This window comes from Diadema antillarum, unplaced genomic scaffold (assembly GCF_040938485.1).
Source record: "Diadema antillarum isolate AM-2024a unplaced genomic scaffold, OU_Dant_1.0 scf00000029, whole genome shotgun sequence".
Lineage (NCBI taxonomy): Eukaryota > Metazoa > Echinodermata > Echinoidea > Diadematoida > Diadematidae > Diadema > Diadema antillarum.
The window spans coordinates 9,519,121-9,570,081 of NW_027270918.1; the positions used below are offsets into that span (position 1 = coordinate 9,519,121).

Consider the following 50,961-nt stretch of genomic DNA (forward strand, 5'->3'; position numbering starts at 1 on the left):
TATTATCTTCTTCCATACAAACATGCAGGAGTGAACGAAAATGTGTTCAGAACTGGACATAACACGGGCAGATCCGCAGATTGATCGATCTCGGTCATGGTTTATATTAAATTGTATCATTATAGTATGCATGTATATCATTTCTCTGCTGTTGCATCGCGAAGTTGCCTGAACTCATTTCATATTTCATTTCATTTATGGGGGCGTTGTGACAGAGTGGTTAAGACTCCCGACTTCCGATCGGAGGATCCGAGTTCGAGTCCCGATCAGCGCTTACGTCCTTATTGGACAAGATGATTTTACCCACAATGTCCCTCTCGACCCATGTGTATAAATGGGTACCTGGCAACGCTAGGGTAATAATAATAATGGCAGGGCCCTCTGGTAGAGCAGTGGCAACACTGAAGAGGCTACCCTGGAAAAATAAGACCTTATTATTATCATTATCATTATATCTTCGGTCTGCAGCGATTTACTTTCGCGAAGGGGTTCCGAAACCCGGTGAAAGTTGGACAGAAAGGCACTCGTTTGGTCCATTTCCACCGTCGGACAGCTTTCATACCGAAGGGAAAGTCGTAGCACTTTTTCACCAAGTAAGTGACGTCATCTCCAGACTCTCCCAGGTCGCTTTCGACGTCGACTTCGTCGTCTTTCTGGAATTGCATCTTGCTGAACTTGATCATTCCTCGCTCTTCCGGGGAACCTGTTTGGCCATAAAAATCAACGAGACTAAACATTGTGCGACTTAATACTACACAATAAAGTCATGATCTTAGCCAAAATCCCGAGAAGCGATAATAGAATACTGTATAGTTTGCCCCTTGTTGTATTTCAGTGTAAGCACGCACAATGTATAGGTCCTGCAAAAATGTTACCTTATTTACATTTTACAGATGCCACAATGTCTAATCTTTGAGAGAGCATTACCAGTACACATTTGTGTTCTACTTTTTTTTTCTTCAAAAAGAAGTAATTACCAGGAATGGTGTTGTCCAAAATGCAGCCGACTGTCCCACCTAGGAACATGCTTGTGCCCAAAATGATCACCAAGATTTGGTCAAACGTCTCAGAACCTGCATGATAACAAGTCACAAGGATCGTGTTAAAAGAATAGTGTATTCATTACTAGCTGTACTTACGCGCATGCTCTCATTTTTAACTGAAGTTCTTGCATGGCAATAAAATTGACTACAGACCGATCCGACCTGACAGCAAAATCCACCAAAAGATTACGTGTCCCATTCGCGCAAGCATACTATGCGAATGCATGATATTGCGACCCGCTCGCGCTCGCCGCAATTTATACTCACTAGCCGCGGTCACAGTGGCAGAAGATTAAGGCCGTGTCACACCAGCCTTGCGTGCGACTTGCAAAGAACAATTTTGACTCCCCGGAGGTCCCCGTAGATATCCGCACATGGCAGTACCTAGCATGTATCTCAAAAGTAGTCGCCCGGAGGTGAGCACGCATATTTTTTTACCCGCAACCGTGTTCGAGGCCCTGTCACACCTTTCCGGGCAAGCTACTCGGGCTTGTTACGTGTATGGATTTTTTTAGCATACCGGACATTCCTGAGGGCGGAAAGGATTTGTGCGAGTCAGCGCATGTGTCTTACTTGCTGGACGCGTTATGCTTGCGAGTATACTGTGTGACCTTTGTACCAGTCGCGTGGGGGCTGACAACTCAGTGAAGGAATTTCTCTAACGGAATGGCTGAAATCTCACAGAATTTCATTATCTTGGCTGCATACGGGACTGCGAAGTACCTGCGTGGGAATTGCCTGGGAAGTACTGCCGCTAAGGGTCTCCTACTGGCGTTCTGCGTGGACTTCTACGGGCATTCCCGCGACTCACCCGGAAAAAGTTTTGGTCATGCTCAAAACTTGGCTGCGGTTAAATCGGACTTGCGTGAGCACCTCCGGGCAACTACGCGCTAGATACTGTCAGGTGCGGACCAACTGCGGAGAGCTCCTTGGAGTAAATTTGTTTCCCCGCAAGTCAAGCCGCAGAAGTTCCCCCGTAAGGTATGACAAGGCATGAATGAAAATTGCAAACATTCTTGTTCGCCCGCTGAAAATCTTATACGTGCTGGAAACTACCTCCTCGCCACAAGCCCGCGTTATGGTGTGACACGGCCTTAACCAAGTTCAAGATCGCAAGTCTTCGTGATCTTCAGTCATCCGTTCACACTGGCAGCAAAGATCCGTCATCCTACGTATTACTTTGCTGGCAGCCAAACTTTATCGAGAAGTTTGGGTCGTGCGCGTGCCAAAGAAAGAAGATAGAGCGCGTCGTCGGATTGCTAGTGATTGTGACGTAACAATGAACACCTGTATAACACAAAATAAAACAGGTGGTGGACTGGACAGGTCACGTGACAAATTTCGCGAAGTTTCAGCTTCTAGCGTTCACCCTGGAAAAAGATCGAGAAGTTTGGTGGGGATGGGGTCAATATCCATAGTTTGAGTGGGAAGTTGCGGGAAGAGTTTCGCGAGAAGTTTCGCGGGAAGTTACACTGGCAATAACACTTCGAGATCTGAAAGATAGCAATCGTAAACTTTTCGATCGTCTGCCAGTGTGACCACGGCTTATCATACATTCAGCACACGAGTTCGCACGTGGACACTGCAGTACGAAAATTGTTGATTTTCTGCCAGATCGGATGGGTCTGTAGGGGCAGAAAGACAGAGAGAAGAAGAAGAAGACGAAGACGAGATGAAAATTGGTTTTGAAAGGGCTGAGATATCCAAAAAAGAGCAATTCTAATAAAGTGTGGGACCCACATTTTAGTACGATCACTTTGTTTTACTTTGTTTTTGGATGTTTCAGTCATTCCAAACCCGATTTTCATCAAATTAACTCTGAATTCCTCTTAAAATGGTATGCTCCGTACTATTTCATAAGTGTTTTCTTGGTATCTCACAAAAAGATAAAAGCCCAATTCTCATCTCCACCAATACTGTACTATCCCTTTAAAGGGACTGTACAGTACTGGTTGAGGTAGGGATTCATGTTTTGAACATTCCTAAGTGAGGTAATGAAAAGCCTCTTATGAAATATAAAAGAGCATGGAATTTTAAGAAGGATTCAACGTTTATTTGACAAAAAGTGCTAATAATAAAAGGCGACATGCCACAACTTTATTAGGATCTCTTTGTTTCACCTTGTCTTTGGATATCTCAGCCATTTCAAAACCGATTTTCATCTAATAAACTTTTGATACCCCTTAGAACTGCACGCTCTTTGACATCTTATAGAATGGTTTCTGAATATTTCGCAAAACGTTAAAAGCTAAATCTTCACCTCGACCAGAACTGTACACACCCTTTAAAGTAGACAAGACACAAGCAAATAGATTAGCACAGTTCGCTGAAAAGGTTCATCTGATTGGAAAATCAACTGGATGAGCGTTCGTTTTTAGATTAGCACAGTGCATTTCATAAATATATATTTTTTTTGCTACATGCGAGCTTCCTCGTGTTTGTTTGTTTGTTTATTTGTTTGTGTCTTTGTCTTCTTTTATTTTTGAGGCAATTTGTCTAGTTTTGTATTAAGTTTTTTACAATTACATATCGTTTATGAGGAGACAGCAAAACACGAGCCGTGCATTTCCGCAGTCTTTCCGTTTCAAACAATCTATTGTACTTATATCACAGTGTTTTCCTTGATTACAATGTTGTAGTAATTGTATGTAATTATGTGTATTCAAATGTCTTAGTGCAACTGCATTTTTGTTGGAAATGAAATAAGTAAATGAAATAGAACGAAGTCAATCACAATTATATGCGTGTGCGCACTTTACAAGCGCGCCTACACCATTGCAAAGGCAAAAAATATAATGTTCTTTGTTTATGATGAAAAGCCTGATTTATCTTGTGCTATGTTTTTGTTGAAAAAGAAAAAAGAAGAAGAATGAAAACAAATGAATTGAATTGAATTGAAAAACGGCATTAAGGTAGGCCTATTACAGTATACATGACATTTTTATTTCTTTTTCTCTTTTTTTTTTGGGGGGGGGGAATTTTATTTTCTTTCCAGAACTGAAATTTCATGCTCTTTTGTAATTCATTGGTTCCTACATGTTTATCAAAACATGATTTCAGCCTAACGTATAAAGTTGTTTAGAATTTGATTTAAATCCTGTTGACCTTCTTTTTAGCATAATATGTATCAACGAGTCAAGTAACTTTATTTGATGTTCTTTTTTTTTTACAAAACAAAATAAATTGAGATGAATTGAACCAAAAATAGCTTGCCAGAGCGTGAAATCAACCTGCAGTCCAAGTTTTTGTTTAAATGTTCACATTACATACGGATAGTTCAATTGTGTAGATTTAGTCAAACAGGTTTGGGGTTATGAATAAATGGGAATGAAAGAATTTTTCCACAATCTCGGTAATTACAGGTTGGGCAAGATCCTGTAAATAGCGAGTTTTAGATATGCGACGCGAACGCTAAGACAACGCATCCTCGCGGGTTGGACATTGGAAACAGCTGTATCGCGTATATGCGGAACACCATTTTTGCCTAATTAGCGTTACCGTTAGCGGTATCTAGCTCGCTGATGAGGAGCTGCATGGATGAATAAGCAAAACTGTTTAATGCTGTTCCGATGGGTGATGGCAGTGACCTGTGTTGATGGAGTCCCTGTTTTCGTTGATGTAGGTAGGGCCAGCTATTCCAATGTAGAACGCTGTTCCCAGGATGAAGAGGTTTCGGGACGAGTTCAAATTGACAAACTGGAGGTTGGAGAAACCCACGGCGGCCACCATACCTAAAACAAGCGGTCGAGGAGAATCGTGGAAGAGAGTACGCTATGCACTATCTCTGTGATTTCAAAGAGAAACTTAAATTGAACAACATTTTGAGTATATTTAGACAGTCTATATTAACCAATTGCTAGCAGGAACGGGTGTGCTGTGTATAATGATTTTATTGGAATCATCAATAACGGGTACACGGAAGATTATTGTGTAAATCTGTCCTACTCAATACGCATCAACGTTGATAATAACGTCATCAGTGGTATTTTGTCACTGATATCTGTATATCCTACATGCATATTAATGTTTGAGTGTTAATGTTTATCAAACCTGACAAACACTTCAATTGCACAAGAGATTCAGCACGTTTGTATTCATTTTTGACTCAAATAATAATTTTACAAGCAATCAGATATTTTCTCGCCTTTTTTTTTTTGGGGGGGGGGGGGCGTGCCTCTACATTTCTTTAATCTGCAATAAAAGTGACCTATATACAGATGTATTATCACAAAACTTTACAGAAGACACCAAGGCTAATGAATGAAAATGAAATAAGAAATCAATAAAAATGTAATGCCGGTTTCTTATAACAACTTTTTGAATGCCATTAAGTTTTATACGACACTTAATCTTATCCCTGGAAATGATTTCTGTTCTCTAATATCCAGGGGACTTTCTTTTGCATCACTCTGAATTTAGAAAACATTTACAAATTTCGAGTGAAAAACTAAATAGAAACAGAAAAAGTAATAATTATTGTTACCATGTGGTCCTGCTTTCACACACCTCGTGAGGGGCATAAGTACAAAAGCTTCTATGAAGCTATTGGAATTGATGTGAAATATAGTACTTGAGCTTACTTTGAATCCAGTGGAATTACGCAAGATTTCAATATTTTGTTACGTGTAGATCAGTGATATGCCATATATCTATCAATTTCATGCAAGTCTCTATAGTAAAATAGCTACTAGATGGGGGTATTCCGTTACAGAAGGCGTAACCTTTCGCGGAGACAATTTTCGTTAACATTACAGCATGTACACAGTCTTCTTTTTGAGCTTGAGAGTAGTACCTACTCGTAGATACATAGGGATGAGTGTCTTTATCACAGGCGCCTCTATCACAGGCCAACGGCGTAGCCAGGATTTCATCTTAGGGGGGGCGGTTAGTGTGCGAGGGAGCGAAGCGACCGAGGCCGAGCGAGCGGAGCGAGCGAGGGGGGGGGGGGGTGTTTGGATGTTGTAAATGGTGCAATTTGATGCATGTTTTTGCGCGTTTTATCGACGTGAAACAGTCCCACTTGTTTATGGTAGCAGTTTATTTTGATGTAGATTATTATTGAACAATTTGCCTATAAAATGGTATAATTTAGATACACTTCTTGTATTAATTCTTTTCTCTGAGTATCATGAACGCGACTGAACCCGAGCGAGCGGAGCGAGCAAGGGGGGAGGGGAGGGTGTGGGAGGGGGTGTCCCCCCTCCCACAGTAAGAACTTTTTGCATTTTGATGTTGCAAATGGTGCAATTTGATGCATGTTTTTGCGCGTTTCATCGACGTGAAACATTCCCACTTGTTTAAGGTAGCAGTATATTTTAGTGTAGATTATTATTGAACAATTTGCCTATAAAATGGTATAATTTAGATACACTTCTTGTATTAATTCTTTTCAGTGAATATCATGAACGCGACTGAACCCGAGCGAGAGGAGTGAGCGAGGGGGGGGGGGGGGGGGGGAGGGGAGGGTGTGGGAGGGGGTGTCCCCCCTCCCACAGTAAGAACTTTTTGCATTTTGATGTTGCAAATGGTGCAATTTGATGCATGTTTTTGCGCGTTTTATCGACGTGAAACAGTCCCACTTGTTTAAGGTAGCGGTATATTTTAGTGTCGATTATTATTGAACAATTTGCCTATAAAGTGGTATAATTCAAATATACACTTCTTGTATTAATTCTTTTCACTGAATATCATGAACGCGACTGAACCCGAGCGAGAGGAGCGAGCGAGGGGGGGGGGGGGGGGGGAGGGTAAGAACTTTTTGTTCTTTGGGAGCTTTTTCGTTCTCCCACGGTAAGAACTTTTTGTATTTTGATTTTGCAAATGGTGCAATTTCATGCATGTTTTTGCGCGTTTTATCGACATAAAACAGTCCCACTTGTTTAAGGTAGCAATATATTTTAGTGTAGATTATTATTGAACAATTTGCCTATAAAATGGTATAATTTACATACACTTCAGTGAATATCATGAACGCGACTGAACCCGAGCGAGCGGAGCGAGCGAGGGGGTAGGGGAGGGTGTGGGAGGGGGGTGTCCCCCCTCCCACGGTGAGAACTTTTTACATTTTGATGTTGCAAATGGTGCAATTTGATGCATGTTCTTGCGTGTTTTAACGAGTTGAAACAGTCCCACGTGTTTAAGGTTGCAGTATATTTTAGTGTAGATTATTATTAAACAATTTGCCTATAAAATGGTATAATTTAAATACACTAGTCTTCTTGTATTAATTCTTACACTGAATATCATGAACGCTGTCTGTTCAGCAATCAAACAGAAAAAGCATGCACACGAGGGTGTAGATAGGGGCATATCCCCTCCCACACGAAGGTGATTTTGCGTTTTCAGACCTGAAATTCAGCGATCTGGTGCAAATTTTTGATGCAATACTTTTTCATCGAAGTGTTAAAATCACGGAATTTAGCTCTTATTCCGAATGTGCACCATCTGTGCGTATGTATAAAGTCTAGTGAGGTAGAGCTTAGGGGAAGGGGATTCCCCCTCCCGTTCGCGGAGCTTTTGCGTTTTTAGAATTGAAATAAAGCGATCTGGGTGTAGCCACAGTCTACTTCTTTGCATTTCTGGGGGGGGGGGGGCGAGCAGGGAGAAGGCGTTGGCGAGTGTTATCTCCACCCTTCCCTTCCGATGGAGCTTTTATCTTTTTAAGGTTGAAATTGAGATATCTGGTATACGCATATGTATATGGAATCAACATTTGGGAAATCACCAAAAAAAAAAAAAAAATGATGGGGGGGGGCTGAGGGAGGAAAGAGTCTATTAAAAGGGGAAATTCCCCTTAAGATACATGATGGAACCTTCAGTTTTCGGAATATAAGTGATAAGTCTTGTGCACTCAGAATTATTCAGAATTTTTTTTAATCTAAAAAGTGTACTTAGCTAGGGAAAGAGGCACAGAGGGGGAGGGTTTGGGAGGGGGATACCCCCTCCCAAGCACGAGAGATTTTGCATATTTTGAATTGAAATTCAACGATCTGGTGCACACTTTGAGTGAAATATTAAAAAAAGAAATATCTTATTTGATGAAAGGTTGCAAAGGAGACCCGCTTAATGTGCATGCATACAGTATACACGCATTTTTTTTCCCGCCTCCCAAATCCCCGGTCCAAATCTTAGGGGGGGGGGGGGGCAACCGCCCCCATCCCCCCCCCCCCCCCCCTGCCTACGCCAGTGTCACAGGCTACTTTGTAAACCGAATTTTCCCTATCAGGAGTTCACAGAATGAGATCAAAATAACTGAATCGTTCGGCAACTCACCAAACGTTGCAGCCATAACGCCCCCGATGACTGGAGCTGGGATCGACACGAGAACAGCGCCCGCTTTCAGCCACAATCCAAAGACGAGAAGTATGAATGACATCACCTGCACAACGAACCGACTTCCCACCTGCGTCGTTGATGGTGACATTACACAGCACATTTTAGTTCGATATGGAAGTACTCATGCCACGAATCTGCGTCAAGTGGTGGTTAATCTATAGGTAAATATGCGTAAAACTGGACAGCAAGATAGCAATGTTCATAGATTCTCTCGACCCCCCCCCCCTCCTTGCTCTCTTGCTCATCACTCGATCCCGCTATCATCTTTTGTCCTGTCTGATTTGTATGGGATTGTCGAGCCTATGAAATGTCATACCTTTAGTGCTTGGAATGGAAAATACAAACGAGATGCAGGTTGAAATATCCAATGTCCTCCTATGGATATTCATGCAAACAAAATGAATGATAATACTCACTCAGCGTTTAGATACTTTTTATCAATTTTATGTTGTATGTATACTTTGTGCAGAACAAAATAATGACGCGTAATGCAAGCAGATATAGAAATGAAAACCCCAAAACGTAATTGTTTGGAGGCAAATCTCTACAACTACATAATAATATTCATTAACTTTACTTATATGCGTCAATTACAGCAGCGGTATAGTGATCGTGTATGTGTTTATTTGGTATTTTTGGCCGTTGCTGACTACTTTTGTTGTGTGAACCTATGGAAGCTATTCTCACCTTTGTGATACCTATGACTCCTATATTCTGGCTATACGAAGTAGCACCCACACCGGTCCCCCACAAGGCCGAGATTATACCTCCGACACCTTCCATCCCTATCCCACGGTTGACCGCGTGTGGCGGAAGTGGAGGGGCGCCAGCTATTCTGGCGCATGCGTAGTAGTCACCGATGGACTCAACGATGGAAGCGGTACAGCCTGCCATCATACCCAGAACTCCGGGGGCAGTTATCCGTGGCGGTCCCCACTGACCTGCGTAAGATAATTAGGCGAGTTGAATTACAAAATTGTATGGCAATTGGGACCGATTTCGACTGTTGCTGGCAGGGAATTTTTTTTTTCTTCTGATATTACATGACAATTCACAAGAGGAGAACAAGCTTAGGGTTGCACGTGTGTGATAATTGGACAGTCCTCCATTTTGTGTATTATAGTTTAACATGACTATCCTTGTGTTGCGTCATAAGGAGATCACGGTCGTTGCGAGATATGGCTGCGCGAATCATGCATCAGAAGTCTGCTGAGGTATCAAGACGTAAAGTAAAAGTATTCTCCTAACTATAAGTCCCGCCTACAATCTAAACTATAGTTAACTTGTATACGGCATTGTCCTATTGCATGTAGAGAATACTGTAGGCCCTACTCATTTCAAGCATATCTCAGTGGAAGAGAAGTCGCCGCGACTGCCACGACTCTTGCGACTAAAAATGGCTGGTGTTCTCACCAAGAGGGTAACTCCAGGACGACGTCCGAGACGTCTAGAAACAGGGTTACACGTATTCGCCCTGAAGTCGCGGGGACGCCGCCGCGACGTCTCTGAGACGTTCTCTTAGTCGCAGAGACGTCTCCGCGACGTCTCTACACCGTCATGGGCCTCCGAAAGGTCGCGGGCAAGATTAGTCTCCTTGACTAGGCCGCAACCAAGGAGACGTCGTGGAGACGTCCCCAAGACCATCTGGAGTCTCGTGACTCCCCGGCGACCTGGCTGGTCGCGGACGTCTCCGCAACCAGCGAGACCCAAGCCGCCATCACGTCGCTATCTAGTGTCCAATCCCATGTGATAGCCACTTAAGAAAGTTTCATCATCCAACAAGTTACCCAAAGTTATAGGCCTACTGTATCTGCCTGCTACTTTGGAATTCGCTGTACTGTCTCATTCAAAGACACCATACCTGGATATGGAATGTAGTACCAGGGTGTAGCAGACAGCTGTTCATGGTTCAGGTCGGTTCGAGCCCGGTAGCCACTCGAAGACTCGTCGTCAGGAAACACGTTCGTTACCGTCAGAATGCAGCAGAACAGCCACGATGTGAAGAGCGCGAGCACCACCTACAAATATAATGCATCAGCGATGGAAATTTAGATATGATGATAACACATGTTTTTATGAATACGAGAAACTATGGAAAATCAACATTGAAAAAAAAATTCAGAAGAAATAACAAAAGTCCAGAAATGTATAACCATCTAAATGTATGGGCTTTTGAGCCTAAATCTCCTAACAATAATAGGTATACCTGGGATACATGGAAATATCCCAATCCGTCACGTGATCATGACGTCAATCGAGTGAATGGCTGTAATCTTCCGTAGGCCTTACGTGTACATAAAAAATAGCCAGTACCATCCTTTTTCACATTTTGAATACAGATTTCGACTGTATTCATTTACATTGAATAGGTTGCTATATCGCCAGGCATAGACAATTCTATGCATGGTCTGCATGGTCTCTTTCGCCACGAAATTACAATTTCATGACGGAATTGTCATTTCTCCAACGTAAGTTTGTCATTCTGTGGCAACGAAATTGTCATTTCCTGACCAAATGACCTATTTCGTAACGAAAGAGACCATGCTTCACTTGGCGCCCCATACTTACCTACAAGTTTATCCTCGAGGTTAAGGTTCACCGTCTGAACGTAACTATTCTCTTCTCTTGGATTTCTCGATAAGTGTTTTCAGCGTTTCAGCTTAACTTAACCAATTCCCTTAGTACTCATTCATAATTTGGTTGCTTTGTAATCACTACTTGCGTAATAGCTCGTTTTGTTTGAAGAACTAGAATTATTTGAAACCAACCTATTTCAGAAAGAGTGCTTAATCGTAATCTCTTGTTTCATGTATCTTCTTGCCCTCATGAAAGGAATGAACAGAAATGTGCAGTTCATTACAATTTTGGCATATGAGATTACATTAAAATTGTAATTAATCATCATCACACGAACCGGGAATAATTTGAAGAGTGGGAACCGGACCACCTTGAATCTCTTCGTTTTCCCGAATCCGAGACAGGGAACGTTAACGCGGTCTAAATACTGCGAGAAGATAGCGATGAGAGCCAACGTGCTGCAAAGAGCGGGAAAGAAGAAAATTGTATTTTGATCCGAATCCCAAACACTTTATTGAAAATTGCTGCTGATTTTCAAAACAATACAAAACAAAACAAACTATATAACCAGGCCGGAACAGGCTCTGCTCCGTTTCTCTCAAAATATTCGTTTTATTTCAGTTTTCCATATCCAAATAATACAAAATTATTATAAATTCTTGCAACAATATTCATCTAAAAAAAATTAGGTGCACGAAGGCATATCAATGAAGTAACTAGGAAAATATGCATAAAATAGATGTAAAACATTGATAATATAGGCGTAAGTACGCTAATGTTGATGTGTTATATATATGTGTGTGTATGTGTGTGTGTGTGTGTATGTGTGTGTGTGTGTGATATACCTTTAGCAAATGATTTAACTGATAATTATTTTAATTTTGTTCTAATTCCCAATTATGTTAATTTATACACAAGGTAAAAATATAAACTCACAGGCCAGCAATGCCCCAGTGCTGGCTCGCGTACGAAGACGCCACGTTAAACAGCGATAGTCCGATCAGACCGATCGTAGGAGCGATCGTCAGTGGTCCAATGAAGCGCAGAAACAGGCTGGTAATGCCCGCGAAACCGACGACGATCTCGAAAATGGAGGCGACAAGGACAGCTCCACTCAGCTATATGTATGATCAATAAAGAGACTTCATTAATTGACGATACCATCATTAGCTATTTTACCGTATACAAGACATATTAAGATATGGATATAAATTTATGTCCTGAGCAAATATATGCATGGTAAATTCGTAATCGATAGCAAAGACTGCATTTATGTGGTGCCTACGAATAGTATTAATGCATCCTACTCGATGGGATTGTTACCATTGCCATGATCACAAAAGTACTGCTGCATAGTCAACAGTTTTTCTGCTACTACTGATTTTTTTTTCCCTCCCTGTGCATCGACTTGTTTTCTGATTGATGTTCTTTACCTGATGGGCCCACATTGTACAAGATTTGTCTCTTTAGTGGGTCCCTCCATTTTTCGCAGTTTGCGTATCGTTATTTCATTCTCATTGCTTCAGATTTCATGACAATGTATTATAATCTTAAGGTTCTACAATTATTGTATACTCTTCTCGGTTTGCTTTGTTTTGCCTATGAAACCTCATGTCTATGTTCTCGTCAAAAACAAAATGAAATAAAATCTGAATTTAATTGAATAAGCTACTAGTAGTTCGGGGTTAGCAAATTGTGTACGTGGGTAAAAATGACCTTGTTTTCAAATGACATAATGCATATTAAGCTTGACTGATGGAATTCATCAGTCATATTCAAAGAAAGTTACTAACTTGCGTGGACCAGGTGACATGAGCCCCATTTCATAAAAGGTGTTAGGGTAGCAACTCCTGTTGGAATGGCAACTTCCCACATCGACAGCCAATCAGGAAGCTGGATTCATGCCGTTACCATGACAACTGCCATTTAAGCAAGAGTTTCTATCACGTCAACTTTTTTATGAAATGGGGCCCAGAATGGTATGTACTCATTAACACTTGGGAAAGCATCCATTTCACTACTTAGCACTGAATGTATTAAAAATGTTTTCTTTGTTTTCGTTATTTCCTTGGTTATAAAGTCTTTTCTCTCTGTGTGATTCGTCTGACGTCATTATGTCAAGATTTTCATACATGGAGTCCTTTTTTTCTATCGATATTGCCAAATGCCGCTTTGGCTATCAGGTGGATATGCTGGCAAGCATCGTTTACAAGGTCTATTTTAACGATCATTACATCACAGATCCTTATCTCAGTGAATATGAAAAACTGTCAACATACCCTGTTGGTGCAAATGACCCAATTCTGCTATTGCTCATGCACAAAACTGAACTCCGAACTGGCTTACACTGTACTACGCGCATATACCACCCACAGCAAACACTGCAAAAACAGTGGTGTTAGATTTAACACCACTGGTGTTGAATCTAACACCGGCCGAACTTCAATAAAGGACCACACCATCTGGTGTTGAAGTAACACCGTCTCTGGTGTTAAAATATCCAACACCCATGGGTGTTAAAGGGTGTAAAAATATACCAACACCAGCCTCGGTGTTTTTTCAACACTTAAGAGAGTGTTAAGAAGTTGACACCATAATGGTGTTCATTTGACATCCCAACACCAGTTATGGTGTAAGTTCAACACCCGTGGTGTTAAAATATACCAACACCAGCTTTGGTGTTGCTTAGATTATTGATAAGTTGACACCACTTTGGTGTTCTTTTGACACCCTTTAACACCAATAACGGTGTAACTTCAACACTATTTGTTGTTAGAATCTATACCCCAACACCTGTCATGGTGTTATTCTAACACTTCAAAGTGTTATAAGTTTGCATTATTTGGTGTTTATTTGACACCACAGAAGTGTTGATTCAACGCTTCAGAGTGAGAAATAAATTCCAAGTGATGCCAACTTATTAACAATTTGAAGTGTCGATACCTCGACATCATTTCACACTCTCCACATTCAATCGCACAAAATAACACAGTAATGTAAGTAGGTGAAAGACAGTCACGTGCTACTAGGTTGATCAAAATATTTAATAAATTCTGTCTGTCACAACAAAACACAATAATTCTATTACATGTAATGAAAGCATCATCTCTACAATATAAGTATCAAAATGGAATACCTTTGACCCTGTCAGTTGGTTCTTTGATTATCTATGCAAATGAGGTACATTATGGCTATTGTAGGCTAAAATATCAAATTTAAATACTCACTCTGAATACCTTTGGCCTTCTTGGCACTATCAAGTTGAATTTTCAAATGAAATTGATACTAGTATTATATCTTCTTGGGTCTATCATTCAAATGTTCAAATTGAATTGCCTACTCAGCTGTATAATTCAAATATTCAACATAGATCATCCAGTCTGGTTGTAAAATGTTAACATAAAAAAAAATATATATATATTCTTTCTTTTGATCAATGCTATTGCAAGTGATGATACAAGCATGTGAAATTCGGATCATTTAAATATTCAAATGACACACATAAGGCCTTCTTGGGCCAATATTTTCAACTCGAACTGGATGTAATTGATACCCCCACCTAAAACTTAATGAGTTAGCTCAATTCATGATATTCTTGTATGCCTTTTGTTGAAAAAAAAAAAGTACAAGGTGTACAATGTAACAAAAGTTGTTACCATAGCAAGATTACTCAACAGTGAGATCAGTGTGCGACTCATTTTAAGATTACACTGGTTACTGTACATGAGCGAAACCTCAAGTCAAATGCTAGAAAACTGAGGGAGCTCACCCAATTCACAGTATTTTTTGTTTGATTTTCATTTTAAAAGATGGTTGCCATTACATTAGCACTCTGTTCAATATTTCAGGCCAGATGCTCAGAAACTGAGGGAGATTGCATAATCAACTGTTGTGTAAGTTTTTAATTTGAAAATGTCACTGCCATGATAACTTTCTTTGACCGATACAAAAGATGACATTTGCACATTAGCGCACTACAGTGGTCACGTGCCAAATTTCAAGTCAAATGCCTAAAACATGAGGGAGTTATGAGTCACTCACAATATCTTCGATTGCTTTGTATTAAAAAAAAAAATAAGTTAGCATGGCAACGCATTGTTTAACATTGACGAGAAAAGTGTTTTGCACATCTAGAATTTATCTTGTCACAATATATAGGTGTCATATCTCAAGGTTATTGCTAAGAATTGAGAGAGTAAGCTCAATCCACTTGTAGTTTATACGATTCTCATTACAAAATACCATTAACTTGACAACATACTATTTGACAATGACGAAAAATAAAATTTGCACAGGTACATAATACAGTGGTCACATGTGCCAAATTTAAAGTCAAATGCTCAAAATCTGAGGAAGTTAGCTGAATCCACATCGTACTTGTGGATGATTTGTATGAAGATGCTGTTGCCATGGAAACGGATTTATGACCCCCACAAAAAGTGTCTTGCATGATAACATATTATCATAGTGACCATATGTATCAAATTCAAATCTAAATGCTACAAAAAAAAAGAAACTAAGAGAGCAGCGTGATCCACACAATTTTGTATGATTTGTTTAAAAACTGCAATTGCCATGGCAACAGATTTCTGGACAATCGAATTTCAACAGAATTGATTTAAAACTGAGTAGCTTGATCCACATTCTGTATTTGTAATCTTTATGAAAATTTGATGTTACCATGGTCATGCATTACTCCATACTGACACATGTAAACTAGGACATGTAAAAATTACAAGGTCGTTGTTCAATGTCCCCTGGACTAAAGGTAATCACCTCCTCATCAAAAACTGTCATCGACTAATGGAGAGTACTGCTTCATCAACTGTATACAACTTGTATCATCAGTCTCTATCTCGGTTCCTCCATAGAACTGGACTTGGAGTATCTTCACAGTTTCATTGTCACAATGATGATTCTTCAAGTGTCTTCTAAAACCATTGAACGAATCAAATTATGTCCATACACAGGCCCCCTGGGCGCAATTTATTGTTTGTCCATCACTCATTCCATGTTCGTATGGCAAACAGTGAAAAAAAAGCAGTTTCAGTGGGAACTCCTAAAGAATGCATCACTTCATTATCTATTTGAAAGTTTAGATCTCGGTTCACGAACTCGGGGTAATTCCAAATGTCCAAAGGTTGATGAGAGGTTTTGCATACCGTAGACAAAACACATATTTAATGTGCTTTGAACAATGTGTCGAAGGCACTCTGAATGATATCACCAGGGCAGGGTAGTACCAAGTGGTCAACAATGAAGTAATATTGGTACACATGTATGTTATTCTTCTGACGTCCTCTGTCAAGCAAGCTGCATCTTCTGATCTTCAAGCAAGCAAGCTGCATCAAGAGCTGCATCTTCTTCTGCTTTCCCTCTTCAAGTGGTGATCAAAACTAGCATCAGGCTGAAAATGTAAGGAAACAATGAAAAACAAACAGACATTGTATGAATCTATTACAAATAAAATCTAGACAAATTTGACTGTGACCTTTATTTCGATTCCATAATGCAATTTGATAGACTCAGTCATACATAGGCTTAACACATTTTATTCACATTTATGATTATTTTAACAGATTTCAAGCTATCACACACACGGAGGGATGGACTACTCAAAACCATAACAATTCAGGCACCACTTCTTGGCAGAGGATAATAAATGGATCTTATTCCATTTTACTTAAAGATCACTATAATTTCACAATTAAAACTCACTTATACCTATTTTTTCTTAAAGAAGCTTTGAAATTTATCACTTTTCTCTTATTCGTGACTGATCAAAAAGCAATTTCAAAATTTCAGCCTACATATGGGGAAGACAATCTGTAAAGTTTAAGGATCGACTTTAAAGCATTCACGAGTAAAGTTCTCGTCGACATCAGGACATACACGTAACCCTGACAAAGGCAAGTGCGCAAAAATATTCACAACATCCAAAAAAAAAAAAAGTTAACCTGTGAAACATTGAAAAGCAAGTGATCTTAATAAATTACATAGTCCAACAACACAAAAAACCCAGAAAATTTCCCTTGACCTCTAATTTCTTTTCTAATACAAAAACAGATCATAGAAAGTATAAAATGCAAAATCAATTAAACTCGTAAAAATCAATTTCATTTTCAGAATACCAAAGTACTGTGAGTTCTAATTGCCTGTCCAAAATGACTCATAAAGGCTTGTTCAGATATGATGAGTCAAACTCCGGCAACATTTTAGTGCACAAATCAATGCGATATGAGATGGTAAAAAACAAACAAATAAACAGATCAAAATGCAACAAAACAAAACAAAAACACTGAGGCAAGAGGAATATATTTTGCCACACAGTGGCAAGAAGTTATGGTGCAATCAAGCTCAAAAGTAAGTGAAGATACAATGTCATGAGTTTATCTTTATCTTATTTTTTTTTTTAAGTCATGTGCATTCATTAACATAATGAAAGTGACGAGGTTTGGCGCACCATATCTGAACACTAAAAACGTCAGGGGGTTTGTCGCATCATATATGAACAAACCTTATAATCATGTAGACTTACCTTTTGAAATCGGATAAGGTAGTCTATAGCCAAAGCCACAGCAATCTTGCACAATCCTTGCGCCCTGGTTCACAGGTGGAAGCAGATAGAGTACAAGAAGGATTTGCAGGTTACTTACATTCTATGCTGTGTTGTAAGAAATGCATGTTATATACAATATATTCTACGACTCATTAACAAAGTATCCAGGTATCAACAGAAATTATCAGTGAATTGCACTGCATAATCAGGGAGCATTAAGTAAAAAATATGATCCTTCATGTAGGATGAACCCATGGGTTGTTGTGTGACTTCTTTAAAAAAAAAAACAAGAAAAAAAAACCTCTTCTTTATTTCATCAGCATCTCCAAAATAACAAAATTACATTACATATTGATTTGTGACTGTGAACTTTTATATTACAATTGAGTTTGGTGAAATCCATTCATCTGCCTTTGAAAAATCAAAGTCACAAGATATTTCCTGCATTTTTTTTTTTCATAATGAAGGGCTCCTGACCCTTGATTATTGACCTCATGACCCTTATCGACTCCAGGGAAACGTTTGATAAATGTATTGTCAGATGCAAAGATTTCAGCTACTTATAACAGTTGTCACCAATGACAAGTTTTGTGGAACGCCCCCTGGATTTACATAGCCTTACCAAGTTTCATTCACAGATGATTGTTTTCAACTTGCGGCATGATACACAAGAAACGATATTGGATGGATAGACATCTAGAACACAAAAAAAGGGGCTTTCAAAACCTATAGTATTGGGCATACCCTGACTTCTACCAGGTCTGGTGGTACACTATTTGATGATTGCTCCAAGTCTCATGAATCCACATCAGTTTTCCGCATGTGTGTGTTCTCCCAGCAATCTCAACAGCTTGACTGTGAAGGCTTTCCTCTTGCTAGCTTGACAAGACCTTCCACCAAAAACTGGCCACTGCTCAAAAAAGCTTGGCATCGTTGCCTGGGAGAAGGAGTGAGAAGTACCGTTCAACCTGCAAGTGTAAGGACCATGAACATACATAATTATCAAGTGGCTACAAGTCCACAAACTGTCAAACTGGTGCGCAAGGTGTGATGCACTGGCTTAGGATTCAAAGTACTGAACATCCACATAACTGCACTAGTGTATTTACTGTATACAAGTGCATGAAACAGATTTATCTTGTGTGCATGAAAGATTTGATCAGAACTGCAGAAAACAAAGGGTTTTGTTCAGGTGGCTTCAGATTAATTCAGTCGGTGATTCTATCATACTGTATATACCTACTTGAGATATGCTCATAATTTCAAGTTCGTTTTAATTAGCCACGGGGGGGGGGGGGGGGGCAATAATATCCTGCTTCCAGGTATTCATCATCTTTATGCAGTGTACATTTATGCAAATATTATTTGAGGAGAAATGGAAAAATCAAATGCCATTTTGCAATTGATCTACTCTCATTTTCAAGGTTTTTTAGATAGATAATAAAAGTTCTTTTTGCAATTCTGTCATTTTCAAGATTCTCAAGTGCACTATTGCCAATATCATTAAGTGTGGCAATTTATATGGGGAAGAGGCATATTCCAGAAGGGATTTTTTTTTTGTCAAGAGATTATTTCAACAAATACTACCATCAAAGTAGACGTATATTCCCTCACCTGAATCATGAAAAAAGCGATGATACATGTAAGTATTCCATTTTGACTCATTTGTGAAATTTAGGATCAGTTCTCAGACAGAGAACAACTGCCAGTTATTAATATGGGCTGTGATTCTGTTTCTCGCTACCCTTGAACTCGCACCTTACAATTAGATCTAGAGTCTAGAGTCTTAACATGGACTCGGTGGAAATACCGGTTTTACATGCATGTGACGTCATCAACTTTATAAGAGCATATTCTTATATAATGTAAATTTGTAAGCGGTTAGCAAACTCATAAATAGTAGTATTCATATTAAAAACTAGTTAGTAGATTCTAATGTAAGATCCACGCGCAAACACTAGCGTCCTATATAGGCCCCTATGTTCCTACGTGTACACTGTAGTGTACTGAAAACATCACCTAACCTGTTGTGATAAACAAAAATCGGGTCGGGAGAACCCCCCACCCAGCCCCTTTAATCGGGTATTTACGCTCTTTTTAGAGCGATATTTGCTACTAGTACCTAGTACTAATTTAAACCTAACAGTTTGGACCTAGAACAGTTACAGTAGGCCCTACAAAAAATATAGTAGGCCTAGGGGCCTACCAGTATACCTACGAACATACCGTACAAACCTACGAGCATGTACACACAAACATTGTTCGAACTTCGTCTTCGTGCACGTCAGTAGCGGGTAATGATTTGCGCGCTAACAAAGATTCGCACCAGAGCCTCAGAGGTAAGAAAACTACATCAATAACAATACAAAATGCCACGGAACCTTTTATATTTAAAATTTGATGATATTTTTAAAATGCAATTATTGGACAAAGGAACCCTCAGCGAAATTCGGACTCAATGCACCGCATGCAGCGCGTTGGTGTTATGGCCTATTATGTATGGCAAACACTATAGGCTACATGTACTTAGTATGCTGCGCTACATAGTATACTATAGTACATTGTATTACGTGCGTGCAAAGACAAAGTTGTCCATAATATGCGATGAAATACGTGAAAATCATGCACATCGTTTATGATAGAAAATAACTGGTACAGGAAATAATTACCTTAAAAGATACTTATCCCCGCTGACAGACTTAGCAAAGTCACCATCATAGATTCAATGTCATTTTTAGCCCCAGACGACATCGAAAACCTGACTATCGCGATGACAGACGTTGACGACTCCGCGCCACAGCAACAAATTTCAGGCATTGGCATGTGTAACCAATGAGATCATCGGACTGCGAACACGTGACTTCTCTGGTGGACAACTAACACCGATACGGTGTTATTAGTGAAAACCCCCTTTTCATGACAAAACTATAACACCACTTGGGTGTCATTTTAACACCGAGAATCTAACACCCAATGAATGAGAGAATGTTGGTGTTAAATTAACACCGAAGGGTGTCAAATTGTGTCAATTTAACACCAAATTTAACACCCACAGTTTGACACCCGGTTGGTGTTACACTTTTAACACCGCATTTTTTGCAGTGAAGTAACGCGTTCACGACATTATTATCAAACTAAATATTTGGCAAAACTTGCCTCCTGTATTCGGACTTGGTATTCCTTCATCTCCTCCTCTTGAATCTCAGATGCGTTTGTGGCGTTGGCTAAAAAAAAATACATGATATGATAAAACAAAAAAAAAATGGCTCAAACATTAAAATGAAAGCTTGAGGACCTCTCATCGAAGACAATTTTATAATGTTTATATCATAGGGAGAGCAGAAGCCGCGGAACGTTTTTTGTTTGTTTGTTTGTTTGTGTGTGTGTGTGTGTGTGTGTGTGTGTCTGTCTGTGTGTGTGTGTCTGTGTGTGTGTGTAGGGGTGATGGCGGTGGCATGCAGATGGGGGGAGGGGGATAGTGCTTGTTGGTTGGGCCAAGGGGCAATGCTCTTTCCCCACCCCTTCGATGGGAAGATAGGGTGGAACCCACGAAAATAATTTTCCGTGTATTGTGTTTATAAGATTAAAAAAATCCTGGTTCATTTCTGGGTTTTAGTCAGATCCAACATTTCTGCTCGATACTTATGATAGTGCATGAGAGGGGAAGAATGATATTTGGTGTTGCAAAATGTGGGTGTCCACTCACCGCAACAAAAAGAGATTGTCATATGACTTGATAAGAGATGTGTGCTGTAAGGCGTGACGGGATCATGTGCTTACCGAAGGCCAGTGCTGCTTCATAATATTTACAGGTCAGTTGATCTATTGACAACTAATTAAGATTTAATTCATCGGGGTTGAGCGTCTCAGTTGAAGTTTTTTTTTTTTTCAGAAAAGCAGTGACATCTTTTTTTTTAAACCCAGGAGTGCTCACCTGTCACAGCCGGACAATCTCCGCGGACGTTCATCAGAGAGAAGGCAGGGAGAAGGAAGGTAAACGAAGGACCCTGAACTATTGGAAGTCTGTAGATTTTGTAAGACAGTATGAAAATAAGACATGATACCACAAGACTACTGATTTTGGGGTTTTTTTTCACTTGCAAGACCGTATGCGTAGGGATCGTCAAACATATTGACATGATGTAGTTTAAGCTATCACCCCTTGATTGTGAGATACCTATATCAAGTGCGTGGATACTTTTTACACTTTCATTTTCTTTGAATATTGAACTCACTCCGAGCATCGATTCAGGGTAACGTTATAAAGAACATGATATTGACTTTTGGTATCACTCCGCTGTGCACTAAACATGTCGATTTGTTTAACAAGTATCACACATAATTATTTGCTTTCATACTTGTTTAAAAAATGTTTTGTTTGTGCGATGATAAACATGATATATCAATGTGAAAATAGGAAAATAAAGTGATTAAGAATGGAGGGATACAGCAATTATCAGATGTGATGTCGGAATATGATTGATTCGTATCACTCATTAAGATTTCATCAGCAATATTGACATGAATACTCAACTCTTTTTTTCAGAGTCGAGAACTTTTCTTTTTTTCAAGTAAATTGTAAGGTACATGTTGATGTAGCTCCACTTAAACTGCTTGTTTGTTTGTTTGTGTGTTTGTTTGCTTGCTTGCTTGTTTGTTTGCGAGCACCTTGATCCGAATGTCGTCTGCAAGAAGGTCTGGATACCAGCAACCACGAACTGCGTGGAGACCAGCTTAGAGATGATGTCCAGGTTGCCATGGATACAGAGATATGGCGCCAAGATGAGAGGTGTAGCAAAGAGGCTCGTGAAATCTGCCAAGAAATGCTGGAAGAAGCAGAGTGAAAGATGTATAGAGAGAGAAAGGGGAAGAGGGAGAGAGAGAGCGGAGGGGCGGTGTAAGGGAATGACTATATACTTTTATGACGTCTCTACTCCATCTCCGAGAAAGATACTCCCAGCCCAGCCCCTCATTCAAGCTACGAAATTGTAGTTGATGTCAGAGAACAAGCTATACAACCTTGACATGACGTTATCTAACAGCACCGCCAAAAGGTGATAGATCAGAAAGAGTACATTATAAGCTCATAAATGGAAGCCGTATTTCCTTTTTCAGTACTGTCAATGAAATAACAAAAAGAAGAAGACATACATGAAGAGACATATATATATATATATATATATATATATATATATATTGCGAAAACATCCGATCGTCAAAAGAATAAGACAGCCCAATGCCACAACAGAACGTGAACGACGGACAAAAACGGACATTCTAAAGACGAATAAAAGAGGACAATTTAAGAAATGGTACTCAGTTAGCATGGATGTCTTTATGTTATCAGTTAACATTTCAAGTTATGTAGCTTTAATCATCATTTCACTTTCTGTATTTGAAGAGAATAAATTCTAAATTTGCTGCTCAACACGGAAACTTTCTAAATACTTGTCTTTACCTGCATCGCCAACAAGAACGTACTGTACCATGGTGGTCGGTCGTCGATTCCATACATGACCGTGCCTCTGTTCTTGGCAACTGTGACGCTGGTGGTGTGATCTCCGTCGATATCAACGTCCTTGTCGATTTCTATATGAGTAATGTTGGGGTCATCCACCTCTGACAATCGTATCTCCTCCATCACGGTTTTCTCTGTGCGGTCCAAACTCGAGAAGAACGTTGATGCTGAAACAAAGAGACAACTTCGCGCCTTCAAAGTTTTGCGCCTTTGATACACTTGGTCCGAGACAATTTCCCTCCAGTAAAGGGTCAAACAAACATTAGAGAGGAGCTGTATTCCTTCCTATACACACTTTGTTCAAATGACCGCAAGAAGTCCGGAAACTATAACCAAGGCTATGAATACATACACGGAAAGTCGTGTTGTATTGTCATAAGTCAACAGGGCCGGTGCCAATATATCGTTGTCCTCCGCAGAAAGGCCGAGTGTACCTCACAAAGCGTGTACGGCATACATTTTTGCAATGCATTGTGACCGCAGAGAAGTGAGCAGTAATCTTCGACGTATCTATACTCAATGTGCAGGACTCAAAAGACTGAAAAGCAGAAAAGATAAGTCGTCCCCAATATACATTTCTCTCTTCTTTGTCCAGGTTTTTTCTCTTTTTTTTCCTTAGGTTATTTGTGAAGTCGCCATAATTGTTCGCATTCGTGGAATTCATTGTTATTTTCCCCAGAATGACAACTATTATCCATTCTAGGGACAGGCTAAGAATAGTTGAGTTCAGTCATTGAAGGGGCAAACAGCCGAGTGAAGCCTCTGCCGATTCTTGTTTACTGAAAGAGAAAAAACCGAAGGGCCTATTATCAACAATAACGACAGTTTGCACCGAAATGAAGAAAACACGTTAAGGGAAAAACGGATTCCAGATTAAGAAACAACAAAGACATAATGAGTTCTATATGACACCGTCCCTGTATACAAAACATAGAAAAACAAAAGCAAAAACTCGTTGAGTCGGCGTGATTATAACATTTCCTCACCAAATCCAGGGGCCGACCTTGAATCCTTAAAGAGGAGGCGCCTTTGCAAAATTAAGTGGGGGTGGGTGGCACGCACCCCACATTTTTTCTGTTTATTTCTTTTACTTTAAAAAAAAAAAAACCAACAATAAAAAGGGGCGCGCGCCCGTTGCACCCCCTCTGGATCCGCCACTGAAAGACAATATAACAAAAAAAGTTCACTTCTTCACCTGTGGGGTACTTTCAAAGTGGATCTTTACTTTCAATCGCTGGACACAAGTTCGAATTCAGTCCAACGCTTAAGTCCGTGGACAAAATCTTCTTACCTACCCTTTCCCTCTCAACCCAGGTGCACAAATGCGTACCTGGCAACGCTATAGGGTAATAATGGTGGCAGGGCCCTCTGGTAGAACAATGGCAACACTGAAGAGACTAACCCTGGAGGAAGGGCACATTCTTTTATTATACTTGAATTCCTCACTCTTATTCAAAACTTCGAACTTTGACCAGAGTGCGACAAGAAGCTAGGGAGGGGAGTCATATCCCCCCCCCCTCTCTCTCTCTCTTTGTGTGTCAGTGTGACTTATTCACTACATAGTGTTATATGAAATGAGATGATATAGCTTTACACTGCTGCACTGTGGCTATAGAGGTTTCGGGCTTTGGACTTGTCAAGCGTGGCGTCGCACTGTCCTAAAATTGTCACAAGATTGCAATACGAATATATAGAATTTTATAATTTTGTGCAAATCAAATTGGCTCCGAACTTAGTTTAAAAGCCAATCAACAACCGACTGATATGGCTTGAGATGCCATCACTGAATCATGCAGCCATCGCACTGTTCCGAAGTTGAGCTAAGATGGTACACACTATAGAGGAAATGTTCAAATTCGACTCTGATCGCATGAACAGCGGGCCAGTCGACCCCCGGTGGAGTTTCTCAAGCAACTCGTGAGCGGAGGCAAAATCTTCGTGTAGCTTTCGCGTTTTCTTTCTGTGTCCTTAGGGCAAACTTCTCTATTCAGATTCACATCTTCGTGTAGCCTTCGCGTATGATTTGGGTGCCATAGAGTGACCTTCCGCAGGGTCATCACACTTGCTTCTCCTGTTGATTGGCTTTGCACCAAGTTCGGGGTTAACTTCTCACGAAATTGAAAATTCCATATTCGCAGTGGCCATGCATCTTGTGTCAATTTCGGGACAGTGTGACCCCACCGCAAGGGAAGGTCCTAGATTCGAATCATGCACATAGCTTACATCAACGGATTATCACGTCATACTCGTGGCCCGAATTTACGAAGGGTGGTACAATATTTGTCCATGGTTCAAACCATAGACAAAACCGTAGTTTTGTTTGGGACGCCAGGTGTCGCATTGCCTATTTCGTTACGAAATCAGTCATTTCGTCAACGAATTGATCTCGTCGACGAAATGACTGATTTCGTAACGAAATATGCCATGCGAGACTTGGCGCCCCAAACAAAAATACAAGATTGTACCACCTTCGTGAACTCGGACCAGTATGTCAGGCTTGATCTGGGCGAGAAGAAAATAGGTAAACCTGGCAATGATTACGTAATGACATTGCAGGGACCATGTGGAACAATAAAACAATGCTTCGTTGTCTGGGTTCACATGTCATGTATTCGTCGATTTGAACATGCAGTGGATTGCCCTGCTCAGCATCGGTAGTAGGGCTTTGTAAATACGACGCCGCAATACGAAGAAGAGAAATTCCTCTGAGTTCACATGAATGTTAAATTATTATTTCATATGTATACGACCCCGAATGTTTATGACTCCGTTTTCATTGATTGCTTTCTGAACTGGAACTGAACTGAACTGAATGATGGGGTGTGCGTTTATTCTTCTGTAGTTCGCCCTTGTTTAGAGTGCCGCATACAGAATGTGTTGCTCCAGCATGGAGCAGGAGCACTCATGTTAGAAAACTGGATGTTACCCTCAAAGGCACTATGAGAATAGTCAGTGGATGCCTGCTCCCAACCCCGCTGAAGTATCTTCCTGTCCTGCAGGGCTGTCCTTCCGGGAATGGATCCACCAGCACTTCGTATAGAACATCACATAACATAACCGAAGTGGTTCAGAAGTCCCAACAAGACACATCTCACCTTCTGCATGCCAACATAGCAACAGCCCAAAAACTTCGGCCACCAACGCCTTGGCTCTTGTTGGCCTTTCAGTCACCAAGCAGCATCTCTCCCCAACTCATCCGACTTCAGTCAAATCAGGGAGATGGAAGAGAGATCTCTCTTCCACCTCCCTGATCAAATGGAGCGCTGGAAACATGACTGAAAAGAGACAAAGCCTGTGCAGCTCACAATAGTACAAACATTCCGCCAGAAGAGATCCGGAAGTCCCCGCAGAGAGTGGGTAACCCTTAACAACCAGCGCATTGGAGTCGGCCGCTTTTAATATGGCGCCAAAATGCACCCATGGGGCTTCGTCCGTCCGTCAGCAGCTTGCCCTGCATGTGGGGTGCTCCAGAGCAGACTGCGGACCACTTCCTGTCCTGTTCGAGTGCACAAGGCTTGGCCCTCCTTGGAGCCCTCCCATTTAATTAACCAACCCAAGAAGAATACAGCTGAAGTAGGGTATCTTGTATAGGAAGGGGCCTGAGGACTGGGACTATTGATATGTATAATAAATATATAATAATGATGATAGTGTATACTTCTTTAGCGCAGCAATCCATTAAAAAGATGCTCATGGCGCTTTTAGGCCATAAGGTTAAGAAAAGGAAAAGAAGAAGAAGAAGAAGAAAAAAAAAAAGAAGAATAAAAGTTATAATATAACCAGAAAGTTTTACAGTTAGACGTAGACATGGGACAAAATCATGGAAAATTCCATGTGAATTGGCCATGAAACTTTTGAGAATGATGTTGAGTTAGAAAACGTCAGAAAATTGAAGGAAAAGAAATGAGGATTCCTTAACACTCATTTTGTAACACTCATTTGTCGAGAAATTGGCTCTCGGGGGTTTTCTTTCAAGGTAATGAAACTCGCCTGATGAAATTGCTCTGAGTATTATTGACCACCCTGTCCAATTAAGAAAGGTGTCCCTCAAAATCAGTTACGATTTCATTATTGTTTCTACTCGGCAAAGATTGAACCCAGTTGAACGTGAGAACATCTCTGCAGATCCTTAGGGATTCCATGACTTTGCACCCCACACACACACCCACACACGCATATTCACTTACACAATTGACTACATAACTCACCCACGCCTATATATATATATATATATATATATATATATATATATATATATATTATTATTATTATTGTTATTATTATTATTATTATTATTATTATTATTATTATTATACGTATACATCGTCGGGAACATAATATATATATTCCCGATAATGTATATCAGTAACTGCGATTTGAACAAATACATTTATACAGAGGTGACAACTGATAAAAATCTGACATATAACACATTTTCAGCCTTCTGCTTTGCGTTCATTCAATATGTGCTTGTCCGCGTTGGACTATTTAGCATAATATAAGAATATCGAAATTTCGGGGCCTGGATATCTGTTCCAAGTTCATGGTGTCAATCCCAGCAACGCAGTGATAGTCTGCAGGTAGCAGACGAATGTCTCTGCCCGGAATGTTGTAGATGAGATGATCGAGTCCCACTGATTCCTTTTCCGACATAATTGTTAAGAAAATATAGATCAGGTTACGATCATATAACTACATTGGTACAGAGACAGACAACTGACAAAAATCTGCCACGGCACATCTCCACCCTCTGCTTCAATCATCTCTTGCTTGATGTATGCATACATCTCTTAAGTGGCAAGCTATTTTCATAATTATGTAAATGATAAAGAATTTTACTAGTTATAATTTTTTTTTTACTTTCTTATAAATCCACCCCAGTTCAAGTATATTAAGATTAAGTTGTTGGCTTACTAAATTTATAAACAATTTGACAATTGTCATGATCAGACTTTGATATAATACCGTGTTACATTTCTGAAGTTTTGCTTTTCATTAATGCCAATATCATCATTCATTCATTCATTCATTCATTCATTCATTCATTCATTGCTGTCTTACGTGAAAATCCCAAAACACCTTTACATCAGATGAAACTTTCAATTAGGCTTAATGTTATGTCTTTTCAATTTGTAATTTTAATATGTCTTGCATGCTCATTTACACGTCTTGTCCTGGGCAATAATATAATATAAAACTTTATAATGTTATCTCTTTCAATGTTTAACCCTTGTTGTTTGATAAGCTGCAAGAAAGAGGTTACGCACACACACACACACACACACACACACACATATATATATATATATATATATATATATATATATATATATAAGATTGATAACCAATTCCTATACTCAAAAGAGACAAAGAAAAATTACAGCTCAAAATCACGATATAAACAATAAAACTATTACAGCTTGAATAAACAACCAAGAAAAAGAAAGTCAAACACAAAACACATCCGTACTCATTTTCGAACACGTATGTAAGCATAATCATAATTGCTGGATATCAAATAGTGAGGGTACATTGTCTGAAGTCATGAAACGTATGAAAATACTCCATCAACCGTTTAAAAATATGTGGAGTTAATTTATTTATATATCTTTGAATTTGTTTTTCATTTTCAAGTCAAGAGAGATTTTCACTTATGATTTCATCTCAAACTCAAGGTAAAAGTGTCTTAAATTTATCTCTCTTTTTTTGGAGTATGAGAATGACATTGATCAGAATTCAAATGTATCTACAGAATGATAAAAAAAATTGATCTGAAATCATTTCACAGATCTTTAATTATTTTTTTTAGGGGGGATATACATTACCTCAGTGGTTTTCAACGATTTTGAAATGGAAAGACCACGACCGATTTCACCAGAGTCAAAAAGCAAACCTCATAACTTGTCATTGCTACTAACAGTATGTCAAGCAGCTCTTAATTCATAAGTGTTATAGGCTATACTGCCATGTTTTGCAATTGAGGGCTGCCAGGAAACGGCAGACAGAGACAGATAGATAAAAGTCATCGAACAAATAGTAAGCTTCTCCATAGCAACTTCCTCTCCCTCTGGTGTTTAATTGTTTTCTTCGCTTTACAGCCATGCATGTCTGCGTCGCTGTTTTCCTTTGCATGCGAGTCTAAGTCTTTTTTAATTTTTGTTTAACCATGTTGGACTTCCTAAGACTTGTATTTTTTTTACAGTCTTTCTCGATGCATTTACTCCCCATCGCCCATCCCTCACTCTATATGTTTCTATTTCTGTCTTTCCCTATTTATCTTCCTCTGGCGTCTACAAATAATTAGATCAGCTGCTCCTACTGGAAGTCTGGAACATCATTGCCTCGATTTGGTATCTTGCTCTTTCTGCGATTCAAAGAAGCGCCCTTTGCACCGAGAGTGTATACAAGGTCGTCTTGTGAATAACGCGAGGATTAGGAAAGGGTAAGCGGCTCTGGTGGTACAACGGAAGCCCATATATTTCAAGGCAGATTAGATGATAGACCTGCATATGGATATAATGTCTGCATATATATATATATATATATATATATATATATATACACACAAATAAGTACATTTCAAGACATATACATACTACCTACTAGTATGTTGATTTGCACATAAGCTCTGATAACACAATATTAAGACAGCAGGGTTGTTGTTGAGCGCTGGATCTCCCTTCCGCTGTATAGAAAATGACTGATGAAGAGATACAGACAGGGTAAAAGATATACAGTGAGATGCAAACGTTACAGCGCATCGTCATGTACCCACTCTACATGTTATGATTACAAAGTGTACAAGTAGATAATAAAGGAGATTTACAACATTTAATCTGATTTCATGATCATCAAGTTAGCATACTCTCTAAAACAAAATCGAGTGAAAATTTTCACTCTAAAAAGAGTGAATACAAAAAAGAGTGAATTTCGAGTGAAATTGGAGTGAATTTTGAGTGAAAATGCTCATTTTCACTCATTTTGGAGTGACGTCAGGGATCACTCGAAGATTTTGGAGTGACGTCAGGGATCATTTTCACTCAAAATTCACTCAAATTTCACTCGAAATTCACTCTTTTTTGTATTCACTCTTTTTAGAGTGAATATTTTCACTCGATTTTTTTTTAGAGAGTAGGATTGTGGAAATTGATATGATTTGCAGTTAATGAAACATTATTATCATGGATCTCGGAAGAAGAAGAAAACAATGTTGATCTAAAATATTTGCGGAACTACAACCGAAAGGATACGAAGAAGTAACAAATTTATATTCAATTATACTTTATTTTTATCGAACAAAAGGTAATAGGTAGGCTATAACATCTGAAATACAAAGTGTCTATTTGATAACAAAGGGTTACATTTTGGCAATTTTTGCACACACACACACACAAATGATTGCTAGAAACACAAACTTGTATTTTTGAAAACAAAGTTGAAACTTTTTTGACGATCTTATCATGCAACAAACTCGACTGATGCGAAATTAAAATGAGATATTTATGCCCCCGAAAATAAAATGTATCGGTCACTTATTCAAGTGATATGATGTCGAAAATGATTATCTTTCACAAGAATCTGAAAAAAAGTCTCAATAATGAATTTGGACCAAAAGGAAAACAGAATGAGGAGCTTCGCTCGAAAACGAATGCTTCTTACCGAATTCCAATGACTTTCTTATCACTTATTTTTTCCAAACATTTAACATGTCAGTTGGGTGATGATTCCGTCGAATTCTGATGTATTGTAAAAAATATCACTTATCGACCAAAACATTTCACTTAGGCCTTACTTATTTACAAAATCGAAGTGGAAAATGTTTGATTCAATGAAAAGAGATAGAGACAGATCCAGAGATAGATAGATAGATAGATAGATAGATGGATAGATAGAAAGATAGATAGATAGATAGATAGATAGATAGATAGATAGAGAAAGATGAGAGAAGATGGAGAGAGAGATAAATATGAGATATCAACAGGGGATATGAAGAGGGGAGGAACAACCCAGACGAAGGAGAAGGTAAGGTAGATTGTAACACAGGTTACCCACTACCGATATAGTTTACGATTGCATGACATGATGTGAATCAAAATCGGGGATAATAAAATTTCACGGCCTTCGAAAGTTAATCCAAAAATAATTGGAATGCTATCGGGTTATTAGCAAAATCGCGGATATTGAGTATCGCATGCACGTTCCCAGCGAAATGTAAATTCAATCGAAACATAATTCTAAGCCGACTTCCCGAATAATTATCGTTTCTTAGTGAGAAAGGAGCCGAAAGAGTGATCGTGTATGCATCAATTAAGTATATGTACGCATGCCCAGTATGTGCTGAAGCCGTTGACGTTTATGGTAACATCGCATCAATCGCTGTACACCTACGTCAATCAAGCCCCTGTCACATTTCACCAGTATCGCGAGGGGTGACTTCATCGCACCAACATGTCCTCCACAGGCTGCGTTGTTAAAGTTAATTCGGATGCGATGGGACTTCATTTCACCAGCGAACACTGATGCGGTGTGGTGCAATCATCTTTCATCAGTGTTGGCCCGATTTACCTTGCCTTGAGCGGAACGTTTAAAGGCTGATCGAGTGGACTGGATTTCAAAATTACTTTGCACTCCTTTCGTGCAATATGCATCTCGAGAAGTGAAATATGACAGAAAAAAAAAATCGTCTCTTTCGGTTCGTGTTTGAAATCTACACGTTACGTGGCGTCCAGCATTCTCTGGTGTCATGTTTGTTTTGTTTTTCTGCTGAGATGGACAGTAAGATTGGTGCATTATGAATGACGTTGTGTGGCTTCACCAGAAATCATATATTCCGCCAACAAGTTTGGACACTGCGATGATTACGAGTTGCCGATTAGATCATAAGCAGAGTCGTGGTGGTCTGTGATAGACATTTTCATGCTACGTTCACATCTAGGCAAGAGGTTAACAGTGTCAGTTTCATGACCGCCATGGAGGTAACCACTGGATACGATACAATGTACGCTAATCAGACACCGACGGGTGCTACCATCCCAAGCAGCCAGACCTTCTCCGCTCAGACTATCGTCCAGATTACCTTTTTCTGTCTTTTTGCATGCCTCATCGTCATCAGCAACACGCTGATCCTCTTCGTGCTGTACAAGGTGCAGGACTGCTTCGAGGAGATGCAACAGTTCGTGTTCCGTGCCCTGGCAGTCACGGACCTTCTCACGGGGATCTTCTGCTGTACCCTCTCGGCTTTCGCTATGATCTTTGGGACGCGAAGGTCGTTCTCTTCTTCACTGTGCGCCGTCCGAGGTGCTGCTTGCACCGGACTCACAAACCTCTCGGCTCTGCTCATCACCTGCGCCTGCTTCGATCGCTTCGTTGCCATCATGTATCCTCTCCATTATCCGACCATGGTGACGCTCAGGCGCGCCAAGTTCATGTTGGTAGTCGTCTGCAGCGTGGCAATTTGCAACGGCGGACTGAGCACGCTGCGAGGGAGAACCGTGGCCAGAAGCAACCTCTGCCTCTCGGACTTCTCCTCGGAGAGGCTAGCCTTCCGTCCCAGTCTTGTCACCAGCTTGCTCATTCTCTCGATCACTCTCTCCCTGACTATCTTCTTCAACACCAAAGTCATGTTGGTCGTGTTCGGACAGTCCAATCGGGTGGCCGCTGCCTCGAGTGTCCCGTCCGGGTCTGAGCAGAAGACGGAGGAAGGAGAACCAAAGATGAGTCGACGCAGGGCCCTGAAGGGTCTTCGGCCACTCATCGTCGCGACCACGTCCTTCTTCGTGGCCATTCTCCCTTGGAACATTGTGGCTGCATCCCAGTTCAGTTCGTCTGCCAATATCGCCACGCCCATGGCGCGCTATGTCACCAGTGCGCTCCTGCTCTGTAACAGCTGGATGAACGCTTTGATTTTTGCCACGTTCAATCGGCGCTTCAGGGCCGCTGCGAAGAGGGTGGTGTTCCCCTCCCAGAGTGACGATTCCATCGCGGAGACCACACTCTATTCCATCGACAGCCAAAAGTAAATTACATATACAACATGTTTCCAATTGACTATGCTACCTCGACAGGACATGTATTGGCGTTGTGTCCATTGAAACACTATCCACTCAAGATTTTCCCCCTTCAATGGACACGGATTCAAGAGTTTCCTGATTTACCTATCATAGCAAACTGCGAAACGAATTCATTGAAAATGAACGTCGAAAGTGAAAAAAAAAAAAGAGTAAAGAATCCCTAAGTGACTAGATTGTTTAAACAAATGAGATTTTCTGCACAGAGTAATTTTATAAAGGGAACCATTTTGTGATCGGTGTATGGTGTATATAGTATTGTAATTTTGGATATCATAATAGTGATGCCATATTTTTCATAATTGTTGTACCTAGGCCCTATGTGGTTTCCCTCATTTCAATAACATTTAGCAGCTCGGTCAGCAAATTTCCACCACGATGTACAAAGCGTTTATTCATAGATTTTTCCCGCCCATTTTCGTCATCATTCCAATCAATTTGAAAAGAAAAGAGTGTTTGTGCGACTGTTTAGTTAAAGGTCTTTTTGCAGATTCATTTGAAACCTTGTGAATTGTTTTCGTGCTTTGTCACTCGTTTTGGTCAAATTGTTGGTCAGTGGCTGTAATTCAAATTCTTTGGTCACAGTAGCCGAGCATGAGCCAGTAAGATTTGGGATAAGCATTTATCTTGTTGTTTGTCAAAGTTTCACGCGAAATCATCTCCCAGGTCGATATACGATGCGGTGCTGTCATTATTGCCTTAATCGAAATGTTTTTGTTTAAATGTCCATGTTATACATAACACACATGTTTCCCTCACAGCACTCACTCATTTACCCATACTTATCCACCTAACAGGCACATAGAAAGGATTGAAATTTCATTTGCCCTTCCAGATAAAAGGCACATTATTACAACATTTGACGACTTTGATCCCGCTTTCCTAACTCGCCAAGTGGCAAAGACAAACGACACACCGGAGTGACGGGTAACGGTTTTTAATGCTTATTACTGTTATTCTATTCTATTCTTCTTCTTTTTTTTTTGACAAAAAAAAAATCCCAACCAACCAACCAACCGACCAACCAAACAAACAAACAAACTAACAAACCAGGAAATGAATAACGATTTAATCTAGGAATTGAAGGCAGTTAGCTTCTCCGAAAGAAATTGAATCGAAAATTGATGAAATTAAATGAAGAGGTGACGGAAATATAGATTGGAAAAGCTGTATCAATCACCTGTAGCACCCGCACAATTCATGAAGGCCGAACTGATTTTGGTGTGGCTGACGGATGATACATGATGATTGCACTTTATAATAGGGGCGTGCATTAGTGCGCGTATACATTATGTTTCTTGCATAATCCGGTATGTAAAGCTGAGGATAAAAACTTCATTTCTGTCATCAGTTGATTGTGTTTTGTCATAGTTGAGTGGCTATAAGATCTATTATGCACTTGTATACATCTCTTTTTGAAGTAACAATATTCATGTTTATCAATGTAAAGGATGAACGAGGAAAACTATCTTTGAAAGCGGAAAGGACATGTTCCTTATGTAATGGAGGGACACACTTACGAAATCGGTACAAGCGCAGAGGTTGCCACGCAGATTCAATTTTAATTATTCATTGTTCTTTTACCGATTCAACGCTTAATACGTACAACGTAGGCCTACTTATGCAATGTGTTCATGTTCTAATTAAATATATGTATATATATATATATATATATATATATATATATATATATGTATATATATATATACATATATATATATATATATATATATATATATATATATATATTTGGACTAAATCTTACCGTACATTCAAGATGTTACGCTGTGATCGTCAACGTATTTCAACAGCGTTGGCATGACGTGCCTTTAAAGGAGAAGTTACATCAAACATTACGTAATTCAGTGAATGAAGAAATAGTAGAAGAACGCTTCAGTGACGTTTGAGATAAATGGTTAAATGGTTAAATTTAATTATCATTTATGTGGTCATTGCTGAATGAGAAGGCTACTGCAGTCCGTGGCGTCACTATATTGGTAACGATGCAAACAAATATGCAGGGAATTCTAGAAAATTCAATTTGTTACGAAAAGTACGCATCCCGTGGACTTGTTACTTACATATTACGAAAAGGGTAATATCATTCACTCTGTGTTTTGAAGAAGGTGAGTCATAGTGAGCCCTTTCATTATGATAGAAATGTGACAAAATTGGCAGTGGCGGATCGGGGGGGGGGGGGGGGGGGAGGGGGGCGCACCGGGCACGAGCCCCCTCTTTGATTTTTGTTAAAATGAAAGAAATAAAAAGAAAATGGGGCGCGCCCCCCCCCCCTGTACGGAATACCTTGATCCGCCCATGCTTTTGCGTAATTTTCTTTATATTTTCTTTATATCTGTTAAAAAAAGAATGAAGCCTTTTTATCAGTCCATTTTGGCATGTACGGTGTTAATTAAAAACTCTTAAACATTTAAAAAACTCCTGAATGGACATCCGATTTTCTGTAAAATTTCACTGCATTGGTGAGTTGAATATTTCTGCATTCACTGAACCCATGCACCTATCTATTTTGAGAGAAATTTCTCTCTCCGGAAGATTCAACAACTTACGACACTTCTCCGAAACAGGGTATTTCCTCTTATGTAGGCAGTATGCCTAGATCAGAAGTAATATGATACGAAACAACATCATATGATTTTTACCTCGTAGCGTTTAGATTCTAATAAAAAAAAAAAAGATATCGGATCGTTATTCCATTACACATCGCTTTGTCCAAAATGGTGAGGAAGTACTGAATTTTTCATTGTGATCCCTGTTATTGTGTGAGATATTTTTTTTTTTTATGAATGTTTAAGTATATCATCAAGATATATTTTGAAGATAGAAGTGATTTTCCCATGTCTCATTAAAGGTTCAGTGGATGTAAAAAAAGATGACGTCTTGAAATTCTTTACTTCTGTTTCGACTTGTTGCTTCAACGTACCCCATCTCAACCTTTCCTTGACCACCGTCTAAAAATACCATTTGAAACTTTGCACAAATGAGTTGTTGGTGAAAGGAACAGAGTTTGATGGTCAGCTAAATTGGCTGCAAAATAGTCACTGACATTTGATGCGAGTCTTTACTGCGAGGCTTTGTGTACCCACTTGACCTCATGTAACACGCAGCAGCAGAGGCCGCCACCTGATTTCATATTTTTCTCAAGGAGACACGTTTCCTTGTCATTGTGAATCTAAATTCGTGTATAGTTTGTGTGTGTGTGTGTGCGTGTGTGTGTGTGTGCCTCTGTCTTTATACTATGCCAAAGTAAAATGAAAAGAGAAGCGCCTCAGTGAAATACACGTATAACTATTTCTTCCAAAAAAGCTCGTTCCTTAGTTTTCCAGTGCAAATTTCGAGTGCATCCTATATTACATAATGTTTTTCATCAAGGTAACGCTTTTTTCTCCCGTCAACATTGGAGGTATTATATGCATTAGAAAATAATTTTCTGCAAGGGATGTCAAGAAAATGGGGAGGGGAATGCGTATCTTCCCCGTTTTCTTGTTCAGGCAAAATACTTTTGCACAATCACCCCACAACCCCGATGGAAACACGGTAATAGTAGCAGTGGTAATGAAAATGATCACTGGAATTTACTGTAACTCTCTCGCAAGGTTGAACCGCCTTTCACAGTCATCAATGTATCAATCAATTAATTTCATGTACGCATTCATGTGCGACAATCCGAGTCATACATCACAGGGGCGGATCCAGGGGGCGCCTTTACAAAATTAAAGGCTGCGCACGCACCCCACCCCGATTTTTCTTGTTATTTCTTTTGTTTTAACAACAAAAAATAAAAAATAAAGGGGACGGGCCCCCGGTGCGCTCCCCCTGGGTCTGCCGCTGCATAAATTCCGTCAGATTTCGTCCCTCAAGATAAATATGACCGCCGATTGTATTCATCACACGAGCAAGTCTGCAGTGACAGGAACCAAGAAAAAAGGTTTAACACTAAATGAATTCTATGCAAGGTGGGATATGTATTATATCATGCCACCATGAGTCAAATACACTCTCTCGTATTGCTGTGAATGAATCGTCGCTCGTCCTTCCGACAGTGATATAGAATTTCCTGCACATTTTAGCTATTATTTCATCCAACTTTTGAAAATGGGTTTTCAATTTCGTCCAAGACACTGTGGGATGTGCTAATGGTCGTTTCAATTTCGTCTCTTGTCGATCAATTTTGCAACATTGTCATTCAATATTTAAGTAATTTGTCATCCGTTTTCCGTCATCCGTTTTCCGTCTTCCGTCATACCTGAGTACGGCAAAATCTTCTTTACCTATTGGCTCTCATTTTCTGCAAAGTTTCATTCCGGACGAAATTGAATTGAAAAAATTGATGAAATTGGATGAATAGGTGACAAAAATATTGGCGAGAAATCCTACAAATTAGTCAGGTGCTGCTGTGCCGCTCTCCGTTGATAACGTAACGGATTAAATAAATCACGGGGTCCCGTGTTTAAGTCCCTTTTATTCAATAGGTTAGTTAGTTGGTTAGTTAGTGAGTTAGTTAGTTAGTTTGTTTGTTTGTTTAATTTTTCTATCTGAAAAGAAATGGCTGGATAGCCCATTTGTTAACCGGATTAAGCACCCTGCTCTTTGAGATGAATGAATCATGATGAATAAAGCGGGATCTTTTACGTACATGAGTTGCGACTCCCTCACACACGAGATCTCCATTTAATATGCCCTATCCCATGCAGGCACATAGTGTTTTTCCTCTCACTAGTTGGGTGGTATGATTACAAACAACATTGCATAGTTAGACTCTGGAATCGAACCCGGGTCCCTTGGATCTTGAGGCAGACGTGCTACTGACTGAGCCAAAGCTTCCAAATAACATGATTAATCTTACGCCCTTCTCCTTTTCAAAGTCTGCTCCAATTTAATGAGTTCTTTTCAGTCGACTCTTCGTACGCTTCATGATGCAAGGTCTTAAAGATACCTGTAAACATACCTCTCTAAAAAAATCGAGTGAAAATATTCACTCTTAAAGGAGTGAATACAAAAAAGAGCGAATTTAGAGTGAAGTTAGAATGAATTTTGAGTGAAAATGTTAATTTTCACTCAAATTTTTAGAGTGACCTCAGGGATCACTCCAAAATCTTCGAGTGATCCCTGAGGTCACTCCAAAATGAGTGAAAATGAACATTTTCACTCAAAATTCACTCCAATTTCACTCTAAATTCACTCTTTTTTGTATTCACTCCGTTAAGAGTGAATATTTTCACTCGATTTTTTAGAGAGTTATAAATGAATTATGAATGTATATGCATACGTTTTTGTTTTAATTTCTTATGTTTTTGTTTGTTTGTTTGTTTGTTTGTTTGTTCTTTTTTTGAGGAGCTGGATGCCATCTCGTCCTTGGCGGACAAAATAACGAGAATAAAATGGCCTTTTTGCTTCGCGCAACACAAAGATATTTTCAGAGCTCAAGATCTTCGATGGCTGACTTGCACACATACTTGTCTTTTAAACCACTCTCGTTTATCATTCACATCTCATGCGATACATTAAAGGCAGACTGAATGGCAGAGGAGTAACATCTATAATATTCTCCAACCCGCTATAATCCCAAGAAAGGGACAGGCAACAGACAACAATATAACAATATAACAATATAGGCGCAATACTATCTCTGTGCAATACATACTCTCTCTCATTGTATGTATGTATTATGTATGTATGTATGTATGTATGTATGTATGTAGTCAAATGAAAAAGATGTATGTAGACATCTTCCATTCGCCGCACCATTATTTTTATCTCAAACAATTCAGTGTGTGTGTGTGTGTGTGTGTGTGTGTGTGTGTATTTGTGCGGTGTGAAGACTATCAAATGCCCCTTTTTTCCAATGTTTAATTGGACGTTTTCGTGTTTTTCCCCCATCGGCGTGTGTGCTTGTGCAGCTCATTCGAAGTAGAGGCAAGAACACTAGATGCAAGCACACATGCTGTTGATTTCTCATTACTATTCACACACAAACATACATGTACAAACTCTCTCTCTCTCTCTCATTGTATATATATATATATATATATATATATATATATATATATATATATACATATATGTGTGTGTTTGTGTGTATGTACGTATATATTATAATGTATATGTATGTTAATACATGTAATAGAACATGTATATTTTATTACTTATACATACACGTATATCATCATTATCCCTCTCATTGTGTACAATCAAATATTTATTTTTGTTTATATGTATATATATGTTACATATAATAATACATTATATCATACATTACAAATATGCTATAAAAAATTCAAAGAGAATTCAACATGTTTTCACTTTTTTGGCATAACCTCTTTCGGAATGCAGAGGAAATAATGATACATTTTGACATACAGTATCAAGTCAAGGGAATATGTGCACTTTTCATTAAAAAAAGAATCAAAATTTTGTGGAATAAAAAAATTGTGACTCATATTACTTTAAGTCACAAATATGTTATATTTCAACCTTACGAAATGTCACTACTCGCATCAAAATGATTTCGATCCTCGCTTAATCAGTCACGTGACAGCATCACGACCAATCACCGACCAGTATTAATAGAGCCCTTGATCTCACAAAATGAAATAAAATGGAACCAATTCAAATCTAATAATGTGGGACGATAATGTTATTACCTTATACGAATCTCCAATATATTGCACTTCGAAATTATAAAAATAATGTATAATATAATAAAATAAAATGTCTGGTTAACCTATCAGCAACTGCCATCCTCCACTCAGAAAAAAAAAAGTCATCGGTGGTCAAGTCGACAATAATTTCTGTCATGTTTTGCGTTTGCTTAAAACACTTTATTGTCAAAGTCAATTTGAGCTTTGCAGAGTGGAGTTCCCTTTCAAAACGCACTTCGTGCTTTCTCGTTAAAAGGTATAGCCCTACTGAAGGGTGTATTGTATTGTGTAGTTTGTAATTTGATACTCCAGCATTCTGCAAAGGTGATGATTGACCTCACCCTGTATCTTTCTTTTTCATTCACTCACCTTTTCTTGAACCGAATGTCTTAAAAAAAACACAAAACGAAAAAAAAAAAAAAACCTATAAAAGCCCCGGTCCTTAAAAGGTAACGACGACAGGCATTTGATACCCCGGAAATACACTATTTTTGCACTATTGCCTGTGGAGGGAGTCTACACACAAAGGCGTATATATCTCATATCTACATATATGTATATATATATATATATATATATATATATATATATATATATATATGTGTGTGTGTATATATATATATATATATATATATATATATATATGTGTGTGTATATATATATATATATATATATATATATATATATATATATATATATATGTATATGTATAGATGTGTGTGTGTGTGTGTATTTACATACATGTAATTGGTGTACAGCAACCTTTCCGTTTTTCGCACATGTACTTCAGTGTGACTTGTTCATCTGCTTTCCATCAATCTTGTATTCACAGGTTGAAGTACACTGAAGTATACATTGTGTAGTGAAAATAAAGGACAAACACTGGTCTTCATCGTCGCGATGCGACAGGTGAATTTGAATCAAAGTGGCCAATGCGAATGCATTGATGCTAATCAAGTGCTGGAAACTTCGTCCCTCATTTCTGTGCCAATCACGCTGGGCTAACGATAGGTTGGTGAAGGGAAAATGATAGCGGCTTTGGTCAATTCATGATGAATTCCCATACCGCAGTCCAAAACAACTGTTACTTGACACTTGTTTCATTTTAGTTGTCAGGCAGTCAGCGCGATTCTGTTTTTGTTTTTTGTTTTGTTTTTTTCTGACATTATCCGCTGGTATACTTGCGCATTTGGGCGTCATCATATCATTTCCAGCATTTCTGTATACTTAGAAAATTCTTTAAATCTATCCTTTATTATGTATTCATCGTGATGAAATGTATGTATTTAATTTCTGTAAAATATTTATATGTTTCTAATGGAAATGGAAAAATGAATGAATGAATGATCATTATTTGCCAATATTTGTGTATGTGTGTGTGCGTGGGTGTGTGTGTGTATGTGTGTGTTAAACTAATGAACGGTGCTAACCATCAGCGCCCTAATTGTCGTTGTCCTTCTCCTTCATATTGCTAATTCTTGATGACAGGGTTGACATTTAATTACCATCGTATCGTTACAGGGAAATAATGACTTATTTTCCGAGCTTTTACGTTGCTATGTGCAGCTGTGTAATATAATCATATCGATTTGTGCATATATACATTACATACTTAGGTACATGTATATCTATTCATATTGTGTATTAAGTTCATAAAATTACACAAAACACACACACACACACACTTGTATAGTTATATTACATAATATACGACACCAAATTACACAAAAACTTTATTCTGTGCATAGAATTGGGTGTGGTCTTTCTGTACCTCATTTCTCATAACAAGGGGGGGGGGGAAGAAAACGACATCAAACGCTAACACTAATTGAAACGTTTGTGGTCTTCAAAGTGATATTATTAACCTCTCGATTTTATCGTACACCATGATCAAGACATTTTCGTTTTCTGGATAGGAACAAACGCGACAGCCCAGTTCAGTCATGACAATGACCAATGGCACGAGATACGTAGATGATAGCAAATCCTTGAATATGATAACGGTGAAATGAAAAGTTAATGAGATACCGACAAAGTTTGATTGGCTTCATTGAATTGGCAATGATTATGTAACACGTGTCTCTCGGTGATGACCAAACAAAATTAAAAAAAAATCCCAAACAAACTGCATATGTGTATACCTACACATTCACACACACACACACACCCACACACACACACACACACACACACACGTATATAATATATTTCATTATATTACATGATATACATACACATAGAGTATACTGTATACATATTATGTGTGTCTGTGTGTGTGTTCCAGTTTGTTTCTCCCGCAGGAAGCTGCCAACGGTCATGCACTTCCGGCCTTTTGTAGAGATTCTCCCGAGCAAATTCCTCGGAGATTTCCGAAGATGCAAATTGTCATTCATCAATAAATGGACATTCCTGCCCATTGTCGAAGAACATTGTGTGATAAAAAAAATCAATAAACACTGCGAAATAAGTGACTAATAATAAAAAAGTCGAGCATAGATTATGTCATATCATAATAATTATATGTGCGTATACATGTATACTCACAGCAGTATAATATTGTGGAATGTTTTGTAATTGCTAAATATGTTGTCAAGTATGTTCTGAAGTCGTTAACTCATGCGGAAACTGCACTAAGTGTATTATGTTATACTCTATATAGTTTGTTATGCTTAAAACCTCTATTCCATTTTGTATAAAAAGACTATAAAGCTGATGAAGACCTGAGGTCGAAAGCTTCTACCACCATCCGGTATCGTGCGATATCTACTGTCTTCATTGCATCGATTGCATATATTTCATAAGCGCTTTATAGTGGGGTGGCTTAGTGACAAATATACTGATAATCGTGACACGCCGGACAAAAGTGTCATTTTTTCCTCAGACATTGGTATATATATGAGGATCAAAATTAGGGGGTGCTCCAAGAAATCCGCTAACAGAAAAAATGAGAAAATGCCCTTAATTTGTACATAACAATAATGTCTGAATTCAAAGACTATACACAGGGCATTCGCCAGGTTTCTGTACAATGCAATGCAATGTACATGGTTGCTAGTCTTAAAATTCAGACCCATAATACGACATATTATGTGCATGTTTACAGTAATACACCATTTTTACTGGTTTTCCTATGGTAACAGGTGGTTAGTCTGTGTTGCAGACCTGAGGGAGGTGTGTTGGAATAGTCCAGTTTTCTTAAGCACCTTTTCATTGAATAATTTCATATAATTTCTTGTAAAGGATTTTTTTAGTACTGTCTACCTCCTGTAGAGAAATGGCAAAGAGTGACATGTGACTCTGGCTCAGATACTTTAAATCTTGGGCAATGACTGAGCCAGGTGTAGGACTATGTCACAGTTCATTTTTTTCTCCCAGAACTACTAGTTTACCAGTAGAAGAGCTGCATATTCCATTGAGAACTTAAGGTTTTGGGTATTGCCCTACATATTTCCTAACAAATTTAACCCGTTTCCTCCAAGATTGTGTGAATTCCATAGGTTTAGCGCAGGGATTACCTGGTTCCCGTAAGCAATTTTTATAGTCCGCACCTCCCCTCTTTATATGTTTCTTATTTCTTATGGGGGTTATTCAAATGTTTAAAAAAGTTAAAAGTCTGCTTTCATAGATAAAGTTGAATTTAGACAATTTGAATATTTTTAAAGATATATTGATATTTGTAATTTCACTCATAAAGACTTAAAGCGGTTTGAATATTTTTGGTCTGATAGCTATGTATAGACATGTTATTAAAAAGTAAAAGCAATGTTTGATTGGTTCACATTATCCAAAGAGGGTGGGATGTAGTTGGCTGGTGAACAAAGTCTATGGGGAAGTTTAAAAAGTTGATAGAAATAAAACAAAATCGGCATAGAGCAGAATCTAAATCACAATATGATATGACAAAATTCCCGACCCCAAAGGCGGTTGATTCTATGATGCTTTATGTCAAAATACATTCCACCCAAAAATACATGTGATTGATAGGAGGAAAAAGTATAGCACATTAAAAACAATATAGTTCAACTAACCCCATTAGTCCAGCAGCATAATGAAATGATTGTTAAGTTTTATCGCCTTGTCAATTGAAGATGATGTTACATAATGACAATTATCAAAGTCAGGTAGATCTACTAGTATATCAAGAAACCAAAAAGAAGGGGTGGGGTGGGGAGAGAAGAATGAAGTAAGTTATTAGTATCTGTAGTTTTGGTTTTCAGTATATTCATTTTAATTTCCTTAATTTCCGTTAGGTCATCATGGATTGGAGCATTTGTGTACTAGTAATCTGCCAGGAACAAACACAAGAAAAACTTAAAGGTCCTATATATACACTTTTGGGAGAGTGACTTGAAAAAAATGTTCAGGATATCACATTTTATGCATAATATGTGTAGGTCTGGGGGCATTTCATGAAGCATTTTGTCCGACAAGTTGTCGGACAAATTTGCTCTCTGCCAATCAGATGCAAGGATTTCTGTAGTTTGTAACAGTTTGTCAGAAAAATATCTGACCAAACTGCTTCATGAAATGCCCCCCTGTTGTATCACAAGACATCCTACCATATACAGTTTTTGCAATCAAAGCAAACATATAAAGAGATATCAGTATTTTTCTCATTAAAGCATAAATGCGGACGGTTTAGTCTGGAAACATGTTATCATAGAAATATTGTTCACATTTTGTGTTATTAACAATACTTAACATTGATTATACAGATTCATTTTTTTTTTTACAGAGGTTCTTTCTATCCGTAACTCACACTTAAGAATAATTTTCAAGCACTAATTTTGGGTTTTTGCCTTTAATTATCCACAAAAAGGAGGACTCAATGCATAAAAGGTGTATGCTTTATTTTTGGAAAATGTTGAGGAGATCAGGAAAATAATATATATTGATGTAGATTTTGGACCTGAAGGAGCAGTTGAAGCATTTTTAAGAAACAATGCCTTGTGGCATCGTTCTTATCATCAAAAATTAATAATGACAAACTCAAATGAAAATTGGAGGGGGGAAGAAAAGATGAACATAATGACATGAGACAGCTTGGTAAAGATTAAACGCTAAAATAGACAATGCAGCCTCTTTTCTCAGTTCATACTTATCCAGAGTGTGTGCTTTCTTTCCAGTACCGGTATTATTATTTAGATAGGTTAGGGGAATCCCTTTGAATTGTGTGATACATCATTTTAAAGCTTACAGTCTGCTCTTTCAGAATCTGTCCTTAAAGGACAAGTCCACCTTCATGCGCACGTGGATTCAGTGAATACAACAATATTAGTAGGACACATCACAGAAAGCTTGGAAAAAATCGTACAATCCGTTCAAAAGTTATGATTTTTTAAGGTATCTGCACAGTCGCGGCTGGATGAAAAGACTACCACAGTGTATGATGTCACATGCGCACATTCTAAGGAAAATGAAATGAGAATTTCACAAAACCATACTTTTTGAATAAAGTTCACATAGTTTCTTTGACTTGCTAGTGACGTATGTCAAGGGTAATATTATTCCCCCTGCCTTCTGAAAGAGAAGTCGAGTATCCTTTTGTAAGCGAAAATAATTTATGTTGAATTTTCTTTATTCATTCTTTATATCGTTGTACACATGTGATATTACAAGGTATAGTAGTCTTCTCATCCAGCCTCGACTGCATGAGCAGAAACTTCAAAAATTCATAACTTTAGAACGGATTGTCCAATTTTCCTCAAACTCTCACTGATGTGTTCTACTATTGTTGCTGCATTCACTCAACCCACATGCTATAAAGGTGACAAATCTTTGTCTGGCGACTTTTTTGTTGATCAATAATACCAACCCTGATGGAAATCTCTTCAAATTCATAAGTTCTGAAGTCTCCTTTAAGTTTAACCAAAATCTATATATGTAGTTGCCATGGCAACATACCACTTAACACTAATGAAAAGTATTTCAAACCTCTATACATCCCGTTGATCAGTTGTACCTATTCAAATGGAATCTCTTCCAAACTGGAAAATAGCCTCCTGTAACTAACTTCAATTAAAAACCCTAGTTTTGGGTTGCCATGGCAACGCACAAATCAACAATTATATTTGACCCCTGGTTTATACTCTTGGTACCTTCTATACAACGTTCATATCAAATTTTGTGAAAATTGAATCTTCCTACCTGGAGAAATAAACAAAAACATGATTTTTAGAAAAAGTTCATTGACCTTTGACCTTTGACCTTTGGAAATTTCACCCCAAATTCAATCAAAATATTTTACTTGTTCTCAATATTCTTCCTGCCAAGTTTTATCCAGATTGGATATTCCTGACCTGAGAAATAGCCAAAAAACCTATTTCACAAATAAAGGTCATTGACCTTTGACCTCTAACCTCCTTCCCAGCATCAATTTTCTTGGAGCACCCTATTTTTTGAGAAGGTACATCATGAAGTACCTTTGGTGAAAAAATCATGCTTTTGTCCGCCGTGTCACGATAATTTCACTAAGCCACCCCACTATTATAAGGACTCGCGTCTTTGTTCTTTAGCAGAATACTATAGTTATAATTCTTTTTTTCAGCGTTGAAACATTTTAGATGCACCACATTTCTCGAAGAAGCTCTGAATGGCCCAGTATTTGAATATTTTCGAAGAGCGAAAGAAACTTTTCGTTTTTCGTTTTTCGGGACACAAGTCTCATCGAAGTTACTATTATACCATATTAATTTCTGTAATTTAGCTCTCTCTCTCATCTCCGTCTCATTTTTTGTTTTCTCCCCGGCCTCTCTTAGATGCAACAACTTATGAAATCACGGTCGCCATTGCGTATACCAATAGATTATTTTTTTTTTTCAGAATTAAGAATTGCAATTTCGCTTCGCCATAATTAAAGTTACCTCCAACGGCTGCAATCTATTTGAAAACTCCATTTACATTCTTTAGATTTTTATAAAGTAATGTCAATCTAATGGCCACGTCCACTATGGCAGCGGCTATGAAGGGTAGAGCACGTCCAATGACGTTCGTGTATTTGTTTATTTTCATTTGCATTATTATATCTTCCTTCATTATCAAAACTGAATGGGTGTATAAGTCTTCATGAAATTCTCAAGACAAAGCACGCGCACACAAACACATACACACACACACACACACACACACACACACACACGCACGCACACACGTACACACACACACACACACACACACACACGCACACACACACACGCACACACACACACACACACACACACACACACGCACACACACACACACATACACACAATGACTGAACAAAAGCATCGAAGCAGGTTTTATTCGATCGTAAAAGATGACTGCGTGCATGGCCGAATCACAACGTCGACGAAACAAGAGACCCAGGGGTCTCGCGCTCACCTGGGTATCTTACCTGGGTAAGTTCATCTTCCACACAAAGTCATTCTTCATCGCTATTACCCAAGAAAAACAAAGCAAAATTGGGGAACATTGTATTTGTATGTTCTATTGCACTGGCAATGATACCTGCCAAATTTGTAGAAAAAAAATGACCATGCGTTTTCAACAACAACAACAACAACAACAAATGAATACTCAGTAAATAAAAGAGAGAGGAAAAAAAGGAAAGACCAAAGTTGTGAAACTGTCCCCTAATCTGGTTCCGGCCTCAAGCGAACTCCCCTGAATGATGATGATGATGATGATGATGATGATGATGATGATGGTGGTGCTAATGATGATGATGGTGACGATGATGACGATGATGGTGATGATGGTGATGATGGTGATGATGATGATGATGTTGATGATGATGATGATGATGATGATGATGGTGGTGCTAATGATGATGATGGTGACGATGATGACGATGATGGTGATGATGGTGATGATGGTGATGATGATGATGATGTTGATGATGATGATGATGATGATGATGGTGATGATGGTGATGGTGGTGACGATGATGATGGTGATGATGGTGACGATGATGACGATGATGATGATGGTGATGTTGATGATGATGGTGATCATGATGATTATAATGACGACGGTGATGATAATAATTCACAGCATTTATGTGGAGCCATATCTGTTTAAAACATTCAGAGGCGCAGACTCCTCCAAGACAGTAAGCAATATTGAGTGCCTGTAGTGAAAAACGTGAGTAATAAATTGGTCTGTCATTAACCCTATAAAGCCAAAGGGGGGGGCACATTTTGCCCCCCCCCCTACCAGATTTTCGTTTGCCACTCCTTCGCCCTTAATTCGATTTCAACCAAATTTGGTGACTTTTCCTAAAATCTTATTGCGAACATTTTGATATATAATTCAGCTATATTTGATGTTGCTGGTTGCCATGGCAACCATAAACTGACAACCATGTCAGTCAGATTTTGCATCTTTTTTTCTGTTCCCATTTCATTGAACAACATTACAGTGTATGAAATGGGTGTTTCTTGGCTGAAATTTGTTTAAGGAGCAAAATTTGAAGTAATTATGGTCCTGGAAAGTTTTTTTATTATTTCCTTTGTTTTTATGCGACAAAGGCATGAAACAATAGATATAATAGAGATAATTGAAAGCAAGAATATTTTCTATAGATTGTGCTTATATTTTGAGTTAATTTGATTCCTTCACCCAAGTTATGCCTCTAATATCATTAGTTTATCATATTATCAATTTGCAATCTCAAAATTCCTGTATTATGCAAATATGAAATGTCATACCTGTACATGTTTCCATCCCAAACATTTCATCTCAGGTTTCATAATGTATCACTATGTTGATATGAATAGCGCCCCCATATGGTGACCTTGAGGAATTTCAACCATAACAAGTAATAAAGTCCCACTTGCTTATCATTTGTGGCAAATATGAAAATGATTGGTCTATAACAAGACATATATAATTGGGATGAAGAAATTATAAAGAAAAATCATGTTTTTAGCATATTTCCTATGTATTTCTTTATATTTTGGTAAATAGCGCCCTCCATGGGTGACCTTGTGAAAATTCAAATGTCCAGTCATGTAGAGTATGATTTACTCTACCCACGTGCCAAATATGACGATGATACATCAAATAATAAAAAAGTTATATGGGGGGGGGGGCACAATGTGCCCCCCACCCCTTGGGCCTGCGAGGGGTTAAAATAGCTTGGGCTTAATAGGGTTAACAAACTTGAAAGTACTTTTTTTTTTCCAACCTACAATGTGGTACAATAACTCAGAATAATTTCCTGTTTTACAGAAGACGAGTTTTGTTCTAAGGAAAAATTCCTGCCAAGTGTGGTGAAAATTTGACTACGCATTTTCAAGATGAAGATGAAAATGTGAAAATTGGGCCTCAACTTGGTCATCCACCCCCCCCCCCCCCGTCCTCAGGAAAAAAAAGGGGGGTTATGGTGCCCATTTGATCCTATTACCATAGGGATCGATCGATGCTGTTTGTAACTTTCAAGTTTGGTGAAAATTCGTCGTGAGGTTTTCAAGAGCTGTAGGCAGCTGAATAAATGAGAAAAGTTTACGCACGACGGACGGACGATGAATGACCTAAACAGCTCAGTTTGAGCCTTTGTCTCAGGTAAACTAGAGAGCAAAACAAAAATAACGTCAAAACAGACAATTTGTTAATTTGTATGCTCCTGAATTACAGGATCCTGTAAAAACCAAATTGCGGGGATGAGGTTGAAAATCAGGATTGCTTGATGTTTCACAACATGGCATGCATATACACCACTTGGTTCTTCTTCGGAGAACATTTTTTTTTTCACCCTCGCCGCAGTTTAGAAGTTGTATAAACACTATGTCTGTTGTTGGTATTCGGTCGTTGAACTTTAAGAGAGAAACGGTGAGGTTGGCAATTGCATGCATCTTGTAAATCAGGAAAAGGGAGAAAGAAGCAAATATACGTAACAAATTGAAAACTGACAGAGATAAACAGAATGTTCTCTCTCTCTCTCTCTCTCTCTCTCTCGATGGTATTTTTACCCTTAAGTCGGGTTTACGTTCGCCACTTATACTATAAGCCTAATACGAAGATTGGCAAACTGATAAGAAACACCTTTGCAAAAAGAACCTGACAATAGTGCGAAAGAACATATGTATTTATGCAAGCGAGAGATTAAACTGGTCTCTTTCTTTTCAGGTTGAAAGGAAATGAGGATGGTGCTCCCCTGTTGCAATGAATAAATGAATAAATAGATTAGTAATTAAATTCACTCATCCTGATACAGCGACTTTGTACTGGTTACTGGTTACTGGTTACTGGTTACTGGTTACTAGTCACGCAGATCATAAAGGCATGCACGGCGTGTTTGGTTCTTAGTTTTCTAGCATTTAGCCAGCTCTACCGGGTATAGCGGTAATATAGCCAAAAGCTTGAAGGAAAATTCACAACAGACTACATCCGGCACTGTCCGGATTGAGTGAAAATCAGAAATAGTAACACATAAACTCTCAAGGCTTCAACTGCATGACTTTTGATTTGGTGGTACATGTTATAATACAAACACTCAAACGTTTTCCGTATTGTCTCTCGATTTATTATTGAAAGTTGTCGTTTAATGTGTGGGTCTGAACTATCGCGTTAATCTAAAGCTAATTAGAGGTCCATGTGTGTGCATCTTTGTGAATGTTTGGGCATGTATCATGTGCATGTGTGTGTGTTTGGGGTGCCTGTGTGTGTGTGTGTGTGTGTGTGTGTGTGTGTGTGAGGGTGTGTGTGTGTGTGTGTGTGTGTGTGTGTGTATGTGTGTGTGTGTGTGTGTGTGATCAGTGTAGCTTTTCCTGAGATGTATGCAGAACTTTTTATTACGTTTGTATACATGGTATTTTTGAAAAAAGGTTGTATTTTATGTTACAAAATGTGATTCAGCAGCACAAGTGTTACTGTTGATTATAGAAGCAGATATTGATTAGTTTGATCAGGTCGATCAAGAAAGCTTTTTATCTGAGATTTATGCAGAGTTGTATAATACTTTGGAACACATGGTTTGATTTGTAAATATATATATATATATATATATATATATATATATATATGTATATATATATATATATATATATATATATATATATATATATTGTATGTTTGAAAAAAAAGAATATGATTCAGCAGCACAAGTAAGAAGAATATCTTGTTATTCTGGTTCGAACTAGTATTATTGTGAAAAAGAACCTGATAGTGATTGAAATTCAGATAAGAACATCATGAAAAATAAATGTGTCTGTGTGTGTGT

At 38.7% G+C, this 50,961-nt stretch overlaps 2 protein-coding genes across 2 annotated transcripts; one reads left to right on the forward strand and one right to left on the reverse strand.

The window, feature by feature from the left end:
- Window positions 1-449: 449 nt before the first annotated feature.
- On the reverse strand, window positions 450-23,155 carry LOC139737731 (solute carrier family 23 member 1-like). The gene is made up of 12 exons (XM_071648412.1): window positions 22,973-23,155; window positions 22,183-22,340; window positions 21,449-21,537; window positions 20,671-20,738; window positions 11,892-12,073; window positions 11,293-11,413; window positions 10,240-10,396; window positions 9,066-9,319; window positions 8,316-8,445; window positions 4,631-4,774; window positions 978-1,073; window positions 450-703 (listed from the first exon to the last, which is right to left on the reverse strand). The coding sequence occupies exons 1-12, from the start codon at window positions 23,153-23,155 to the stop codon at window positions 450-452; spliced, it is 1,836 nt and encodes a 611-aa protein (XP_071504513.1).
- An 8,846-nt stretch (window positions 23,156-32,001) lies between these two features.
- On the forward strand, window positions 32,002-33,051 carry LOC139737742 (octopamine receptor beta-1R-like). The gene has a single exon (XM_071648422.1). The coding sequence runs from the start codon at window positions 32,002-32,004 to the stop codon at window positions 33,049-33,051; it is 1,050 nt and encodes a 349-aa protein (XP_071504523.1).
- Window positions 33,052-50,961: the final 17,910 nt, after the last annotated feature.

What these genes read in the sequence shown, in the direction of transcription:
- LOC139737731 (XM_071648412.1), bottom strand. Translation starts at nt 23,155, where the DNA reads ATGGAGGAGATACGATTGTCAGAGGTGGATGACCCCAACATTACTCAT. An exon ending in CACTCTTCAAATTATTCCCG is followed by an intron (nt 10,397 to 11,292) that starts GTTCGTGTGATG and finishes TTATATTTGTAG; the next exon opens with GTGGTGCTCGCGCTCTTCAC. An exon ending in GAGTCATAGGTATCACAAAG is followed by an intron (nt 8,446 to 9,065) that starts GTGAGAATAGCT and finishes TCAACGACGCAG; the next exon opens with GTGGGAAGTCGGTTCGTTGT.
- LOC139737742 (XM_071648422.1), top strand. Translation starts at nt 32,002, where the DNA reads ATGGAGGTAACCACTGGATACGATACAATGTACGCTAATCAGACACCG.